Source organism: Citrus clementina, unplaced genomic scaffold (genome assembly GCF_000493195.1).
Source record: "Citrus clementina cultivar Clemenules unplaced genomic scaffold, Citrus_clementina_v1.0 scaffold_9, whole genome shotgun sequence".
Classification (NCBI taxonomy): domain Eukaryota; kingdom Viridiplantae; phylum Streptophyta; class Magnoliopsida; order Sapindales; family Rutaceae; genus Citrus; species Citrus x clementina.
This window is the reverse complement of record NW_006261964.1, coordinates 10,622,061-10,694,149: the sequence shown is the minus strand read 5'-3', so window position 1 is coordinate 10,694,149 and position 72,089 is coordinate 10,622,061. Positions and strand designations below refer to the sequence as shown.

The window sequence follows — 72,089 nt, the reverse complement described above, 5'->3', positions numbered from 1 at the left end:
TTCTTTTTTATCTTTATTGTCTGGCACACATATCCTGTCCTTGCAAAAGATGATTCCCCTCTCTAACTTTTAAATGACATCTCCTTTGAGTTGGCTTCTATCTTCAACTTCTTCAAGTTGGAATCGCTTTCCTGCCCCTCTTTAATCTTTTCTAATAAAGTTGAACGAAGTGTCATGTTAGCTAATTTTCCTACTACTAGCTCGATTTCTGCCTTGCATATGTCATCTTGTAATGGTTTAGGTAGAATCCTTAAAGCTGACAAGCTTGACTTTCTACTTAGTGCATCTGCTACCATGTTTGCTTTTCTAGGATGATAGTTTATTTCACAATCGTAATCCTTGGCAAGCTCTATCCAACGTAATTGTCGTATATTTAACTCCATTTGTGTAAAGAAGTATTTGAGGTTCTTATGATCAGTGTAAATCTTACAATGCGCCCTCATTAAATAGTAATGCCATATTTTTAGTACTGCCAACTCTAAATCATGCGTTGGATAATTTTTCTCATATTCTTTCAATTGTCTGGAAGCATATGAAATGACTTTCCCATTTTGCATGAGGACACATCCTATGCCATTTTAGAGGCATCGCTATAGATGACAAATTCCTCAGAGCTACTAGGAACGGCTAGGATTGGAGTAGTGATTTGTCGTCTTTTTAGTTCTTTAAAACTTTTCAAGCATTCTAGAGTCCATAGAAACTTAGTATTTTTCTTTGTTAACTGGGTCAGTGGCATTGCGATCTTCGAGAAACCTTCCACAAATCTTCGGTAGTATCCAGCCAAACCCAAGAAGCTTTTGACTTTTTTGGCATTAGTCGATCTAGACAATTGGTTTACATCTTCCACCTTTAAGGGGTCTACTAAAATTCCATCCTTAGACACAATGTGTCCAAGGAAAGTTACTTTTTCAAGCTAAAACTCATATTTTTTTAGTTTTGCATAAAGTTGTTTCTCTTTCAAGGTCTGAAGAAAAATCCTTAAGTGCTTAACATGTTCTTCCTTTGATCGTGAGTAGACTAAAATATCATTAATGAATACCACTATGAATTTGTCTAGGTAGTCTTTAAATACCATGTTCATGAGGTCCATGTAGGCTGTTGGGGCATTAGGTAGACCAAATGGCATTATGACAAACTTATAGTGTCCATAAAGTTTTCTGAATACTGTTTTAAGAATATCTTCTTCCCTGATTCTCAACTGGTGATATCCTGATCATAGATTAATCTTTAAAAATACCGCTGCTCCTTGCAACTAATCAAACAAGTCATCAATGCATGCAAGCAGGTATTTGTTCTTGATAGTCACCTTGTTCAGCTCTCAGTAGTCGATGCACATTTGCATTGATCTATCCTTCTTTTTTATGAACAATACTGGTGCTTCACATTTGCATGTCTAGTAATTCTTGCAATTGACTCTTTAATTCTTTTAGTTCTGGTGCGGACATCTCATAAAGCGCCTTTGAAATTGGAGCAGTTCTTGTTAGCAAATCGATTTTGAATTCAATTTCTCGATTCGGTGGCAATCTTGTGAGTTTTTCAGGAAAGACCTCATGAAATTCGTTCACCATTGAAATATCTTTCAAATTTGGTCTTTGCTCTTATGGGTGCGTTTGGGATTGAGGTGCTGTACCTTTTAAGCTACAGCTGCTGTGAAAAAAAAGCTGTAATTATGAAACAAAAGTTAATAATATATAGTAAATATAAAATTTAAATAATAATTTTGATTAAATTATTAAAGATATAATAAATTTTATATTATACAAGTGAAAAATCATAACAATATATCTTAAAAGCTACAACAGCTAGTGTTTACCAAACACTTTAGTGCTGTAGCTTTTAAGCTACAGCTGCCCAACCTCAATCCCAAACGCACCCTATGTTTTGATGACCTCACATGCCAAGTCATTGGGGACATCCTCCATTTAATAGTCTGGCTTCTTTTAATGTAGAAATGATAGACATTTTGTTCTCTTTGCATTCTCCTTTAAATGTAAACGATTCCTTTTGTGATGGTCGAAAAGTTACCTTCTTTTTCTTACAATATATCTTGGCATAGTGCTTCCATAACTAATCCATGCCAAGAATTATGTCATAGTCATGCATCTTAATAATTATTAGGTCAACATATAGTGTATTACCACTAATACCAACCTCACATGCCTTAACTAATTGTCCTGAATTCAATATTTCACCAGATGATACCATGACACTAAAAGGCCTATTTATTATGCCAGGGACATTTTTTATTTTCTTAATGAATGCTGGTGAGGCAAATGAATGTGTCGCTCCTGAGTTTATTAGCACATATGCATGAGTTTTGGAGTTAGATAGTTCACCTGATATTACTGAGAGGTTTCCTTATGCATCCGTCTCGGTGAGTGTGAATACTCAAGCATTAGTCTTTTCTTGTTGCGTACCATTTTCCTAGTAGTCCCCAATGAAGTGTCTTCCTTTCCACATTTGAAATATGTTCTGGTATGTGCTCAACATTGTCCAAGGTGAGTTCTACCGTATTGATTGCACTTTGGTTTTTGTAGGACTTCCTTCTGATGATTCTTTGGCGTTTGCTTTTACTCTAATCTTAGACCATTGGGTTCCCTTTCTCTTATTATTATTTGACTGTTGTTTTATAAAGTTCCCCTGGTCCATACTTCTTTTGTTTCTTCGTTTTTCTTCCTTCTTTTCTTCATCTGCTTGTTCAATTACCAAGGCTCGATCGATTAGATCGTTGAAGGAAGCATCATGAACTCTAGCTACCTTTAAGTCTTTTGTGAGATTTTTATGCAATCCTTGCATAAAGTGGTCATTTTTCAAGTCTTCCGTTGCAACCATATGTGGAGCATATCGAGAGAGCTCATCAAATTTTCGGATGTACTCTAGCACAGACATACTTCCTTATTATAAATAAACAAACTCTCTTCTTTTGGCTGAGCGAACATTCTCTGAAAAGTATTTGTTATAGAAGTGTTCTTTAAATTCCACCCATTGCATTATTGCTTCATTTTAAATTCGTTTAACTGAGTCCCACCAGTATTCTGCCGCTCCTCGTAGCATAAAGGATACACATGAGACCTTTTTTTTATTCTGGTACTTTGCATACTTCTATCATTCTTTCCATGGTTCGCAACCATTGGTTTGCTACGATAGGATCTATACTGCCTTCAAATGTGGGTGGATTTAATCTTCTAAATTCGCTTCTGACGTTATTCATTGCCCGACCATGTTAATCTAAGATATATTGTCAAACCTTACCTTTGTTTAAATTTTTATTTTAATATGATTAAATCAAGTTCAAAAATAAAAATATATTACTTATTCGGAGATTCGGGACTCCTTGGTGATCCCCGTCCCCTCCCCTCAGGAATCCCCTCTTATTATTCGGGGAGGGGACGGGGATCCCCTCAAGCAATTCTAATGGGGACGGGGATATATAAATAACATCGGGGATGGGTGCGGGGATGTCGGTCCCCTCCCCTCCCCTCCCCATTGCCATACATAGAAATTATCTATGTATTCACCAAAGCTCTCTCGAAAGTCATGTTTCCCAATTTTTGACAAAACCTTAGCATCCAGATCGTATATCACTTGCCAACTTGAGGGGGAGTAATAAGCAAGCTGTAAATGGTCAATAAAAGAAAATTTGCCAACAGTTAAAACACACAACATAGCTTGCACAAGTCAAGGTTATCATTGAATTTACCTATCAAGAATTTATAATATCATGTATCTCAAAAAAGAAAGTATTTTATTACCTATTTTGTAGTTTAGGAAAGCATATTATGTACTGCAGCTGTATTTATGTAGTTATGTAATTAAATCTCTGATAGCTAGTTATTTCATTATGTACATAACTTTTGTAAATTCACACTTTGTAAACAATCAAAATCAGAATACAAGTTATTTTTTTTTTCAATAATACGAGTTGTATTATTTGTGAGTGCTAATTATCTAAACCCCTCTCTTGCGTTCCAAGCCAATTCCTGATCCACAAATGTCAATTCTAAAGTGAAGGTACTAAGTTCTTTTTCAGGACTTATTTTCACGGAAAAAAAAAAAACCTAAATATGTTTCCTTGGAAACATCTCTATCAGTCGAAATGAAACCTCTAATGGATTTATAATCATCAAACGATTGTTTTCAAGAATATCATAATGTTAATCTTTCTAGTAATTTATTTATCGTTGATTTAATTGGTCAATGCATCAACACCTAAGCTGAGCTGGACATTGTTTTTAAATATCAGCCATTAGAGACACTGAGACTATATGCAAATGCAGATTTTATTTATAGTTGAAACCCAGATGACTGTCTCTAAATAAAAATTTGAACGATACCTCCATTATTGTGGCAGTAATTACTTCATATGCATTTAGGAGTTGTTGTAAGTAGTTGAGTGCTTCAGTGAACATTAAAATCCTGCCTCAAATTCACCCACTTAAGGCTCATGCATCTTGATCATAATTCCAGCCACATACCCAGCAACACTCCAACTAATACCCCAAATCATACGTAACAACCCACCATCTTGCGACAATGCTCTAACTCTAGCAATATACACAGCAACACTCTGACCTATACCCAGCAACCCAATCTACACCAAAATCAATCAAAATACCTAATATTATCAAATGCATATCATCTATACTACAATCCTTAACAACAACCATTATAGTTTAACACTTCAACTTTAATTTCAACAAATTGTAACAACTAATAACAAGGTGCATCTATAGTTTCATACTTATACTAACCAATTTGCAAATGCGACAAGGATGTGGAAAAAAATGGTTAGCCCACTCCAAAAGAACCTCATTAAGTTCATCCTGAGTGTATTCCTTCTTTGCATTAAAGTATTAATTGCAAGATTAATATTGTCAAACTTCAAAAATAATGCCACAGATATAGTATAAAAGCAAATAGAGATATATACTATTCAAGAATTTTCAAAATCATCCTGCTTTCATGCTTTTGTTCTTTAGGCTTGTTGTACAGAATCCTGCATAACTCCTTCCAATTTCTTAGTTTTTATCCCGAGAGGGACCAAAATGTGCATTTACTCACCTAAACTTTTAGCCTCAACATAAACTTTTTAACTTTAGTCTGGTAACACTTGCAAAATTTATCAAACTCATCATCAAGCCTCCTAAAAAAATAATGCTGTTATTTCCCTTTTTCCTCAACAATCTTCAAAATGTTTTCAAAACAAAATAGTCCAAAGAATTGCTAAGAGCTGTTTTGATTTTAGAACACAGCAAAAAGCCCCTAAAAATCTACAAAGGCTGTCTTATTGTCGTTCTATAGTGAAAACAACCCTTGCAATTTACCAAGGGGTGTTTTACTGTAGAAATAACTTAATACTTCACAAGTTCATGGAAGCCTAGAATCTATAAATTAAATTACAACTTCTAACAAGAGAGTTGGTAGCATGTTCGATTCTTTTAAAATGACTAAAGTTTTATTTTTAAATTCCTTTTTGTCCAATAAATAATTGGATAAGCAAACATTGAATTGCAATTCAACTTTCAGAAAAATCTACATCATAAAAGGTTGGAAAAGTTATTAGATGCAAAGTTTCTTATATTATGGCAATGAATCAAAACAACAACATAAATAAAAAGAAAAATAAATTAAATTTACCTAAGCCCATGGATCATGTTGAGATTTTACCTTTAACCCAAGTTTGAAACAAAATTAGCCACTTATTATTGAATAAGGGGTAAACTGATAATTTTATTAAAATATGTAGAAAATACAAGATGGTGAGAGAATTATAGAAAATGGAGCTCGAAAATGAATTCAAGGGTGTTAAATTAGGCTGAGGAGCCCTCTATTACATATACAATGGGTAAATCGTGGCCATCAGATGAAAACAATTCGGACGCTCACGATTGCGCCACATGGCAAGCTTTGATTAGTTGGTACACATCATTAGTCAACACCACATCAGCATTTCGGTCCCATAAGATGCTGCCACATCATCAGCCAATGCTACATCAGTATTTTGGTCCAGTAGCATCCTGCTACATCATTGCAATGCCACATTATCATATCGTATATGTGAAACAATGCTGTACTTGTGAATATTACCTTATATTTGAACGGTACCATATATATGTCGAATACTCATTTATACTCCTCCTAAAATTTTCAACCATTCTGAGTTCAAAAATGCCATCCGTTTTGCTGTCTGACTTCTCGTTAGTTATGAAATGATTAAAATATCCCTGAAATACATAAAATACTTAAATTATAATAAAACACAGATTATAAAAGCTTAGAGAATTTAAACACGTAAAAGTGAAAATGTTAGTGAGACTTCGAGCATAAAATGACAATTTTACCCTCTATAAATATGCATTCTCTAGTACTCAACAATAGATTTAGAATAACAAAGTTGATTTTATGCTTTTTTTTAACTTATATATAGAAAACAAGCACAACAAGCAAGAGGAATTGAACCAAGTCCAAACTTATTCATACTACAAGTTCGTCCCAATGGCTAAGCATAGAAAAGAAAATGGGAAGATAAATATTTGACTTTGCTCATAAAAGAAGTGCGTTTATTTATTATGATCATATTCAATTTCAATTCTTTATTGCAGTAACAAATAGGTACTGAACTTAAGCCACTTAATTTATTCAAGATGTTTCATGTAAGGGGACATTGGCAAGTAACAAGGCAAAGGAAATGCATGTGTGTATTTGATATTAAATTTTCATAATATTCCTGATTTATTTGCATGATTTCATTACTATATGCACTCACACAAATGTATTTATTTATTATAGGAAACAATGGAATCAATGAGATCCACTGTTGTAGATCAAGGCTTGCCAGTGGATGAATGGAAAATATATCAAGAAGTGACAAGAGAAGCAGCACATGGTCGTGTTGTTGGTCAGGGAGCAGGCATCAAAGGCAAGGATGTGTATGGTTCTCCAAGTCAAGGACGTAACAAGCATCAATGTAGTAATTTAGAAGTAAAAGTAAAAGACTTAGAGAAAGGAATCCAGAAGTTGAAAAGAATGATAAAACTTGTTCTTGGAAAGTCTGTACAAGAATCATGTCGTAAGGTATAGATTGTTTATTTCATTTTATTAATAGATTAAGTGAATGAATTTTTCTATGCTTTGAGTTCTCACAAAAAATGATTGGTGACTTGTCATTGCTCTATTAGTTGATGAACTTAAGTAATTATGGACAAGCTTCTAATATAGGTGAATGATGAAATAATTATTAGTTTTTTTGAAATGGAGACTATGCATCTATATAAACTTGTTTTTATTACAATATTTTTCTCATTAGTCTCAGCTTCTTGATTATGTTTTATACAAGTTCTTGTTTTGGTAATAATAATGATTAAAATTCCTTCTTTCACCTAGGACATTGTTTTGACGAGAGAAGATGATGATGGGTATGAGGATGATGAAGTTGAGGCAAATGATTCAGCAACTCAAGTTGTTTTAGAGGATGATTGAACATATCTAAGATATGGTGATATCATTTTGTTTATAATTTGGTTTTTTTTTCTGTAAAAGATATTATAAAATTGATATTTTTGTTGCATTTTTGAATGATGAATGTGATTTTATAAATTGTTGAAATTAATGAAATTACATTTAGTATATTTCGTATATTATTATTATGTTTGTTACATTACTTCCCTAATATAGATATTTCAACAATAAAAATAATAAAATAATAAAATAATGTTATTATATAAAATAATGGGGGTCATTAAACAACAAATTAATTATATACACTATAAGAAAAAAGAGAATAATTGATATTTAAAAACTGTCAAATAAATGAATATTTGACAATTAAAAAGTGCCAAATATTCCTGTGTCAAATATGCTTATTTGACATTTAGTAAAATTGTCATTTATTTTTGTCAATTAATAATAATCAAATATTTTTCACAATATAAGATTGTCAAATGTGTATGACACATAATAATAGTCATATACATGTGACATTATTCAAAATGGTCAAATGCAAATGACTTGATAAAAATATCAAATATTATAATTCCTTGTCTTGGGCTGCACATAATATATATTATAACATTGAAACTTGATAAAATTCAAAATTTTTCAACTAACTTCAAACACCATAATAAAGCATAGGAAACCTGAATTCATATTAAAATGAACTTGCATTGTATGTATAAATGTATCAAATGTCTTAAGTATAAATCTAAAATAAGATTGTTTCTAAAACTATACATTGAGCCTATAGTTAGCATTCCACCATCGGTCCAAATGTTTTTCATAGCAGCGTTGTACGTACAAAAGGAAAATGTGTTCCTGTGCTTAAAATCACATTAAAAGCAACTCCAATACTGATCCCCAGAACCAACATGGGTTGAAACAAAAGTGCAAGGTCATAGTCGATAACGGGCATATCAAGTGTGGGATGCCTTTGCCTTAGATTGTAGACAACAGTAGCAACCACAGTACCAGTGATCATACCTGCTCAGTCATGAGGGTTAAAACGACTGTGAGAGTAAGCATATGATTGTCTTGAACAACCAAGATTGTATCTGTAAAAGAGGGGTTTGTTTCACTTACATTTTGATAGTGCTACAGATGATTTTGGATCAAATCCAATAATCAGATAAGTACAGGAACAAATATGCCACCCCCACCAACACCACCTACACTCCCACATAGCCCTACACATCAAGAAACCAAAATTACTGCCATATACTACTGTTATTGTTTAAGGAAGAGGCTAAAAAAGTAAGTCATGGTTACCAGTAAGGCATTGACAAATTTTGATTGAATTAACTGAGAGCTTTTATTATGAATCCAACTAGATGATATAGTTGCCTTATGCAATGAAAGCATAAGATATCTATGCACAAAGAGAAGGAAAAATCTATGCATGAAAAATATTAACAATAAACTAATGTACTTCAATTGAATCGTATGCTATTTACCTGCATTACTTGTCTCTTTTGCATTTTTTTTCAAATCAAGTCACTAACATAAGTGGTCCAATCAGAGCGAATTTCGTTGATCTCATCTTTATTATAAGTATCTTTTTCATTAAACTGACATCAAAAGACAGAAAACTATATTTATTTGTCACTCCTTCAATTCATAGGCTTCATTTTAACCACATTTCTCTGTAAAATCTGCAATAAGTTTAAGCTATGTTAATGATCTAACCTTTGCACAAAGTATACTTTGATCTGCAATAATCTCCTTCATGAATCACATGACATAGTAGCCGCATTCAACATTACCAATTTGCATAGGCACCTTAACATCATTCCATTTCAAATTAATCTTTTTCATTTGCTGTCCTTTTTTGGCAAGAAACATTCGAATCCCACTACAAAAAAATACAAATCAAATACGAAATATTAAACTCAATAATTATATCTATAGCAAAAACCACTAGTACACTTATAGCTAAATATCTTTAATATACTTACACAGTTACAATTTTTTTTTATATCAACACTGATTTCATTTCTCACTGAATTCAAATAATGAACAACCATTGAGGGCAAGTCGATCACAAGCAAGATCCAATGACAACTATTAACAAATGAATAAAGAGTTAGAAAAAAATACTAATTAAAAAGTAAAAACTAAGTAGATAAACAAAGATATTTAAAGCAACAAAATAACTAACCTAGGATTATATGGTAAGAAGATAAATTAAAATCTCATTAATTAATAAAAATCAATAACATTACTTCCAATTTGCAAGCAATTTGAGAATTGTTGCAGTTCTGTAAATTTCCTTTGTTAAAATGTATTAAACAGACCAAAATGAAGCTAAGTGCATTACGTTAATATATTACGAGAAACATCTCAATAAGATGCTTGTTAAAAACAAAAATAATCTTTTAAAGAGACATTTCATCAAACAAGTAATGTGCATTCAAATAGCAGAGCAGATACGACACTTGGAATCAATTAAATCAACCCTAGATTGTTTAAAAATACAAATAATTCAACTATAACCCTAAAATTATCAAACCAGAAAGAGAGAAGTAGAAAAAAATTATAAAAATTAAAGGAAACAATACCTGAAATTCGAGAAGCAAATGAGGCTAAAGCAAGCTGAAATTCTTTGTGCGTTCTTCTTCGAGAGAGGATGGAGATGAAATTTGAAATTGAGTGATTGATAAAAAATGCGAGGTGATTATTGAAAAGAAATACAAGTTTGAATTTTCTTAAAAGAAACAAAGGCATTCCAAATGTGATATGTGAACGAAACAAGCTCACTAGGCTAAAGCAAGCTGAAATTCTTGGAAGACGGGCAAGATGGGCATCTGGACTTAATACCATATCAATTACAGGTCCACAACATGTGCGTTTTTTGTTTTTTTCTTAAGTCAATAAAAGGAAAACGTAAATGGTAATTATTCAATAAATATATAATATATTTCCACTTATTTGGTAAAACGTCATAAGTATTTGACGTTTAAATAAATTGTCATTTATATTTCACAATTACTCAATTTTTCACAAAATATCATATTTATTTGATATTTCTTAAAAATTATCAAATAAAAAATGTCAAGTATTCTATTTTTTCTTGTAGTGAAAATAAGTCTATTTCCGACAGTGTATCTTTTATTTCTTGGAAATGTCTCATTTTCTTTTATTTCTTGGAAATGTCTCATTTTCTTGTAGTGTACGGCTAGTTAGTCAATGTCTAGGTTTAGAATGAATCCCATTATTTCAGCAAAATATTTCTTCCATATAACAATCACGTTTCTTAATATATAAATTAAAATAACACCAACATAGTACCAAACTAAAAAATATATATGCTTCAAAGACAATAAAATGCACAAATGATACCAAGCGAAGCAAGATAAATGATAATATGTCAAATGAAATTTCTTTATGATGAAATTTTTTTTTTTTCCTTTCCCAAGTTGACGTCATGGATATCAGGACATCATTGTCAAACGAAATTTATGCCTTTTTTTGGTGTTGGGGGGGGGGGGGGGGGGGGGGGGCGGTTGGAGAACGTAGCTGTTATTGTCAAATTAAATTTTACGCACCTTTCTTTTCTTTTCGTTTCGTTTTCTCATGGCAATTAATTAGTTTACTCATGTGGAATTACACATCATTGGCGTTGAAATTGACTTTTAGATACCTCCTTCTAACTTTTTTCATTTCAATTATTGATATATTTTTTCAGCTTTCTTTTGAAACTTTCTGAAATCTGAATGTATTGGGAAAAATATTTAATCAAACTGAAGCTCATACTATTTCGTTTTCGGATTGCTCTGAATAAATCGTAGTGTATATATTCTGCAGGTCGCTTGGAATTTAAGATCAAAATGAAATTTATTTGAAATTTCATTAGATATCCTTATCAAAATATTTGGTTACACCAACTCTTTAGTTAAATTTTACAATATTGTATATTTAAATGCCCACAATACAATTTATCATTAAAGAGAAAATAATATTCACACTGAAATATTATGTGATATGCATGGTATGTAACATGTTATTCACAAATATTACGTGAGTTAATTAAACTATGCCATCGTTATGAATATCATATCATTTGAGGTAAAATTTCAAGATGCCTAATACTACTCTTTGTATAATCACACTGCACTTAATGGGGTGAATTACAATAGAGTCTTCGTTATCTTTCAAATTTACAAATGAGCTAGCAGTTAACATAATCAATCAATTACATCTTTCTTTAAGTGTTTTTTTATTTCCACCATCTCTAGATCCATTGACCATCTTAGATACTAGCTTGCATTACAAGAAAATTAATTCAACTTTTTGAACCTTAAAAGGACCAAATTGACCGTATGGAGGTTTTCCCAGCATCGCTACCTTCAGGTCTCAAGTCTGGTCCAAGTCCACGTGCCAATTGCCACTGTTTATCGACATCTTCCACTGGTTTCTTGACGGCAGCCAAACAATCAAAAATAGCTTCGAATTTCTTTTGTATACTGATCTACATTCAAGCAAGCCAACTTTCTTAAGAGGTTCACTAGTGGCAAACTCTTTTTCATTGAAACATAATAACCATGCATGTCTGTGACTCTCAAGATTGGCTGTGATACCATAAAAAAAAAGTTTCATTGACGAATCGTTGGATGCATAGACAATATGGGGCATAGTGTTTTGCCCAAGATTCTTGGCTTCCACCTAGTTAAATTAAAAGAAACGAATAGAGGTCTAACGGCTAGTGATTAATTCATGGCTTCCATTATTCTTGCTTGTTATGTAAGGTTGATTGTGCTATTTGATCCTCAGTTTTAATTAGCTTCACTTGATTGAGTTGACTTGGATATTATACTGCATGTTAATTGAAGATTTTTGTAATAACATAGTGGAAATGTGATCAAGATAGATAAAACCCTCGCATAAAATAAGGATTTTAATGATAAATTATTAAGCCCGTGACATAATCTTTCTAATAGTAAACCGGAAAACAGAATCCATGCACCCCAAATACAAGTCCAATTATAAATTCTGCTTGAAAAAATTAAAATACTAAATAAAATAATTAAACTTCAATTTTGGCTTACATCAAACAATCTTAGCCAATGATGTTTCTGATTGGCTTAGAAGAATCGTGGGGATGTTATACTTTTGAAATATTAATTTTGAATAGTAATATTACTCATTAATTTGAATAGGTTATTCACTACTAGAAAAATGGTCTTTACTGACATTAGAATGGTGTCAGTAATTACTTTTAGTGACACTTATTAATTGTGTCAGTAATCTGGGAGTCAGAAAAATTGTGACACTTGTAAGTGGTGTCAGTGATTACTATTACTATAGTATCACTAAAATCATAACACCATAGTATTAGTAATTATTGATATCACATTAGTGTCTATAATTACTGTTACTATAGTATCACTATTTAATTTATTTAAAAAAATAAAAATTTGAATTAGCTCATTGCGTATTGATTTATTGGTGAAATTAAAAAACACCACAAAGTAACCAAAAAAGCTTAATTTATATTATAAAATCTTTCATTTCATATTTAAATATTATTAGTACACATTACAAATTCCAACACTCCAACAAACAAGAGATGCGAAATCTCACTCTCATAACTGAATAATCTAAATTACATACATAAAAATTTCTGCCACATCCAATCAGATGCCTACTAGTTGTGGCTAAATTTAACATTTCTAGAAGCTAAAATGAAAAGGATGATTGCCTCCACTATTTGAACATAAGTAGTGCAATTACGTTAACACAACAGTAGCTTCTCCATTCTCCATTCAATAGTGGATGGGTTAGAATACAAGTGAAGTTGAGAAAAAAGAAACTTCAAACACATTGATCAAATCTGCAAATGAATACATGGAAAAGGGAAAAAAAATTGCATGTTAATTTCCAACCATGTGAGAGAAAAAATGGTTAACAGAAATAAACTTTTATCAAATTCACAACACAAAACTCAAACATAAAAAAAAAAAACTTGATTTAACAAAAATAAAAAAATGACGTAATTACCATTAAATTGAACTTTATAACTTATAATATGACTATAATTAATCCAATGGCAGTTATGGTTGAGATGATATTTATCCTAATTTATTTCCCACAATTGCAGTTACGGTTGCATACAAATTATTGTGAAATCTATTTACTTAAACTTTATAACTTATAATTTGACTATGGAATGGTTATTTTTATGAATATTGGCTTATAATCCTTCCTTTGCACATGGAAGAAAGAGTAGAAACATGCAGCAATCAGAATACTGAGTTCATGCTTTAAAACAAAAGAAGAAAGAGTAGAAACATGCAGCAATCAGAATACAGAGTCCATGCTTTGTAAGCTCATCAAAAGTTGAGAAATATATACAGAAGGTTTAGAGCATACGGATACCTGGTGGTGATGTGTCATGCTCAAAAATTTAAACTCGCATACCACCCTGCACAAATATTTGAACATTCAAACAAAGTCATTGAAACTGGTTCTTAAGACAAGAATATGAATTTCAATAATTAACTAAACGAAAATATTAACAACATCTCAATCCTGAACCTGCTCTATGTATAAATAAAACAGGACTGCAACAATAACAATTGCTTCCAACACCAAGTGAAGAAAATTTTGTACATAGGAAGTATGATTGATACTACTGTCTAGACCTTACCAAGCATTGATTACATCAAAATTCCTCCTTTCTTTCACTTGGCAAGGAAAGTGAAATTTCTATTTAGCCATGGCAATGTTACAGACTTGAGTAAGTTATGTAATACAATTCAACTTCTTTTCATGGTAGTCTGAATTTCAATTATTAACTAAACCAAAATATTAACAGAACAGCCTCCAAAATTAAAATTCAAGTAGCTATGCCTAAATCCTTAACAGCACCACCAACATAATGATAAAGCTATCAGGAAGTGAGGGCATGTAACATTTTAACTGTACCACATGCATCTCTACAAATATTCCATTGACAGATCTTGCAACCAGAAAACAAACTTGCGCTTCCCATGGAAAGAGCCCATGAAAACCCATCTATGTTAGTTCTAAAGATCATTGATTGATTTTTCCAAAGTGAAAGAGAATAAATAGAGCTTCTAAAAAAATAATATTAGAAAGAAAAAAACATAAATATACTTCTTATTTCTTAACACCCAGTTAACCAACATACCATCAAGGGGAAAAAAAAAAGATACCAGCATAAGCAAGGAAACACACTGAAGTAGCTGTAAGCTCCACGAACTCCCTTCAATTATAATTATCAATCAAATATTTACAAAATCTCATCAAATCATAAAATTTTCAAAATTATACATAAGTAGCTGCGGTTTTGCGGAAATGAAACAAATACCTGGTACGCAACTCGAAGGCGGGACCCGTCGGATACAAAATTTGAAAACTGAGCCGAAGACAAAGGCCCTGAAACACAAACCAAACCTATACAATAATTAAAAAAAGAAAGAGAGCGAGAGAGAATAAAATCAAATAAAAGCGAATAAAGGAGAAGGACAAGATGGATATTTCTCATACGGGGAAGCGAATTCAACAAATCCTTCGAAGCGGCGTCCTCTTCATCATCATCGAGAATGCTCTGCCGGTGAAGCGCCAGAGCGGTTTTGTTATTGTTATAGCCGATTTTCTCATCGTTTCTGTTAATAGAGGCCTTAACGGTAACGTTAAACCACCGTGGGATGTTAAGCAGACGGAATCTGACGATGCATTTTGGTGTTTGATCCGACTGAGAGGGTTTAGCAGTGATCTGTCGCGAAAGTGGGGTCAGCTGTGATCGTGCAACGGAGGCCGCCATTAATCAACGCTTGAGACAGCGAGACTCAGTCGCAGGTGACTTGCGAGACGAAAAAAAATATATATATATGGGTCTTTAGTGGCATGGTGGATGTTTCGCAACCTCATGTAGCTCGTTAGGGTTTCGTATGGTATGGGTCTTAGAATTTGAGCAATGTTGTTAGGATTTCCCATGGCATGGACCCTTGAATTTTAGGGCTCGAAGGGGAGAATTTTTAGAGGTACGAAGAAGAAGAAGGATCTTGCCAGAGAGATGAGGCGGCTGGCCATAGAATTAGAAGTTAGAGAATTTTATGTTTATGTTGATTTTAGGGTTTTTTGCTTTTGCTTTATATTGTTGTTATTTTAATATGATAATTTGAACATTTTCAACATAAACTAAAATACGAATTTGGCCTGGTGGTTTGTTGTTTGAACATAAAGCACTCCAGTTTTGAGGTCTTAGGTTCGAGTAGCAATTAAAACAAAAATAGACTTTTTTTTTTGTTGTTTATGATACCATAGTGTCGATAATCTCTGATGTTTAATCTACAAACACTATAGAATTAGTAACTTGTGACATTTGTCTGTTAAACACGGAAAATGACCCAAATATATGTAACTACTGATACTTTTTAGAAAAGTGTCAGAAGACGAGTGTCAGTAAAAGCCATTTTTCTAGTAGTGATTTTTGCTTTTTAAATTTTTTTACAAATTATTATTATTTTTTACTTACATTGCAAATATAAATTTTGAATCATTTATCATTAATGTACAACCTAATTGAAGATATCCAAAGTAACAATATAAATTATTTTGCAGTTACTTGTTTTGGGAACACAATAACTTAAGAAAGATCGTAATTTAATTTAATTAGTAAAGATAAAACATAAGAGCAGATGCTGGAAACAATATAAAAATGCAATATAACACGGTACACACTAATCCTTTATTCTTAATATATTAAAGGGTGGTCTAGGATATTTAAGTTTCCATACCAAAAGACTATAGCATTTTAATTGAGTGACTCATCCTATATTCAAACCCGTGTGTCACCTCATTTTCTAGTCATTACGAGACATTTCAACTACTACGCATACATCTTGAACGAAACTTTGCTATTCCATCAAGCAGTACAAGAGACTTGCGGGAATACGGTTACTCAATTCTTTATGGATAGACTTCAATGAGGGATCTCATGCCAAATATAGGTGTTATTTTGTAGTGACTGAAACCAGCGTCGGAGAATAGCTTTGCCCATTCACTTTCAGTTCTCTCTTTTCCATTAGCGTTAACGCTCATCAAAATGTCAAACAAGAACTTTGTTTCGGTTAATTCGCGTTCCTCTTCCTCTGCATTGATAACAATATCTATTATTATGACCTTTCCTCTCTTACCATTGCTTGCAATTGCTTCTCTGCGTTTCTTCAGTATCTTCAACCCATCCTCATCACCTAATCCATGAAAAATCAACTGCAACCATGCCAATCACTCATTTAATTAATATCCACTACTTATAGTGCAGTTCTGTTGTTTGATCTGACATTTTAGTTAAAATATAACTTTTCCTTTTAATAAAATCTCAGTTCGTGCGTGTGTCTATCTATCTATCTATCTATCTATGCGCGCACACATACACAAATCATACTTTTTAGAATGCAGATTGGTTGTTTTAAATATTGTAAAATAATTTTATAGTGTTGTAGATAAAACGCTTTACTACTCCGCCTATAAACACACACACGCACATATAAATACATATACATATAAGTTATGAAAAAATAAGTTTCAATGTTATACAAGCCTTTACCAATATGGTAAACTTCGAATCTACACTCGAAAAAATGAGGGTAACCGCACTAGAGAATGACTACGTAAATGATCATGCTAAAGCCTAAACTTCTAGATTCTGTAAAATCCAAATGTTAATTAAATTTAGAGTTGTGTAGCATTTTGCTTTTACTTTAAATCTGATTTGGATCATTCAAATCCTGATTTTGTAAGATTCTAACGTCCGGATATGTGTGCTGCACACAGAACAATTGAAATAAATCATCTGGTATTTACGAAAACGGTTAAGAAGTTGTTTTAAATTTTTAAAATTGGATCTTACCTTGAAGAGAAAGGCATCTGCCGGAGGGATAAACTGAAACATGTCACCTGCTATGTATTTCAAGTTGTCGGCCTCAGGCAGGTTAGCAACAACATGCGGGAGGTCGAGTACAGTGCATTTGATGCCAGGGAATGCTTCAGAGATGATTCTGGAAAGCGATCCGTTGCCACCTCCTACGTCAACCAATGAGCCCAACCCTTCAAAGATTTGCTTGCACGCGGCTTTGACAACAAAGCTTGTCAGTATTTCAGTGTCACTGGCCATTGCTTCATTGAACCGCTGGTTTATTCCAGGGTTTTGATTCATAAATTCCCAGAACTTGATTCCATGAACAGTTTCCCACAACGTGAGCTCAGTCCCTTTGAACCAACTACCTAAAGACTGAAATGCAGCGACAAAACATGGGTCAAGAAATACTGAAACAGTTGGTGAAAAACAGTAGGGCTTGTCTTTGATGAGCAGAGTAGAAGCAGCTGTGAGCCCGTATGCTTCTTCTTGTCCATTGACTTTGGTTTTGTTAAAGCAGCCCGAGTGAACTAACAAGCGCATGAGCCTGAATAAACCAGTCGTTTTTGTAGGCTGAATATCAAGTGCCGAGACCAACTCAGAAAGAGTGATGGCCCGTCCGTGGCTGTGAATTATATCCGCTATGCCTAGCTCAATCGCGCACTTGAGTGACATCGAGCTTAAATGATTAAACATGAGCTTATACAGTTGAGCTTGGCCTTGAAACAACTCTTTTGCTCCTTGATCTTGATTCGCATCCATAGATACTGATGATCAATTAAATTAAGCTTGCCTGATTGATCACACACTATAATAGAGAAGCACATTATATATAATCACGCTTGCTCGCAAATGTGGACTAACTTTATGCAAGCATGTTTGACTCCTCATGTGAATATTTGCAAATATGATTTGTTATAATCTAACAAGTTACAATCTAACAATACTGTTAGCATGACTTCGTAATGATGCATGCGCATGAGAAAAGGACAATAAGATATATTTACTGATCAATGATTCAATTATTACAACACCGTGATTGGCAGGGTGTGATGTATATACAGGCACATTTTATATATTCAATGTGCTGGTCTGTTTTTCAAATTTTTAAGGCATTAATTCGAGTCAAAATAATTGCACTCGGAGTACGGAGGTAGAGTTTTCAATTAATTTTATTTTGTTGGCTATTCAAATTTAAATTTGACAAAAGTTAGAGAGTTAAAAGATTAATTTGAAATCATTTATCTCCTTATCTTTTAAAAAATAAAATTCGAAGAGGTGCAGAGATTTTTCACATTAATATTTTACAATTTATTCATCGGTTGGCTGACAATACCAATATATATATAAAAAAAAGATAGTATAAAAAATAGTACGCCATCTCTGAAAAAAAAAAATTCATTACAAGAAAAGAATTCACCACAACACAAGAATTTTTTAATTTTTTATGCTTTTGTATTAAATTTTGTGCTATTTTAAATACATGAAGCATTATTCATTCACTAAACGCATATAAAATTTCTAAATTAACCATCTTTATTAAAAATTATCTCTAGATTCTTTCTCCTGCCAACACTTAGGTGGCGTTTGTTTTTTAACTTAATGACTTAAATTGACTTAACTTAATTAATTAAGTTAATTAGAGGTGTTTGTTTTTATAACTTAATGAGACTTTTTAGATAATTTTAACTTAATAAAATAAGCTAATTTTTTTGACTTTTTACTTAATGGAGAAATCTGAATTAAGTCAATTACTTGTTAATGTCAAAAATATCCCTATTTTATAATTTATTTTTCATGTCTATGACAAAACTCACCCATGGATATTTACCCCACATAAAAATATCCCTATTTTTTCTTTCTTATATTATATATGATAAAATTTGAAATTTATGGTATTTTATATATTAAAATTCTAAAATAATTATGTATTCACTTGAATATAGTTTTACTTATAAATGTTAAAATATTGTGGTATTAATAAGGATACAAATTTAATAAGGATACAAATGTAAAAGTACATATTTTCAGCTTTTTAAGTTAAAAAAACAAACAATTTAATACTTATTTTCCGAGATTCAGACCAAAAAAACAAACATATTATTCAGATTCAGACATTCAGACCTATTCAGAATTCAGACTAATTCAGGTCTATTCAGATTTCAGACAAAAAAATAAACGCCACCTTAGCCAGCACTATTCTTATTGCAAACTATAGTGTATCTTTTGATAGCTTCAAAAAGATAAGAAATGATAAGATATTTATAGCTTTGAGGCGCCCCATAAACAAACACACACGGGCATTGTTAAGGCCTAAAGCAGACAATATTTTGTCAAGTATGAGCTAGGTCATGACATTATGGTATCAGAGCGATTTTGCGTGTCCTCTTGAGCGATGGTGGGGCAAATCTCAGCAAAGACGTTGACTCCCTAAGGGGGTGTATATAACTCCCTAAGGGGGTGTATATAACACCCTAGGCAAATCCCATATCGGCAAAGCATGGGAGAGATGCTGCGTTTACAAGGGGTGATCCACACCTTACTAATAATCTGTTTATGGTTGATTTAGTTGGTCAATGCATCGACACCTAAGCTGAGATGGACATAGTTTTTAAATATCAGCCATTAGAGACACTGAGACTATATGCACATGCAGATTTTATTTATAGATTAAATCCAGATGACTTTTGATCAAAATAAAAATTTGAAAGATACTTCCATTATTGTGGCAATAATTGCATTTATGAGTTGTTGAGTGCTTCAATAAACTTTAAAACCCAACCTTAAATGCACCCACTTGAGGCTCATGCATCTTGATCAGAAAAAGCAAATGAATATACGACATGGTCGAATATGAATATCGCAATTTTCTTTTCTATTTTTTCGCTTTTTATTTTTAAAGAGTTGTAAAGATGCCACTGCCATTATGAATCACATTTCAGATGCAGCAAGTGATAAGTGTTCAGAAAAAAAAAAAAAAAATCAAAGGCCAAAACTGATAATGTCATTATTACCTTTTCCTTAGAGCATTATTTCTAAAACTTGCTTGCTTCATCAACAATTGGAGAAACTAAGCTTTCCTCGCCCATGATACCTTCAAATCAATGCCACTCATCATATATCTCAAAACTTCTGAATGTCTTTTCCTTCTTTGTTCTACAAAACTAACTTCCCTCCATCAATCTCCACCAAAACTTTATGCTCTTTAGTAAAGCCTACTAGAGTTGGATAATATTCATATTTAGGAAATATCTTACTTGAGATGCTGAACACTCTAGTCCATGTGATTCTTTCAATTCCCAGGCCCCGAAACTACGGTCCTTTTGATCGTTGAAAATGATAAGGCGGTCTCTCCAATTTCTCTAGTTTACAACATACGTATTTTGGTCAGTATGATCTTGCAAAGACAAAATCTCTTCGAATCTTTCTTCTATCAGATCGAATGACACAATTACATACTTCTTCTCAGAAGCTCCCTTTTGCATTTCAAGCCAATGCAGTAGGTTATTTGACAGAACTCCTATTCTGAAGATATCAGCACTCCAAAGAAAGTACTAAATTTCTTTCCAGGAACTGTTTTTCAGGGGAAAAAAACAAGAAGTTTAGTTTCCCTGGAAACGTTTCCATTTCCAATAGTTGAAATAAAACATCTAATCACTTTATAATCATCACCAAAGATATCATAACCAAACCCATTTGAAAAATCATCTTGTTCAAGAAAAGGATCAGGCATTGAGAATTCCCTGGAAACTCGAGTGCTCAGGTTCCACAAAACCATGTTGGTGGAATCAAAATATATGCACACCATGCCATTACAGGATCCTATAATAGTAGCATCATCTCCAGGAATTTTTTTCCCTGGATAACCAAGTTGCAGTGTTACATTACCGTTACTCAGATCACCAAATCCAAATGCTCTATAATCGATGGATTGAAGTGGAGAAGTCGTGAGTAAGACTCTACAAATTTTACCACTGGTACCGGACTTTTAAAATTGCTTGTTAGAGTTGGAATTTGGCAAATTGAGAATTAGAGATTAAAGAAAACCATGTCTTGGATACACACTTAAACCATAAAAAGGGACCTCAATAGGTAGCCGCGATAGTGTATCAGTAAAAATATCTTGTGGAAGTTTGGCCATGTCTTTTTTAGCTTGATTTTGTGTAAATCTGGATCATGGAACCATTTTTGATGATTTTTCTACAAGTGTGCTTTACAAGATGTGCTTTTTTTTTTTTTGGTTCATAATGTTAAGATGACTTGTAATTTGTACATAGTGAATTGAATAATCAGTACATTGCACTGACAACAAGACTACTATACTAGAAGATTAATTATTTATTGAAACCAAGATGACTCTGATTAAATCAACATATTTTTTTCTAAAAAAATATTTTTCCTTTTCTTCAGAAAAAAGAAAAAAGAAAAAGACATTGACATCAGAAAGAATCTTTCTTTCAAAAATTGTTACACAGGTCCTTTTGTGTTTAGAAATAGTCACACAGAATTTTAGATTTGTCTAAAAAATTTTGTGCATCTAGAAAAGTGTTTACGTTAGCAATTTATATTGCCATTTCATTATGGAAGAAACAACTGGTAGCTTGTTGAGAAAATAATAAAGGTATAATAAAAAATTGTAACATACAAAACTTGTTCGCAAAAACGAAAATAATGGAAAATTTATGTTTGGAGTCACTTTGACAAAAATAACTTATGATTTTTTTTCTCATCATTTTTTTTTCGGAAAAACGGAAAATGAACTCAAGAAATGACAGAATGCCTGATTTGGAGTTTGTTCAAGATCAAGAGCTTGACTTGAAACAAGAATGCAATAGCCTCTGGATCTAATAACATCTTCTCACAGTAAGTTTCGTTCAATTTGTGAAATTGTGTTGATCGTTTCATTTGAAAATAAATATTGGGCTCTCTCTATAATATCGCAAAATAAAATTAAAGGTGTGACAGTAAATGATACATACAAAAGTGTACCTAGTCCGCATGTCCGAATTTTATAAAATCTAAAGGCTTGTTTATTAAATGTTTGAAGTCTGAAATTCTATTAATTTCATATTTTTTAAAAAATTTACATTTGTGTTTTTAATTTATCTCCGATTTTCAAATATTTACATCTAAATATAATAAATAAACTTTTGTAATTTTTACCTAAATAGAGAAAAGGTCTAAATGAGAAGTAAATGTTATATATTCCAAAACTATCTCTATAAAATATACTTATTTCCTAAACTATAAAATTTAATTTATTTTTTCTTTTGATTTAAAAGGATATACATATCAAATAATCATGTTCAATATTTTTATATTTATAAAAATAAAAAGAAGCCATTTATATTCAGATATTTAAAAAAATATTGTTCAAATATTTGTATTCATGCTTTAGAAAAATTAAAACTCATTTATATTTCAGATAAAAAAATTAAATATTACTTTCATTTGGACTTGGAATCAAAATTGTCAAAATAGTACAGTGATGTAATATGTAATATATAATTTTTGAGGGTCATGCTACGTCACATCATATGTTACATACAATAACGCTTGAATTGTCACGCTAAATAATAAAAATTACAATAAGTGAAACAATTGAGCTGTTGTAGGTTGACTCATGAGTTTATTTAAATGTTACATTACATTTAAGTAAGTCTAGCCCTAATTTTTTTTATTCTAGTTAAAATTTGAATTTTGTAAAATTCAAACATCTGGTCCTAAGCATTATTAACTAAATAATACACACAAGTATGTAATTAATTAAAGTATAAAATACTATTAAACTACTTATAAAAGACAACTACGTTGATATACATTGCCCACCACATGTGGAATTCATGGATTTCAAATAGTCACATCTGGTCCTAAGTAACAAACCATTGAAAACAAATATGGCAATTTGTATTACTCTACTAAAAGCCTGCAATGGAATCATCTCACACAATCTTATGACATGCAAACTCGCGAAAAAAAAAAAAAAAGATAGCCAACTATCATTCAAGTCTAGATTTTCTTCGTAACTTAGCCAACGGCTAGTCAATGTCTAAGTTTATAATGAATCCCAATAATTCAAGAAAAATATTTCTTCCATATATAATTCCTCTATTCTTGATAGAAATACATGATCCGTCCTGTGCCCTAAGAAAATAAGTCAATAAAGCATTCAGTCCTTTATAATGTTAGGAAAAGAATTCACACAAACAACTACAAAGAAAGCGAAAGCAAACTTTTTCCCTCCTTGTGTGCTTAAAATGGAATATGCATCACAAATTAATACGCAGAAAATAAACCAATACAATCCAAAGTAATAAATCAACTAGAAGAGACACAAATTTTTACATAGAAAACCCAAATTGAAAAAAAACTATGAGATTATAGTCCAATATAACGTTCCACTAAATAAATAATGCGATTAAAACAAAAATTCTTCTTTAGATAACATTAGATATTAACAACACCAACAATCTCAACAATTTTGGCTAACAATAACACTCTAATATCTATCTCTCTAACAAATGAGTTAACACTCCAAATTCATGAGAAAACAAAGTTAATTCTCCTTCTAATTGTCCAATCAAATATCGAAACCCTTACTCATAAATTGAATAGTCAGCCATAGGCTCTCTTTTTTCCTTTTTTTTTTTGTTGGTCTCTCTCATTTTTGTGTTGTTCCCACGTTACCACTGCTTCTGCTTATTTACTTTTATGTATTATATTGGCTAATTTCACTTACCCCTATTCTTTCTTTAATTACTTAAACAACTACACTAATGGAAGTTTTGAGCTTAGACCATCCCAATAAGATGAACCTACAAATCTCCCCCTCTAGGTTATGTGGGGGGCACCACCAAGACCGCTCTCTGCTTATAATTTCTCAGATTCTTCTTTTACAATGACTTTGTCATTATATCTGACCCATTCTTCATTAGGTGAATCTTTTCAAACACTAATAATTGCTTCTGAAGCACATCTTGTATCTAGTGGTACCTCACATCAATATGCTTGAATTTTGAATGGTATATCGAATTTCTTTTTTCCAAGTGAATGGCACTGTGATTGTCGCAGTACACAGGAAAGCTATCTTTTTTCACACCTAGCTCTTATTGGAAATTCTTACTGCTGAAGTTTTTACTGCCATAAGACTACTCTCCCTGCAAAGATGAGCATATATCCTAATAGGGATTTTCTAAAATCAACACCATCTGCCATATTTGTATCTTTGTACACTTGTAACGCAAAATTGTCACCACCAAAGCATAAACATACCTTAAAAACACCTCTTAAGTGTTGTGCAAATTTTAATGTACTCGCAAGCGCACGAATCTGTTGTAGTATAGATCTATGGTGACGAGTGTCGATCCCACGAGGAGGTGGATTTTAATTATGTGTAGAATTAATTTTGTAAATGGGTTGTTGGATTTATGGTGGAAATGATTTGGTATATGCTAAAACTTAAATTAAAATGGCGAGAATAAATTCTAAAATTGGAATTGCAATGGCGAGAATAAATTGAAGATAATTCTATTGAAATGACGTACTTGGGTATCTGGATCCGTATCAACATGCATCATGGGCTAAATAATTCGTATTAATGCCAATTAAATCATGAGGGGGGAATCCACACCTCATGAACCACGCTCTAATCAATATGGTGCTAAGGGCTTATCGTGCCAAATAATAATAACCTTATACTAGAGAGCCGGTGTAACCAAGGCGGTATCTAGACAAGACTATTATTATTTGTCGACGAGAAGTCAAAACATCCACAAAAATTAGAGGGGAAGAGAAAATAAATTTACCAAATTAAGCCCATGACACATGTTGAGACTTCACCTTCAACCCAAGCTTGAAAGAAAATTAGCCACTCATAGTTGAACTAGGGGCAAAATGGGAATTTATTAAAATACGAAGAAAATACAAGATGGAGAGGGAATTACAGAAAATGGATCCCAAAAATGGATTCAGAGATATCAAATTAGGGGGGGGAGGCCCCCTTTTTATAGATACATGGAGTAAATCATGGCCATCGGATTAAAAACAGTTTGGACGCTCAGGATTGCGCCACGTCATCAGTCAACAGTCCACGGTTTGACCACGCGGATGAACAGTAACACGGTTTGACCCGACTTTGAACAGTAACGCGGTTTGACCCGGATGAACAGTGACGCGGTTTGGTTGAAAATAATCCTGTGTGATGCATGCACCGTACGCGAGATTTTTCGTCCACTGATATGCTGCCACGTCACCATCAACAGTACATAAGAATTTTAGTCCAACAGGATCGTGACACCTCATCAGTCAATGCCACATCATCGGTCAATGCCACGTCATCATCCGTTTATGTGAACAGTGTCGTGAACAGTAACGTATACAGTACCGTACACGTGAATAGTACCGTACATGTGAATAGTGCCATTTTTCCTTTTATGCTCCTCCTAAGGTTTTCGACCGTCCTGAGTTCAAAAGTGATGTCCGTTTTGCCGTCTGATCTCTCCTTTATTGTGAAATGACTATAATGCCCCTAAAATACATAAAATACTTAATTAAAATAAAACACATGTAATTAAATCACAAGAAGGTTAAATATATAAAAGTAAGGGTTGTTAGTAAGACTTAAAATGTAAAATGACGGTTTTCTCCTTTATAAATATGCATTTTCTAACACTCAACATTAAGATATTTGCGAATCCATTTCACTACTGCTAGTGTTGAAACGACTAAGAGATATTTGCAAATCCTTTTTCAAGATTAGAGAGACATGACTGATTACACTTACTACATAAGCAATATCTAGCCTTCCACAGACTACAGCGTACATCAATCTACTAATTGTTGAAGCATAAGGAGCTCTTCTTGTCTCTTACTTCTCTCTCACACTTGAAGGACTGCTCGAAAGTAAGCTTGAAATAGCCTACTAGTGGAGAACATATAAATTTTGTTCTCTCAAGTGAGTTTTAAAGTTTATTTTATTTGTGTTTTTCTTCCTTACTAGTTTCTTTTATGTTATGTTAATTTATAGATTAGATCTCTTTAGATTTATATGGTATTTTGACATAATGTTGACACTTAAATATAGTTGTGGCACATTAAGTATTTGGTCCCATATTTATACACTAATGGTTAGTTAAGAATTAAATGGCATAATAATTAACTGGAAAAAAATGCAAAATACAAATATAAGAGAATTGTTATAACTATAATTTTAAATCCAAGAGTGGATCTCGTAACCTTAGTATATTTTTATATTGATTCTTATTAATTTCCTTTCCCACATTTAATTTTCTTCGTTTAATAAATTGACTACTAGATTTTAAATTCCACGTGGTTCAACCCGGACTCACCAAGTTATACTATAACTAGATACTCTTATACTTAGGAGTAATAACACTTTTAAGTCATGTTAAGTTTATAGCGCCCTTGCCAAGGAGATATATGTTTGATTATATTTATTGATGTGTTTTTATTTTGTCGTTCTCTTTCACTTTTGACTTGATTTTGCATATTTGATTCATTGCTATGATATGTTTTGATTCACTTTCCCATATAAATGACAGATAACGGTAATTTGTGACTTTTTAAGTTGGTATTTTCATTTTTCCATAATAATTGAAACCAAAAAATGGAAGAAATACAACATAAATTGCATAAGCATTTTACCTCTCTCTCAAAATGCTCTTATGAAGATTTACAAAGCTCATTATGAACGATTGCATTTGTTAATGATCAATGAGATTTCTACCGACATTTGTTGGTTAATTGAAGAAAATATCCAATAGCCAGGTGAGGTTTCTAATCCATTTGTTTCTTACGTGTCTGGTTTTGGTAAAAACATATTTGTTAAAAAAAGAACAGCTAAGTGGCTTTGCTCTAAATGTCCTAACTGTGTAAGACTTGCTTGTAATAGACCACAACTTTAGGAATAGTTTCTATAAATCATGAAGATAAAATCAAGTTTGTTAAGAATGGCATGAGTAAATAATTGTTAGATGATATCTTACGATATCTTGAGATGCATCTGAACGGATATGTGGTAAGTGAGATTCAGAATTTATGGAAGTTGTTCCAAATAGAAAGTGTAAAGTTTAGTCTTAGGAATCTGACTCCAAAACCAAATGGTAGGGGTGTTCAGAATCCAATCCAATCCACTCAATCTGTCTGATCCGTGAAAATTCGATCTGTATAAATCCGATTCGTGGATCTGTGGATTGGATATGGATTGAAATTTTAAAAATTCGCAATCGATGGATTGGATATGGATTTACTTCTATAAATCGGTAAAAATTCGTGAATCCGCAAATATATATATTTATTTATGTAGTTAAAAAATTATTATAAATTTAATTAAAGAATATTATAAATGTGACATTACATAGTTACATAAGCACTATAACATATCTTAGCCATTACCCAATAATAATATTAAATAAAAAATAATTAAATAATCAAATATACAAATATAACTTGTAAAAATTGTAAAACAAAATAAAAGTAAAGTCACACGCACTAGCAAAAGCAAAGTAACATAACGCCAAGTTACTAACAATTTGCAAAGTCACCCAAAAACAAAGTAATGTAACGCCAAGTCACCAACAATTTGCAAACAAAAAGCCTAAGCTTCCCCGTCGTCACACGCACTAGCAACACCCAATACTGATTCGATATACACTCGACACCGATTTGTAGGATGCCGGCCGCGTGATTCTAGCGAGAAAGCAATCTTCTTCCCTGAGTCCATCGAGCCACTTCACAATCACTAGTTCCAGCCAAACAATTGTACTATCACAACCTTCAAGATCGCCACCCGTACTTCTCCTGTTTCCCATCGTTGACGGCTCCGTAATCACTACTTTTCGACAAGTGCGATAGCCCTAGTGAAGGATCATACTGTGTTTGGTTTAAAAAACTTCACCATTTCATTTAATTGTGGCTTTCTTTGAACAATTAATTTCAGTCTTATATTAATGTATTATTGTAACTTTATTTGAACAATTAATCTTAGTGTGTTATATTTTGAAACTTTAAACGTATTATTGTAGCTTTATTTGAACAATTAATCTCGATGTGCTATATTTTGAAACTTTGAATGTATTATTTTAGTTTTATTTAAACAATTCATTTGTTTAAATTTTATTCAATTTTAAATTTAATTGGTAGTAAAATTATTTTTATGTTGGATTTTTTTTAATTTCATTAGTTCATGGATTAGGGAGAACTAAAACTTTTTAATTTGGAAACTAATGCGGAAAATGGTGAATTAGATATGGATTAAGTTAAATCCCCATCCGATCTGCAGACGTATGGATTGGATATGGATTGAGTCAAATTCACATCTAATCCGCAGATGTATGGATTGGATTTGAATTGAGTTTAATGAATCCGTGGATTGGATTGGATTGAAAAATTATAATCCACAAAATTGTGAATCGGATATAGATTGATGTCTAATCTGTAAAATTCGATCCGCGAACACCCCTACCAAATGGTAAGCCTATCCTCGACCCATAGAGGGCATTCAAGTTGTTACTGAGTATAAAACCAGAGGAAGATGTCAGCCATAATCACAACCACTAGTAAATATCCTTTTATTTTATTGTTCTTTTATCTTTTGCATTATTATTATTATTTTTTGTCTGATTTTATATCTAATCACTTTTTTTTTGTTTTTACTGTTTGCTTATGAATTATTGAGCTACAAGTTTTACGCGTCATTTGAAAAACACACCACCCCAATCATAGTTATGTATCATTGTGTTTGTTACCAAGATCTTTAAATAGGTACTCCTTTTCAAGCACTCAAAAATTATTTTTTTTCTTTTTAGAATTGTTCAAATGGCAGCAAGTTTGAGCAGCAACTTAAGAACATTTGTGTGCTTTCTGAATTTCACTATGGAAAGTATAATGAATTCATTCAAGCAACCATAGATTTTGGTCGTGTTATAGCTAAGAGAAAATTACATCTTGTGTATAGAGGTGGTGACTGAGGATTGTTAAAGATTGTCTCAGAAGTTGCTTTCATTCGAGTAAGCCAGGTGCTAGACATTATTCCAAACGCTTTAAAACTTTTGGGATGTTTGCCCAGCCCACCAACTAGAGAGAGTTTGTTGTCTCAAGTATGCAAGAAGGAATATATGAAATGTTAAATCATGATGGTGCCTTCAATTTCTTGCCAGAAGATCTTACAACTTTAGGGACGTTGATTATATTTACTTCTTGGGATCATTTGAATATCCATAAATAAAATTCATTGGTTTATTAAATATTAATAACTTTCATTATGTCTTAATAGTATTTCCCAATCATGCAATCAAGAATTATTTCATTCTATCATCAACAAAAAAAAAACTCTTTATTTGTGCTCCTACTGCTAACGAGTTACTTGTTCTTTTGTAAGTTTACAAACTAGAGTCAGATCCCATGACTTTAGTGTTGGATTGGTCAACCAATGATGATGGCATAACCCTTGTAAAATGTATAAATTAGATGTAACTCTACATTTGTAAATATTTTCTAACAGTGGCTAGGTTATGTCTGTTACAATGTATATGTTTATAATATTGATTTTGACGATAAAAAACTTTATATGTTTTTTATTAAAAATGTTGGAGCTTTCTTTAAACAATTTCTTAAAGGCCGTATAATATTTTTAGATATGTTCATGAACTTTGAATAATCGTTAACTTAAATGGGAAAATCATTTTCTACGAAAATTATGTAAAAATTTTGATTCTGGAAAATAACGGTGAACCGTTTACTTCAAATTGTTAAACGATAATTTGCAAAAAGTTATTGACTTTTAATCTTGAACGTTGAACAAAAACGGTCAAGCCAAATTTGTTTTGCAGGTTTCTAGAATTAAATAGCGAATCGTTAATATCAAATGTTCACTGATAATTTCCAGAATAAAATTATATGTTAATCTTGAACCGTTTAGCAAAAACGGTCAAGCCAAATTTGTTTTGTAGGATTCAGGAATTTAACAACGAACCGATAATTCCAAACGGTTAACCGATTATTTGAAATTTAGGCCAATGATTATATGGACTAGTCAAAATAGTTAATCGATAGAAGTTAACGCCAATATGATTTCTCTCAAAAGGTGAACAACAGCTAGTTTTTAGCTCCAACTATAAAATGGTTTAATCAAATTCAAATAAAGAGAGATCCATGAGTTATCATTGAGCTTGCAATTACTAATACAACCTTCATTGAGCCTTAAACTTCTTCTTGTTTCATTTATTCACACTTTGAGCCTTCATTTGTAATCATATACATTGTGTGTGAGAAAATTCATTTGTAATCTTTGTTTTGAGTGATTGTACGTGTTGGGATACACTTGGGTTAAGCAATTGGAGATAATCTCTTGGTGTAAAGGTTGACTGACACCTGTAAAGTCAATTATAAGTGTTCTTAAAGCCTTTGAGGCTTGATTAGTGGAATCCTCAAGCCCGGCGAGCTTGGAGATGTGGAGGTAGGCAAGGTTGGTCGAACCACGTAAAACTCTCTGCATTTGATTTTCTCATCCCTTATCTTTTTAATTTTGTGCATTGTTAAATTTATTGTTATTGGTTTCAGTAAGGAATTAATTTATTTTATTGTGTGGTTTTGTTTGTTCAAAGTTTTAGAAACTCAATTCACCCCTCTTGGGTCGCATAACTAGGATTTCAATGTCTTCTAAACTTAACTTCTTTCTTCTAAGACAATGAGGACAATGTTTCCTTCAGGTTCGAGGGAGGGAATAGCTGACAGTTGTGGAATGTCTCAGTCCTGGTGATGTTTTTACTAATTTTTGTTATAAAAACTAACTTTCAACAAATTTAAGTCGAAGATGACTGAATATGGAGTGTAGTGATTTTGGAAACGCATCTTCTTAGTTTTAGAGTTTTTTTAAAAAAAATTATTTTCTAACTTGTTTTTAATCATCTCCCTTTAATTTTTTGTAATCCATTCATATGTGATCGCTCTAAACTCTTCTTTTTTTATTTTTTTATTTTTTAAAAGAAGCAAAAAAAAAATTGGTGTGATCTTTTAATATTGGATAACATAATGACTTCCAAATTTAGGTGTTTGTACTATCTTTGGCCCTGAGTTATGTTATACCATGTTTTCCACCTTGTAGGTTGAAATGTAAATTGAGAAATTTAATGAGTGAGCTGATTAAGTCATTTGAAGGAATGAATATGTCATGGTAAGTCCAAGTGAGTTTTCGAGCCTATTATCCTTGGAGAATAACCTTGTTTGCTTATACAACTTCACAGTTTATTATACAATATCTCTATATTTTCTTTAAAGTCAACTAAAAAAAGTGACAAAATTTGAAATGAAAAAAAAAATATTTGTGCAGCTGCATCTGAAAGTCCATTGAATTAATGGATATAAAAGATTATTTAGAGCCCTGAAAGATGACAGAAAAGCCATCTTTGATCCATTTGAGTCTTTCAAGCCATCGTTTTATGAAGTATCCATAGTTAACCTTTTGAGGCTAGAGAAATGAAAAAAAAAAACATTTTTCTTTGGTAACCTATCATCTTGTTCCACTCCAGTATGGAGTATTACACAATATTTTATGTTTTTCACCACCTAATTATATTTGAAAAATAAGGAAGATTATATATTTGTGAAAATAGTGTTATAAAAAATAAAATAAAAAATGAATAAAATAATATAAAAAAAGAAAAAAAATCCTAGTGAAAAGTACCTTACAATCTCCAAAAGTCCTTTATTTTTCAAATATATATTTTGCTTCTCCTATTATTCCTTCTTCTTAATTCTAGGGAACTATAGTCTGAAGTAGAAACTAGTAATATAGACTAAAAGATATGGTGATGCATAAAAATAAAAATAAATTAACTTGGCTAGTAATTTTCTTAACTTGAGATCATTTTATTTCTAAGTTGTGGGCTTCTTTCACCTTGATGAGAGATGTGATATTGTTTTATTATTCTCTTAATCTACCACTTATTAAAGTAACTGTTTTTAGGGTATTTTCTTTTGAGAGAGTTATTCTTAACCATGAGATTTTGGGGTTTAACATATCATTATTAGAGGTGGCTTGATTAATGTAGCTCTAATAATTTATCATTTTGCACTATTTTACTTGACTGATTTATGCAGGTGTGATTTTCTTTAGGCAAAAAATAATGCTTACACTTTTATTTGATTATTTTCATTAATCCGATGAAAGAAGTAAACATAAATTTCAAAAAAAGAAAAAGAGATTTCAATTTGGGTTTACAATTTTGTTAATTTTTTATCGCTTAAATTGTTAGGGCCTAACAATAAGTTGGTATTACAGTGTTGATTTATCTGCTCATAACTCATAAATTATTTTAATACTCTCCAAATATAATTTTATGTTAAATTAATCTGTAGTATGTTAGTTTTATTTTAATTTTATATTGTTGATATATTTTAGGAATAAAGAGGAACTGGAACTGGAAACGAGAAACAGAGAAGAGTTACTAAAGCCATTTGGAATGCATGACTGAGGAAATATATTTAAAATAAAAAAAAGAGGAAAGTGAGCTAATAGATTGGTGATAGTCAGGTGGTCATTTTGCCACCGGACCATCACGCTTCTCTATGTAAATATATAATAAAAAATAATAAAGAATTAAAAAAATAAAAGAAGAACAGGGGTAGTGCAAAGTGAAGAGAGGAAACTGAGACTAAGGCTTAGAAAACTTTCTTCTTTGTATAGTTCATTCTCTTGTAATATATTTCAGAAGTTTGTTAAACAAAATGAATGTTTTTTTTTAATCAATACAAGTGGCTAATTTTTTTAGCTGAGGTGAAAGGTGAACCTCGAGAATTCAAATTATTGATTAATTACTCTCTCATGTGAGTCTTAAAATTTATTTTATTTGTTGTGTTTTTCTTCCTTACTAGTTTCTTTTATGTCATGTTAATTTATAGATCTAAATTTCTTCATATTTATATAGTATTTTGACATAATGTCGGCATTTTAATATAGTTATGGCACATTAAGTACTTGATCCCATATTTATCATACTAATTGTTAGTTAAGAATTAAATAGCATAATAATTAACTGGCAAAAAAAATGCAAAATACAAATAGAAGAGAGTTGTTATAACCATAATTTAAAATCTGAGAATGGATTCTATAACCTTAACATATTTTTAGATTGATTCCTATTAATTTCTTTACCGCTTTTAATTTTTTTTTGGTTAATAAATTGATTAATAGATTTTAAATTTCTCGTGGTTCGACCCTCAACTCACTTGTTATATTATAATTAGACATTCTTATAATTGGGAATAATAACACATTTGAGTCGTGTTAGTATGCTTCTTGAGATAACCATAACTTTCTACTTTTTCAATCATGGGAAATCTTCATGCCAAAAATCTGCTTTGCCTATGTAGTTGGCAATGGTCAAACAATGTCTTGCTGAAACAATGATTCTCCATAAAAGAATCAAACTTCTTATACTACTTTCTTAGTGCTTGTTTTAGCATACAAACTTTTCTTTAACTTGCACATTAGTTCTTCTTTCCTTTTAACATTGAGCCATTCAGGTTGCTCTATGTATATTTTCTCCCCTCAGTCATTATATAAGAGAGCTATCTTTACATCAAGTGTTCAATATCTAAATTTAAGCTAGCTACTAATCTATAACAACTCAAATAAAAGACATCCTCAACACAGGAGAAAATATTTCTTCAAAATCAGCATCTTTCTTTTAACTAAAACACTTCATAACCAATCCAGCCCTATATGCCTACTGTGAGTTATTTTCAGTCTTCAACATGTAAACCCATTTGTTATTCAGCATCCTCTTTCCCTTTGGATGATTTATATTGTACAAATTTTACTATACTCACAAGCGCACGAATCTATTATAATATAGATTTGTTATGATAAGTGTCGATCGTAGGAGAAGGTTGATTTAATTATGTGTAGTGTTAATTTTCTAAGTGTCTGTGTGAGTTGGTTGTAAGTGATTTTAAATTTTAAAATAAAATGGCGGGAATGAATTACAAATGAAGACTATGCAAATGAAACGCTTGAATCTCTGGATTCATAATCCAACGTTTCACCATGGGCTTAATATTTTAGTTTTTATTCCAATTAATTCACGAGGAGGGTATCTCCACTCCTCATAATCCTCACTCTAATAAATATGGTATCAAGCGCTGAATGTGCCAGAGGGTAATGATCTTCCATTAAGTGTGGTGTTAAGAACATGTTGTGCCAGACGATAATAATCCTTCTGTCGACAAGTAACAAGACTGTCCACTAAATAGCTTAAATGCACTCTCTATCGACACTAAGTCAAGACAACTCATAAAATACTAGAGGAGAAATTCTTTTTAATAATTATGGTGCTAAGTGCTCATTATACCAGATAGTAACGATCTTTAACTAAGGAGTCAATATATTGTGCAAAATCTAGACAAGATACACTGTTTATCGAATATGAGTCAAAACAATCACATAAATCAGAGAGGAAAATAAAATAAACTTACCTAATTAAGCTCATGGGTCACCTTAAGGCTTTACCTTCAACTCAAACTTTAAAGTAAATTAGCCACTCATAATTGAACTAGGGGTAAAATGATAATTTTACTAAAATACGTTAAAAATACAAGATGGAAAGAGAATTACAGAAAATGAAGTTCAAAAATGGATTCATGGACGTCAAATTTAGAGGGAGCCCTCTATTTATAGGTGCAAAGGGTGAATCATGGCCATTGGATGAAAATAATTCAAATGCTCAAAATTACGACACATGACAAGTTTTGATTGGTTGGAGCATATCATCAGTCAACACCATATCAGCATTTCAATCCAATAAAATGTTGCCACATCAGTATTTCGATCCAATAGCATCCTATCACATCACCGGTCAACGCCACATCGTCAGTCAATGCCACATCATTAGTCTAATAGGATACTGCCACATCATCGGTCAATGCTATATAATTGTACCGTATATGTAAACAGTACCATATAATGAACAGTACCACATGCCTTTTTATGTTCCTTGTAATATTTTTTGTTGTTTCGAATTTAAAAATGCTATCTATTTTACTGTTCAACTTTTGTTAGTTGTGAAATGGGCAAAATATCTCTGAAACACATAAAATTAGAAAACACATATAATAAAAGTTTAGAGGATTTAAACAAGTAAAAGTGGAAATGTTAGTGAGACTTGGAGTATAAAATGAAAAATTTTAACCTATATAAATATGCATTCTCCAACACTCAACATCATAAGTGTGGTTCTCATTCTATGGATTTCATCTATTATTACATGTAGGGCTGGGCAAATAAACCGACCCAACCCCATCTGATCCGAATATTTCGGGTTCGGATCAAATGCGAATTGACAGCAAGACCTTATTGGATTGATTTTTTTCAAACACGATCGGATTATGATTGGATCGGATCAAACCTGATCCAATCTAAAAATTCAATCGGATTGCAAATATAAAAAATAAAGAAACACAAAACCCTAATTTATCATTTCTCAACACCATACAAGAACAAGCCGCCACTAGCCCACCACTATCCAAAAGTCCAATTCCAAAGGACCAATCTTATCGACACCAGTCACCACCATTGAACCGCCAGTGTCCGCCGTAAAATTAAACCAGCAAATCGCACCAAGTCATGAGCCTTGAGCCTTTGTTTTAAGCAATGAGTGTTGTGCAAATTTTATTGAACTCGCAAGTGCACGAATCTATTGTAGAATAGATCAATGGTGATGAGTGTCGATCCCACGAGGAGGTGGATTTTAATTGTATATAAAATTACTTTTCTACGAAGATGGTTGGATTTGTGGTGAAAGTGACTTAGATTATTCTAAGATTGGAATTGAAATGACGAGAATAAATTGAAGATAAATCTATTGAAATGACGTACTTGGGTATCTGGATCCGTATCAACATGCACCATGGGCTAAATATTCCTTATTAATGTCAATTAAATCATGAGGGGGGTTTCCACACCTCATGAACCACGCTCTAATCAATATGGTGCTAAGGGCTTATCGTGCTAAATAATAATAACCTTATACTAGGGAGCCGGTGAAACCAGGGCGGTATCTAGACAAGATTATTATTATTTATCGGCGAGAAGTCAAAATATCCACAAAAACTAGAGGGGAAGAGAAAATAAATTTACCAAATAAAGCTCATGACACATGTTGAGACTTCACCTTTAACCTAAGCCAAGAAAATTAGCTACTCATAATTGAATTAGGGGCAAAATGAAAATTTATTAAAATACGTAGAAAATACAAGATGGAGAAGGAATTACAAAAAATAGAGCCCAAAATGGATTCAGAGATGCCAAATTAGGGGGAGGCCCCATTTTTATAGATATATTGAGTAAATCATGGCCATCAGATTAAAAACAGTTTCGACGGTTAGGATTGCGCCACGTCATCAGCCAACAGTACACGGTTTGAACAATGACACAGTTTGACCCTGCTTGAACAGTAACGTAGTTTGGTTGAAAATAATTCTGTGTATATGCATGTACCGTACGCGTAATTTTTGGTCTACTAACATGCTACCATGTCATTAATCAATAGTGTATAAGAATTTTAGTCCAACAGGATCGTGACACCTCATCATTCAATATCACATCATCGGTTAATGCCACGTCATCGATCCGTCTATGTGAACAATGTCGTAAACAGTAACGTAGACAGCACCGTACATGTGAACAGTGCCATTTTTCCTTTTATGCTCTTCCTAAGGTTTTTCGACCGTCCTGAGTTCAAAAGTGATGTACGTTTATCTGTCTGATCTCTCGTTCATTGTAAAATGACCATATAAAAAATATATAATATTTAATTAAAATAAAACACACGTAATTAAATCACAAGAAATTTAAATACATAAAAGTAAGGGTGTTAGTAAGACTTGAAATGTAAAATGATGATTTTCTCATTTATAAATATACATTTTCTAACACTTACCACACCCCCCAACCAGCTTATTGCTAGTCCCTAGCAAATAAAGCAAAAACAAAATTTAAATCCAAAATAATTTTTTTTTAACAATCATGTTTATTCAATCAGACTAATGATAATAATAAAATAAAAGTATAAGCATTATCTCTAGTCTAAAGAAACATGACACCCACATCAACCATCCACATGAATCAGCCCAGTAAACTTTGTCACAACCACTTTCAAGAATGACATGTTAAACTCCAAAATCTCACTGGAAATAGTGACACTCTCACAAAGAAATTAAACACAATAAAAATAGTCACTCCAATGAATGGCAATTGAGAGAAAATAATAAAGAAGTGATATCATATGCTCTCACCAAGATGAAAGAAATATACCCTCAACTTAGAAATAATACGATCTCAAGTCAAATAAAAATAGTCACTCCAATGATTGGCACCACTACATCTTTTTAGCCCATATAACTAGCGTCTACTTCAGACTATAGTTCCCCAAAATCAAGAAAGACTTTTATTAGGACGTAACGTAGGCTAGGGCCATGGCTAACAAAGGAGGGGAAATAAGGAAAATAAAGTGTATGTTTGAGAAAAATCTAGAGATTCTTTTTTTTGAAGTTGCAAGGTGGATTTAACCTCTTATTATTATATTTATTTTTGAAACAACAATTTTTTTTTTGCTTTTGTTTGGCATAACTTTATTGAACAAAATAATTATTTATAATTTTCTCAATCATAAATAGGTGATGAAACTTGTAAGATGTTGAGTAATACTCCAAATCGGAGTGGGTCAAGATGATAAGTTTGACAAAGAAATTTTTTTTTAAAGGCTCAAAAGGGTTAACTATGGATATTTCATAAAAGAAATGGCTAGAAAGGCTCAAACAGATCAAAGATGGCATTTCCATCGTCTTTTAAGGCTCTAAATAATCTTCAATATCTACTAGTTAGATGGGCCTCCAAATGTAGCAACACACATTTTTCCTTTTTTTATTTTACAATTTTTTTTAAAGGTTAACTTAAAGAAATCTAGAGATCGTGTATAAAATAATAAACTGCTAAGTTGTATAAAGAATGGGCAAAAGGGTTACTCTCCAAGAAAAATGATAGGCTCAAAAACTCATTTGGTACTTATTATGACATGTTCATTCCTTCAAGCAACTCATATTTGTCTCCGACATCAACATGTAGAGTAGCAAACATAGCGTAACCTCACTTAAGACCAAAGATAATACAAATACTAAATTTTCAAATTAATCATGTCATCTAATGTTAAAACAAATCACACGGTTTTTTTTTTTAACTAAGAAGATGCGTTTCTAGAGGCACTACACTCTAAATTCCGCCATCTTCGACTCAAAAATTTTAAAATGTATATTTATAAAGGAGAAATTAAAAAGAGGAAGAAAAATGAATATAAAAGCTTAATAAAGAAAAACAAAATGTCTGAATTTTTTTTTTGTTTTTTTTTCAAATGATGAAGATATATTTCTAGAGTCACTCCACTTCATATTTAGCCATCTTCAACACAAAAAGTTAGCAACAGTTAGTTTCTACAACAAAAAATAGTAAAAACTTAACCAAGATTCCACAATTGTCGACTATTCCCTTCCCGCAACCAGAACAAAACATTGTCCTCAATGTTTTAAAGGAAATAAGTAGAGTTTAGAAGACATCACCTGGGTGGTGCAACACAGAAGATAATATTTACAAGCGGAGAGTTAAATCTAATTTGTACTTCTTACTGTGGCTACTGTTACCATCATTATTTGGACGCTCCAATACAAAGGTCCATGGGTCTGGCTCCGGTCTATAACCTTGTGACATATCAAGTAGCTCATTAGTAGTGTGAGTACAAATACAAAGTTTTTTCGCATTGGAATGAATGAAATAGTTTTTTATTGCATGGTTAAAAAATGCGATGAAGCCATCATAAAAGTTATTGACATTTAACAAACTGATGAGTTTCTGGTAAATGTGCAGATGGACCCAAGATGCTAGTGGGATAAGTGACTCTAGTGTTGCAAGATCTCCTGGAAGGAAAATAAAAGCACCAGCATGATTAAGTATTTCAGTTATTCTTTTTTGCATACCTGAGACGACTAACTCTTCCCCAGTCGGTGAGTCAGACAAACTGCCTAAAGGTTTTAGGGCTCTTGGGATGATGCTTAACACTTGGCTTCCTCTGACAAAAGCAGCTTCTGAGACCAATTTTGATAACCCTCGATTACTTCCTCCATATACCAAGTGTAATTTTCTCTTTGCTATACTTCGACCAAGATCTATAGCTGCCTCAACGAACTCTTTATGTTTGCCATAGTGAAATCCAGAAAGCACACAAATGTTCTTGAATTGTCTATTGGGAGTAGCTGCTATTGGGATACTTTCCAAAAATAATTTATGAGTGCGTAACAAAAAATCATATTTAAGAATCTTGATAACAGTGGGTCACAACTGTGTATGAGGTAGCATGTCAGTGTCAAATAACGCGTAAAGCACATGGCTCGCGAGTAAAAAAGGAAACAGTAAAAAGAAAAAAGAAATAATGATGAAATAAAATTATTAAAGACAATAATGCAAATGATAAAACAATAGTGAAATAAAATAACAGTGAAGTAAAAAGATATTTACAGGTAGTTGCGACTGTGGCTCACATCTTCCTCTGGTTTTACATCTAGAAACGGCTTGAACGCCCTCTATGGGTCGAGGATAAACTTCCCATCCAGTTTTCTTATAAACTGGTAAACAGGGTTGTTTATAGTTAGATTCCCGAGACTATATCGTGGATGCTCTTTATGGAATAATGGTCATAACTAGAGAATCGCTCCTTGCACATATCGACTGGGATGCATTTCAAGAGACAAAAGGATATCATCCAATGACTCCTTATTCAAACCATCCCTAATGAATTGAATCTTATCTTCCCTATTATCAGATACCATTCCTAAAGAGCATGGTTTTTTATCGCAACTCATTCGGGCATACTTATGACAAGCAACAAAAATTCCTTAAGCTCTTCGTTTTCTTGCAAAATTTCCTTTACCACAACCAGGCATGTATGCAATACATTTTGGAGGTAACTCACCTGCCAATCGTACTTTAGCCTCGATTAACCAATGGATGTCAGCAAGTATGTTATTCCTCATGAGCAATCGCATGCATTCGGACTGAGCTTTATAGATTGTAAGAAGGGCATTCTGAGGAAGTGAAGGGAATCGATTGTGAAACTTTGCTAGAATCTCGTTTGTGTCCATACATTTGCCTCATAATATCAGTTATTATGGGAAACTGAAGTAATCGCCTTGATTGTCACAGAGTACCGTTATCCCCCACTTCACCGGGGTAACAAACTAAAGCACACAATCAAAGAAAAATAAACTAAAACACATAAAGAAAATTACAATCGTCCTCTTATTGAATTTACCTCAAGCTCCAACTGGATGTTGTAGACACTTCTCTCAATGTCTCTGAGTTGGCTTTCTAAATCCTCAACATAGGATACTAACTCTGGTGGTTGCAGAGCCCAAATATGATGTGTTTTACAAAATCGAATCTGCCTTTTGAGATGAGATTTTACACGTTGAAGTGGTTTACGAATGTCCAGGAGGAACTGTTTAGCTATGGAACTCATGATTAACAATGATAAGAGAAAACTTAATGGTTAAACAAACACACTTATGCAAAAATAATTTCAATTAGCAAAAGAATAATAAAAAGAAAAGAAAAAAATCAAATCACCGAAAAAAAAGAAAGAAAAACTCAATTCAAATCTAGTGGGTCACTCAAATTTATTTCGGTGTCCTCTCCATGTGGTTGGTACTCTAGATATGGCTTTAATCTTTGACCATTAACTTTAAACGTGAGATGTTCTTTGGGTCCTTAATTTTAATTGTCCCATGTGGAAAAACAGTGTGAACAATAAAGGGGCCAGACCATTGAGAGCGTAACTTACCTGGGAATAGGTACAAGCGAGAATTGAGTAAAAGCACTTTCTGACCTAGAGTGAAAGATTTTCTCATAATTTGCTTGTCATGAAAGACTTTCATTCGCTGCTTGTAAATCTTGACATTTTCGTATGCGTCATTGCGAATTTCTTCAAGTTCTGTCAGTTGTAATCTTCTTTCTGAGCTAGCTTGTTGCATGTCAAAGTTGAATTTGTTGATGGCCCAATATGCATGATGCTCGAGTTCCACAGGTAGGTAGTAAGCTTTTCCATACACTAGCCTGTAGGGTGATTGTTGGTTGATTTATATAATCAATTATTATCAATGCCAATGTGCAAGTATACACAACAAGTAATAAAGTGATAAGTGTTCAAGATCGTCTCCACAGGGAATAATGTTACTCAAAATGCTAAAGCAATCACAATAATGCACGTCAACTAAAGACCAAAACAAACAATTGCCAAATAATTCTATCGTAAATAATAATTGTGAAAGATGGGAATTAAAGCAATATCGTAATAAAATAAACTTAATTAAATATGTCCAAGGTTCAATTGAGAATATAGTAGTTGAATGATCAAACTCTCCTAATGGGGTGACTGTTGATTACCAAATTAGCACCAGTTGTTATGATAAGTGCTGCAGCACTAGGTAGAACAAATCTGCATTCGCAGCTATCGCATGTTGGAAATCTCATACCTTTAAATCTACTAACAATGACCAGTTGCTCATAAATTTAATGTATGGCTTTATGATCTTTAATGTCTCTACCCTACAAGGTGAACACCTATGTCTAGGATATCACAAATCTTAATTTCAAGCATTGCCCTTATGGGATTTAAGATAACCTAATCTAGGAAACTCAATTTAAGAACAAGTAATACTCTAATAATGTATGCTAAGACATGCCCTTTTGCTGCTCTATCTTAACTGAAACTATTAAATGGGTGGTCAACCGAAATAACAATTATGTCATAAAAACTATTAGAGTATAATGCTACAACATTATCATAACATCATATAAGAACAGTCAAGAACCCATTGGATTATTTCTCACTCAACGACAAGTAAATTTAGTTCATATTCTAAATAAGAAAAATAAAACATAAATATACTGATCATAGAATACATCCAATCAATCAAAGGAAGAAAGATAATATGAGTTGAGCACAATGAAAGTCTAAGGATCCTCTTCGGTACTTCAATGATGCCGAACAGCCCTCCTTAATCTTGATCTTCTTCTTGCCTTTGTAATTGTTTTTTAATGATAATTCCACCGTCGCTTCTATGTGGTGCATGCCTCCTTTATATATTTCCAAATTAGGTTTTCTGAACCAACGCCCATGCGCGTGCCTGTGTTTAAATTAGGAAACATGCAGATTGTAATTTAATTGCTGACCCGCGCCTATATTTTCTCCTGCGCTTCTCCCAGATTGCTGCAGTATTGGTTGCTCTAACATCCGCAACAGCACTTGTGTCATTTCCGATTGTGCTTTCCTTCTTTTGTGATCATCTTCTTTCCTCCTCTTTTTCATCTAATGTTTTCGCATCTTTTTATGAATTTAAAACCTACAAATTAAAACCTGTTTTTAGCATAAATTACTATGATTCAAGCAAAACTTGTTAAGACTCAACTAAAATGAATGTTTATGCAAACGTTCACCAAAATGTAATCAAAATACATTATTTGCTTTCTAAATGGCCTTTATTCAAGTTTAGAACAGATGTAATAACTCTCATTTCCTGGAGTTATCATACCCCCAAACTTAAACTGTTACTTGTCCTCAAGTAATGACACCTACTAATATTTCCCGCAAACAAACATGCACACAACTTCAGCTCTTTTATCAAATTTGCAAAGATTCTTTCAACTTCAGATCATAATCCCAATCATACAAAATGCCCATAGTAAATCAGTTCTAGACTTAAGCTTCTTTCTGTCCATATTGTGTGTGTGCTGCCTTTGTGATTAAATTCCAGAGATGCTGTAACATTACCAAAGGGCTGCAGAAATTTCAGCATTGATATACTTCATGCTTACAAGAGGTAACATAATTTTCACATATTCAAACTGTGATAGCTTTAATATTGATAACCTGGGGGATAATCAACCTCCTCACTGTAATATTTATTTTTCATGTGAATGTCAATCATTTGTAATGATGACACCCAATTACTCAAGCCATGCTCAGATCAGAGTTGCTGCAGCAATATTTGTAGTATAATCTTATCTCGAGGTATCTTTGACTCAAGGCTGAACATGAGCGTCATGAACAGACCTGGCTACTCAATGCCTTAGACAGAGGATTTTTTTTTTTATATATATGCTACAACACTGCTCATAACTCTCGCTACTTTTTTACACACTTCTGCATATGAGGTGCATACTCAGATCTGGTTACTCAGCAACTTAAGCCATTGGAGTAGAGTTTTATTTTATAAATATCACAATCAATCAATATGCTTCTCCCTTTAAACTTAAGATATTTTTTACTCTTTTGGTTTTGCTCTAGCAGTCTCATACAACTCAATCAAGGGCTAAGTGTTGGGATAAAATTTCACTTCTATCTATAACTATCTCTACTTGGCATTCTCATAAATACTTAATAACACTCAATTTATCTTCATTAGGTTTTCAAATCCTTACACAAATAACAGATAATAGAGCTTCGCACTACACAAACATAAACACATACATAAAACACATGCATTCGGAAACAACCCCCCCAAACTTGAGAGATGTTGTGTCCTCACAATCAAACAAAATACAAACACACAAATGGAGAAACAAATCATTTTTTAAAAGAAGGAAACTAGTGAGAGAAAAGTACTCCCCTGTGGTGGGGATTACAGACATGATGTGATGTTATCAGTGCTTCTTGGAGGCACTGCGCAACTTATCCTTTGGTGACGCCTTTGGGGAGGTAGTTGGCAATGTCTTTGTCTTTTTCGCTGCAGGGCTAGTGAGAGGGGTGTGGCTGGGGTTGCTGTAGTAGTACTCGCAGATGTACTGCCTTTTCGTTTGTTGGGTTGTCTTGGACTGGTGCGGATAGGCTGGCTAGGACTTGGCTGTGGAGTCTTTTGAGTCAATGCGTCAGCTGCTTGGCCCTCGGCTGTGATGGCAGCTATTACCTCAAGTAGTTGCTGGGCTTGCTTAGATGTCGGCATGGCTCTAGCTGTTGCAGCAGCTAACTCAGCATCAACTTGCTCCATTTCATCGTCAGAGGCTGGAGGTGTTGCCATTTTTGCTTTACCCTTGGCCTTTCTTTTGCCTACAAAGACTGGAATAAGAGGTTCAACGTCAAGGTCTTCCTCCTCCTCTTCTTAAATAATGTGCTGCTTCTTATTTTTGTACTGGGTGGGGATGGGTGGTTCCTCACGTTCTTGCTCTGAATTATCCTCTGCCTTTGAGGGTGAGCTATTAGTCTCAGATTTGTCACCTTCGTCCTCAGGTGGGTCAGATGGTTCAGCATCTTCTGAGTCAACTTCTGCTGGTGGTTCAGCTGCAGCTTGCTCTGCTGGTTTATCTAAAGCAGTGGCTTTTTCACTGATTTCTGTTGGAGCACTTGTGGTGCTCGTGTCAAAATTGGATTGATAGAGTAGGGAAGCAGGGAAGTTCCAATGATTGTGTTTCATGTACCTAGCAAATTTGTGTAGTTTTCCATCCAGGTGTTGTAGATAGCTCCAAAACTGACCATTTTCCCTCTGCTGAGCTTCCACACATTGATTGATACTAGTGCTAAGTGCTTGGATGGTCTGTTCTAAGCCAAGAGTTCGTTGTGCTCCTGTTACAGCAGCTGGTTTAGTGGTTGTTTCAGCACTCTCGCCAGCAACTCTTTTAATTGTTCGTGCCATAAAGGCACCCTTATTCTTGACATGATCATCGCTGGCTTCAAGACGAACACCTGAAACTACACAAATGCTGGTGACAAGTGAAGGAATTATCAAAGCAACAGTTCGATGAGTTTTGGCTGCACATTCTTGGATTTCTTTTGCAATGATGCTACCCACATCTATGGGGAGCCCTCTAACAAGGACATATAGCAAAATCAATCTTTCTTGTGAAACCGTAGTAGTGTGAGTGGTGGGCATAAGTCTAGATTTCAAAAATTTCACCCACACCTTCGCAATAGGTTTTAAATCTATCATGTTAACTACACGCCCTTCCTCGTTAACGCATGATGCCCCTTCGATTATAAGAGTTGTAAAAATGGTGGTCCACTTTTTTGGGGTTAACTTGTCACGCAATTTAGCATACTCACAAGTAATCTTAGCAGGTAAGTTATAAAAAGCATTGATAACATGAGAGTCCAATGGGACAAGTGTATTTCTTACCCAGATGTTGTGCTGATCAGGGCTTACCATATTGGCAGAAAATTCTTTTACCACCGGTAGTACAGGATTGCGAGGGTGTTTGCAAAACTCTAGCCATCCTCGCTTTGTTGTAGCATTATGAATTGTTTTCACAATTCCAGTGGGTTAGTCTGGAAATTGAAACCTTTATTCTTCCAGAATCCTGCGTGGCTCTATGAATTCTTTGTATTTTTCTTCGGCATGGTAACTCTGGAACCGTGATAGATCTTTGAGGCGGCTCGTTGTTTTCTTATATCGCAGCATTGTTGTAGCAGTAACAAAGTTAGGCTACTGTTCCTGAGAACCAAAAGAGAAGAAGTGTTAAAGAATTAGGAGAGTTGGACTTGCGAAGGAGATGGGGAATAGTGGCTTGGACACTAAGCACAGTGACTCCTTTTTATAGTGGGCTGTAATTTGAAGATAACTACAATAATTAGAGATAATTGAGGGAATAAAATATTTGAATTAATTGTGCATATCCCAAAATTATCGGTTATTGATATTAAAGTTATGATTTCGGAGATTTGTTTCAGCAATTTCTATCCATATCCGAGCGTCCATCTGTCGCGATTTCATCTCCAACGGTAAGTGAAAGCTCTAGCCTTTAATTTACTGTAACGGGAAAATTTGTTGCTGCAGCCCCTCATTTGCTTATTCCAACAACGGACACAGAATCCATACCAAAGTGTCTGACACGTGGTTGTTGTCCTCTGAATTCTGCCAGCAGACACTTGCACTTGTCAATATGAAATTCAATTGTCACATTATTTCAAATTAAAATTAAGTCTAAAATTATTAAAATAAGGTAGATTAAATTGAATCAAAAAGAAGGAATGCAATAATGTAAAAGATTAAAAATGAATGGTTAACATGGCAAAACAAGATTTAATAAAATGGTAAAGAGGAAGAGCTGTCCATAAAACCAAAGGATATCAAAATTGGTTTGTAGTGGCTGCTTCCTCAATGGGCTGCCTCTTATGAAGCACTTGATTTAAGGTCCTTCAGCCTTACCTTCTGTCTTTGCTCAATAGTGGGGTTCTTGAAGAGATAACACCTCCTTTGACCCTTCTGCTGCTGGGTGTATGTAATGCTTAACCTTGTGCCCATTAACCTTGAATTTGTGACCCGTTTGTTCATCTAAAAGATCAACAGCTCCATGAGGGTAAGATTTCAATAGCTTAAATGGGCCAGACCATCGTGACTTGAGCTTTCCCGGAAACAACCTTAGTCTTGTATTGTGGAGCAACACTAATTGACCAGGGATGAATTTCCTGTGTTGAATATGCTGGTCATGCCAATTTTTTGTTCTCTCTTTATAAATTTTTAAATTTTCAAATGAAAACAACCTTAATTCATCAAGCTCACAAAGTTGAAGCTTCCTTTGTTCTGCAGTAGCATGCATGTCCCAATTTAGTTTATTCAGTACCCAGTGTGCTTTATGCTCTAGCTCTAGGGGCAAATGACAAGCTTTGCCATAAACAATTTGGTAAGGAGACATGCCGAGTGGGGTTTTGTATGCTGTTCTGTAGGCCCGTAAAGAGTCATGCAAATGTAAAGACCAATCCTTCCTTGTTGGGTTCACCACTTTTTCTAAGATCTTTTTAATTTCTCTGTTGGACACTTCAGCCTGACCATTGGATTGTGGGTGATATGCTGTTGCTATTCTGTGTCTGACTCCATATTTCATCATTGCTGAAGCAAAGATTTTGTTGCAAAAATGTGCGCCTTCGTCACTAATGATTGCTCTAGGAGTACCAAACCTAGAGAAAACATTTTTTTTTAAGAAAAGTCACCGCGGTTAAACAATCAATCCCCGGCAACGGCGCCAAAAACTTATTAGTTGATTTATATAATCAATTATTATCAATGCCAATGTGCAAGTATACACAACAAGTAATAAAATGATAAGTGTTCAAGATCGTCTCCACATGGATTAATGTTACTCAAAATGCTAAAGCAATCACAATAATGCACGTCAACTAAAGACCAAAACAAATAATTGCCAAATAATTCTATCGTAAATAATAATTTTGAAAGATAGGAATTAAAGCAATATAGTAATAAAATAAAATTAATTAAATGTGTCCAAGGTTCAATTGAGAATATAGTAGTTGAATTATCAAACTCTCCTAATGGGGTGATTGTTGATTACCGAATTAGCACCAGTTGTTATGATAAGTACTGCAGCACTGGGTGGAACAAATCTGCATCCGCAGCTATCGCATGTTGGAAATCTCATACCTTTAAATCTACTAACAATAACCAGTTGCTCATAAATTTAATGTATGGCTTTATGATCTTTAATGTCTCTACCCTACAAGGTGAATACCTATGTCTAGGATATCACAAATCTTAATTTCAAGCATTGCCCTTATGGGATTTAAGATAACCTAATCCAGGAAACTCAATTTAAGAACAAGTAATACTCTAATAATGTATGCTAAGACACGCCCTTTTGCTGCTCTATCTTAACTGAAACTATTAAATGGGTGGTCAACCGAAATAATAATTATGTCATAAAAACTATTAGAGTATAATGCTACAACATTATCATAACATCATATAAGAACAGTCAAGAACCTATTGGATTATTTGTCACTCAACTACAAGTAAATTTAGTTCATATTCTGAATGAGAAAAATAAACATAAATATACTAATCGCAGAATACATCCAATCAATTAAAGGAAGAAAGATAATATGAGTTGAGCACGATGAAAGTCTAAGGATCCTCCTCAGTGCTTCAATGATGCCGAACAGCCCTCCTTAATCTTGAACTTCTTCTTTCCTTTGTAATTGTTTTTGAATGATAATTCCACCATCGCTTCTATGTAGTGCATGCCTCCTTTATATATTTGCAAATTAAGTTTTTCGAACCAACGCCCATGCGCGTGCCTGTGTTTAAATTAGGAAACATGCAGATTGTAATTTAATTGCTGACCCGTGCCTATATTTTCTCCTGCGCTTCTCCCAGTTTGTTGCAGCATTGGTTGCTCTAACATCCGCAACGGCGACTTGTGTCATTTCCGATTGTGCTTTCCTTCTTTTGTGATCATCTTCTTTCTTCCTCTTTCTCATTTAATATCTCTGCATCATTTTATGAATTTAAAACCTACAAATAAAAACCTGTTTTTAGCACAAATTACTATGATTCAAGTAAAACTTGTTAAGACTCAACTAAAATGAATGTTTATGCAAAAGTTCACCAAAATGTAATCAAAATACATTATTTGCTTTCTAAATGTCATTTATTCAAGTCTAGAACAGATGTAATAACTCTCATTTCCTGGAGTTATCAGTGACATCCCAATCGGGGTCTTGAAAGCCGTTCTATATGCCCATAATGCATCATCAAGTCTAAATGACCAATCTTTTCTGTCTGGCCTCACCGTCTTTTCTAATATATGCTTTATTTCTCGATTAGAGATCTCAACTTGGCCAGTTTGTGAATGATTAAATACTTTGTCAAAAGAGCTTTGAATGCTTTGTTACAAAAGTGGGCGCTGCCATCAATGATTATTGCTTGAGGAAATCCAAAGCGTGAAACAATATTATTTTTAAAAAATCCTATCACCACCTTGTGATCATTAGTTCTACATGGAATTGCTTCTACCCATTTCAATACGTAGCCAACAGCAACTAATATGTATTGATGGCCAAAAAAATAAGGAAAAGGTCCCATGAAGTCGATACCCCACACATAAAAAATCTCAACCACTAAAATTAAATTTAGTGGCATCAGATTCCTTTGTGTAATGCTCCCCATTCGTTGACACCTATCACATGAAGAACAGAAAGTGTAAGTATCTTGAAATATAGTTGGCTAATAGAAACCACATTGTAAAAATTTAGTCGCTATTTTCTTAACGCTAAAATGGCCTCCACAAGTTTGTTCATGGCAGAATGAAAGAATATTCTAAATTTCATTTTCTGGGACACATCGTCTAACAATTTGATCTGCACAATACTTGAACAAATAACGGTCATCCCAAAAGAAATTCGTTATTTCCACAAAATATTTGGCTTTGTCTTACTTGGTCCAATGCTCTGGAAGTTGACCTGTAACAAGATAATTAACAATATCAGCATACCACGGTAATATTTCCACACTCATCAATTGTTCATCTAGGAATGACTCATTCAATGTTAATGGTTCTGTAATTTTGTCAAAATGGAGATTAGAGAGATGGTCTGCCACAACATTTTTTGTGTCTCTCTTATCCTTAAATTCCAAGTCGAATTTCCTACAAAAGTAACACCCAACGAATTAGTCTAGCTTTTGCATCTTTCGTTGTGAGAAGATATTTAAGAGCAGCATGATCGGTGAACACAATTATTTTACAACCAATGAGATAAGATTGAAATTTTTCCAATGCAAACACTACTGCTAACATTTCTTTTTTAGTAGTTGAATAATTCAACTGTGTATCATTCAATGTCATACTAGTATAGTAAAATAACATGGGGAATTCGATCAATTCTGTCCTAAAACCGCTCCTACTGCATAATCAGATGCATCACACATGAGCTCGAATGGTAAGCTCTAATTTGGAGGCTGAATGATGGGTGATGATGTCAACAATTGCTTTAATTTTTCAAAAGCCACAAGACATAAATCATTAATGATAAAAGGTACATCCTTAGCAAGTAGATTGCATAAGAGTTTAGAAACTTTGCAAAAATCTTTAATGAAACATCTATAAAAACCAGCATGCCCAAGGAAAGATCTTACTTCTCTGACTGTTTTGGGTAGAGGAAGATTAGAAATGAGATCCACCTTGGCTTTGTCAACCTCAATACCTTTGCTCGAAATGATGTAACCGAAAACAATACCTTGTTTTACTATAAAATAGCACTTCTCCCAATTTAAGACTAAGTTCTTCTCGATACATCTCTGCAGAACTAGTGTTAGATGATGTAAACAATGATTAAATGAATCACCAAAGACAGAAAAGTCATTCATAAAGACTTCAGGAATCGTTTAACCATATCAGAAAAAATGCTCAACATGCATCGTTGAAATGTAGCAGGTGCATTACATAATCCAAATGGCATCCTCCTATATGCAAAAGTGCCAAAATGGCAAGTGAAAGTGGTATTCTCTTGATCTTTTGGTGCTATGGGATTTGATTGTATCCTGAGTAGCCATCTAAAAAGTAATAAAATTCATGGCTTGTTAATCTATCAAGTATTTGATCGATAAATGGTAAAGAAAAATGGTACTTACGTGTGACAGAATTCAACTTCTATAATCAATGCATACAGGGCATCCTATAGTTACTCTAGTTGGTATTAATTCATTATCAGCATTGGTAACTACTGTGACTCCTGACTCTTTAGGGACAACTTGTACAAGACTGGCCCATGAACTATCAGAAATTGGATAAATGATACATACGTCTAATAGCTTAAGGACTTCAGTTCTAACAACTTCTTTCACGTTAGGATTTAACCGACATTGCATTTCCCTAGTAAGTTTAGCATTTTCATCAAGGTGAATGTAATGTATGCAGTTTACTGGGTTTATACCTTTGATGTCTGCTATGGTCCATCCTAATACTCCTTTGTGCTCTTTTAAAACATCCAACAACTTACCTTTTTGTTCGTCATTTAGGGATGATGAGATGATTACCAGCAGAACACTTTCTTCTCCCAAAAACGCATATTCTAATATGTTGGGTAATGGTTTGAGCTCGAGTTTCGATGGTGATTCCGATGATGGGATGAGTTTCTTCTCTGATGATGCTAGTTGTTCAACTCTTGACTTTCATTTATTAGTGTCCATGGATGATGCTGAGTCAGGTAGGACGTTGACCTCATCGACTGATATATCAATATCAAAATCCAAACCAAAGTGAGTCAAACATGTTTGTAAAGGGTCATCGCTAAGGTTTGAAAGAAAAGTGTCGTCAACTAATGTTTTAATTAAATCCACATCAACAATTCCATCATCTGTATTATGAGGTTATTTGGCAATGTTGCCAAGAAAGGTCCTGCATTGAATGTCGTAGAAGGAAAACTGCATATTTCTAGTCCTGCATTGAATGTGAGCATCCGCAGTTGCCAAGAAAGGTCGGCCTAGAATAATAGGGATGTGCTTCCTTGAATCCTCTATTGGTTGAGTGTCAATTACAATGAAATCAACAGGAAAATAAAAATTGTCTACCTGAATAAGCACGTCCTCCACAATACCACGAGGTATTTTCATGAATCGATCTGCAAGTTGTAACACCACTGGAGTTGGGTGTAATTCTCTCAGTCCAAGTTTCACGAAAACTAAGTAAGGTAACTGATTTACACTAGCTCCTAAATCCAACAAAGCATTCTCAATTGTGTGGTTCCCTATACTACATGAGATAGTGAGGGAGCCTGGGTCTTTGCATTTTCAAGGAATTTTGTGTTAGAGTATAGAACTAATGTTTTCTGTTAAAAATGCCTTCTTTTGAACATGAATGTTTCTCTTTTTAGTACAAAGGTCTTTAAAAAACTTGGCATAAGATGGAACTTGTTTTATAGCATCAAGTAAAGGGATGTTGACACTTACCTGTTTGAAGATTTCAAGAATCTCACCTGTGGATTTTTCCTTCTTTCCTTTAGCTAATCTCTGAGGAAAATGAGCTTTGGGAACGTATTCTCATGGGTTAGTTTCTTCTTTCTCCTCCGGTGGTGAGCCCTCAATACTCATAGGTACAATTTGATTTGTTTTTGTCACCAGCATCTCCACTTTGTTGTCGACTTCTTTTCTTTTTCACAAGGTCATGACTGCTTTGACCTCTCCATGCTGCTGTGGTGAACTGGTACTTGCTTCATGTACTACTTTAGGATTAGGCACTAGTTGACTTGGAAATTTACCTTTCTCAACAGTCATTGCCAAGGTCTGAACTCAAGAAGCAAGTAGTCCCACCATCTTCTCGAGGCTTGAAACTGATTAGGCTTGTGAGTTGAAGCTTGTTCTCATCTCATTTCGTATTTCATCAATGGTGTGGTTCTGTTGCTCGATTGTGGAGTGAGTAATATTCTTGAAATTCTGGAGTGAACCTCCCATGGTCTGGGTTGAGAGTAGTTCTAATTCTGATTGAATGGTCTAAATGGGGGCTGAGAGGCTTGAGGAATTTGAAGAATTTATTGCATTGGTGGAGCTGGAGCTGCTGGTCCATTTTGTTGGAATCCTTGAGACCATGAAAAATTGGGGTGGTCTCTCCATCCAGGATTATATGTGTTAGAGTATGGGTTGTAATTTGATGGTTTTCCCATTACTCCTATGGCATTGGCTTGATCTGGATATGAGTCATGGTCATGTGGTTCTGTTGATTTAGCAATTGTCAATGATGCTATTTGTCGGGAAAGGCCTTCAACCATCTCTTTGACTTCTTTGATTCTCGAAGTTGACTCGCCAATGTGAACATCATTGACTCCCTTAATTCTTCTAGTATTCCTGAGTGATCAACTCCGGTGTTGGGAATTATCCCTTGTCGCTGGAAGAATTCCCAATTTTCTGATGTATTTTTTGACATTAGCTTTCCTCCACTTGTTGCCATTAGCCATTTTTGCACATTCGGCAATAATCCCTCCAAAAAGTATTGGCATTGGTGCCATTTCTCGTACCCATGATGTGGACACTTCAAGAGTAGCCCATTGAATCGCTCCCATGTTTCGAAAAACTGCCCGTCCTCTCTCTAGGTAAACTCTGAAATTTCTCTGCGAATAGCATTGGTTTTATGCACTGGGAAGTATTTATTTAAAAATTTCGTTACCATTTGTTCCCATTATGTAATGCTATTAGCAGGCAATGTATTGAGCCATTAACAAGCTCTATCCTTTAAAGAAAATGAGAATAGTCTAAGTTTAATATCATCATCTGAAAAATTCTCATATTTAAATATTTGACAAACAGCATGAAAATCATTCAAATGATTATATGGGTCCTCATTTTCTAGGCCATAAAATGTTGGGAGATAATTTAGCACACTAGGTTTTAATTCAAAACTCCTAACAGCTACATTTGAGTATCTTATACATGATGTGCTCAAATTAGCTAAGAGGCTAAAGTAGTCTTTAAATGACCTCTCATGTGGTGGTGCTTGTTATTGCAAATCCATTTTATTTTTAACGTGTTTGTGTGTGCGCAGTGTTTTTTCTAATTCAAGGTCTATAGGCTCAAGATTAAGTAATAATGACCTTCGACCATGCATGCAAAGAAAATAAATAAATGGGAACAAAACAAATAAAAATAAAGAAGAAGGAGAAATTACAGTACTAATCTTATCACGCTATTAAAACCTTTATATAAAAACACTAAAACAAATACATGAAATAAATAAATTAAAAATAAATTAATAAGATAAACAAAAATTACAAAGAAAAATAACTTGAAAATTAAATTACAAAACTTTAAAGAAGAGAAAAAGAAAAGAAATTATTTCCTCTAAATGCATATTCATTTTTATCTTTTTTTTTAATAAAAAAATGCAAGAAAATAAAAAAAAGAAATTATTTACAAAACTTAATTCTACAAATTAAAATAACTTACCTTCCCAGCAACGGCGCCAAAAACTTGTTGTGCAAATTTTATTGAACTCGCAAGTGTACGAATCTATTGTAGAATAGATCAATGGTGACGAGTGTCGATCCCACGAGGAGGTGGATTTTAATTATGTGTAGAATTAATTTTCTATGAAGATGGTTGGATTTGTGGTGAAAGTGACTTAGATTATTCTAAAATTGGAATTGTAATGATGAGAATAAATTGAAGATAAATCTATTGAAATGACGTACTTGGGTATCTGGATCCGTATCAACATGCACCATGGGATAAATATTCCTTATTAATGCCAATTAAATTATGAGGGGGTTTTCCACATCTCATGAACCACGCTCTAATCAATATGGTGCTAAGGGTTTATCGTGCCAAATAATAATAACATTATACTGGGGAGCCGGTGAAACTGGGACGGTATCTAAACAAGATTATTATTATTTGTCAACGAGAAGTCAAAACATCTACAAAAACTAGAGAGGAAGAGAAAATAAATTTACCAAATAAAGATCATGACACATGTTGAGACTTCATCTTCAACCCAAGCTTAAAAGAAAATTAGCTACTCATAATTGAACTTGGGGCAAAATGAAAATTTATTAAAATACGTAGAAAATATAAGATGAAGAAGGAATTACAGAAAATGGAGCCCAAAAATTGATTCAGAGATACCAAATTAGGAGGGAGACCCCCTTTTTATAGATACATTGAGTAAATCATGACCATCGGATTAAAAACAGTTTCGACGCTCAGGATTTTGATATTGAATGATTTGATTCTGTTAGCACTGTAGTGAATTCTGATGTTTTTATTTTCTGGGTTTTTGATGTTATTATATTTCATACGTTTTTGTATTTCATTGGAGATATCATGAATATATTGACTGGTTCAGTTTCATTTATGATAAAAATGTTAGAGATTATTGAATTTGATTTTGTTGTCATGAGTAAACTTTTATTGTTTTGAATATGGATTAGGCGTTTGCCGTTTGTATGATATGAATTTATTTAATATGTTTTATCAGGAAAATAGTAAAAAATGGTGCAATATAACTTTAAGAAGATTACCGTGGTACCCAATGGGAAAGACATTGTCGACATTATTCTATCCCGTACTCAGCGGCAAACACCAACTGTTGTTCACAAAGGGTATTCAATTACTCGTCTCCGTCGGTTTTACATGCGTAAGGTGAAATACACTCAACAGAATTTTTTTGAGAAGCTATCTACGATCATAGATGAATTTCCTCGCCTAGATGATATCCATCCTTTTTATGGAGATCTTTTGCATGTCCTTTACAATAAGGATCATTATAAACTTGCACTTGGCCAAATAAATACTGCAAGGAACCTTATTAGCAAGATTGCTAAAGACTATGTGAAGCTGTTGAAGTACGGTGATTCGTTGTATTGTTGCAAGTCGCTTGAGGTTGCTGCTCTTGGCCGTATGTGTACGGTGGTGAAGAGAATAGGCCCTAGTTTGGCTTATTTAGAACAGATCAGACAACACATGGCAAGGTTGCCTTCAATTGACCCAAACACTCGTACAATCTTGATTTGTTGGTACCCTAATGTTGGCAAGAGCTCATTTATGAACAAGATCACAAGGGCTGATGTGGATGTACAGCCTTATGCTTTTACTACAAAGTCACTCTTTGTTGGTCATACAGATTATAAGTACCTGAGGTATCAAGTGATTGATACTCCAGGGATCTTAGATCGGCCTTTTGAGGATCATAACATTATTGAAATGTGCAGTATAACGGCGCTGGCACATCTACGATCTGCCGTATTGTTCTTCTTAGACATATCTGGGTCGTGTGGTTACAGTATTGCTCAACAGGCAGCTCTTTTCCACAGCATTTAGTCTCTGTTTATGAATAATGTAAGAGAGATTGTAACATCTTTCAAGTTTGTTTGGTTTGATATTCTGGACGAAAACGGTTTGCCGTTTATTGAGAAAACGGCTAACCGTTTAAGTCCAGAGAGCATGTTTTATGTCCTAGAATAAACGGCTCACCGTTTATTGAGAAAACGGCTAACCGTTTATTTCCAGAAAGTTGTCAATTGAAAAACGGTTAGCAAGATTGAAAAGATTTCAATTGTAAATCGATGCATTTTCAAACCAAAAGAGTTTTTTCGAAGAAGTACCATTTCTAATGGTTGTATTCTTTCAAATAAACATCTTATTCATAAAAAGAAAGACATACAATAAGATCATAAATCAGATTTTGTAGGTTTCATATATGTTCTGGAAATACAATCTTATTTGCTAGAGATTGTATTCAGGATTTGATATATCTTGGGGGTAATTTGCCATTAATACTCTATAGCAAACCAAGATTGGAGAGGGCAAATAAAACCTTAAAGGAAAGTGTGCAAACACGTCTCAAATCCTAAGAAATTTTCTTTGTTCTTTGCCTCCATATTCTTAATATTCTCTAACAAATAAGCCCTTGATTATTGTCTGCAACAAGACTGATTTGCAGCCACTGGATGGGATTTCGGAGGAAGACAAGAAATTGGTCATGGAGATGAAAGCTGAAGCAATGAAGACTGTGATGGGTCAGGGAGGTGAAGTTGGTGATGATGAGGGAGTGCTATTGACAATGAGCACTTTGAATGAAGAGGGGGTAGCTGCTGTGAAGAATGCAGCTTGTGATAGGTTATTGAATCAAAGGGTAGAATTAAAGATGAAAACCAAAAAGATAAATGACTGCTTGAATCGCTTTCATGTTGCAATACCAAAGCCGCGTGACCAGAAGGAAAGACCACCTTGTATCCCTCAGGCTGTTTTGGAAGCTAAAGCTAAGCAAGCAGCTGAGAAGGAGAGGAGGAAAACTGAGAAAGACTTGGAGGATGAGAATGGTGGAGCTGGTGTATATTCTGCCAGTTTGAAGAAGAATTATATCTTGGCTAATGAAGAATGGAAAGACGATGTAATGCCCGAAATTCTTGATGGTCACAATGTGTATGACTTTGTTGATCCTGATATCTTATTGAGGCTCGAAGAGCTGGAACGAGAAGAAGGTCTTAGGGAGGAAGAAGAGGAAGACGATGATTTTGAAATGGATGGCAAGGAGCTGACGCCAGAAGAGAAAGAAGCGTTGGCAGAGATCAGGAAAAAGAAAAGCTTGCTCATCCAACAGCACAGGATCAAGAAAAGAACTGCAGAAAGTCGGCCCTCTGTATCAAGAAAGTTCGATAAAGACAAGAAGTTTACAACTAAGAGAATGGGTAGGCAGCTATCCTCTTTGGGATTGGATCCCTCTATGGCTATCGATCGTGCCCGAAGCAAGTCTAGGGGTCGCAAAAGGGAGAGGTCTGTTGACGGGGGAGACAAGGATAATGGTGCTGCTATGGATATGGACATGGACCAACCTAACAAGAAGTTGAGGTTGAGGTCAATGTCCCGACCTCTGTCAAGGTCAAGGTCACGGCCTCCAAGTGAAGTTGCCCCTGGTGAAGGCTTCAAGGATTCTGCTCAAAAGGTTAAGGCAATTAAACTCGGCAAAAAATCTGCTAAGAAGAGGAACAAGGATGCTCGTCGTGGAGAAGCTGATAGAGTTATTCCTACACTGAAGCCAAAGCATTTATTCTCTGGAAAACGTTCCATTGGAAAAACTGACAGACGTTGAAATGTTTAAGGTATATTTCTTGCATTACTCTTTGGTAACTTGCTTCAGCTTGTCTTTTGTATCTTTCTGTTCTTCTCTGTGCTTAGCTGTGCGTCTATTCCATATGAGTTTTTGTTATTTATGTTTGTAAATGAGAAAATGTTTGATATGTCAATCATCTTTAGCCATTAGAATTTGTTTGATTTTTTGCTGCTTGCTGTTTCTGTGATTATTAGATGAGAATGAAAATTTGCAGTTGCCTGACAGGTAGTTTTTTATTTAGTGGGCAGCCCTTCCTTCATTACAAGAATACACGTGAGTGCTCCTAGTTGTTTACAATCTTAAATGTGTATGTTAATCCTTACTTTCTTTCTTTTTTTTTTCTTTTTTTGGCTTTATTATTGAGACATCACATAGTTGATAGAATTGGCAATTTGAGGATTTTTACCTAGTCATACTACCGCATATTTTTTGGAGATGCATTTTCCTTTAATATTCTGCCCCTTGATGATTTTCATTGTTTTGAAAATGCTCTATGTTGGTTTATCTTAGTTGTTTATTTCATGGAAATTATCTGTAGACTTCTTGCAGCTACTTTTTGAACTCCTTTTCGTTGATGTCAATGGATATGAAATGTGCATTCTTTTCTATTCACGAGATAGTCTTTGGTGGGTGAGTTGCTCAGACAACAATGAATAACTAAGAGAATAAATGACATTTATATAAGTCAATGGACTTTAACCCCCTTAGTAGTTCTTAAATCCACTCCATATAAAAACCATCAAAGTAGTGCTGTTTTCATTTCCTTTCAGTCCTTTTTAGAGGTTTTCTTTGTAATTGCAATTTTTTTTTTTTTTGGGTCATCTCAGCAATTAATATTGTTTCTTTTCTTGCAGAGAAGAATGGTCTATGTATTGCATCGCCGGATTGAAACTTTTGAGCAATCAATATGGCTTCCCTTATTATGGAGAATGGTTTCTGTGTTGCAGTGGTGCACATACAATGGAATCGTATTTGCCATTGACTGAACTGTCTAGAGATTTTGAGTGGAGGAGTTTTCCTTTTCCTCTTTCTAAAAATGTTGTTGCCAGGGCGATTTTGAATTTGGGACATTATTTTGAGTTATGATATAATCTGAGCAGTTGTTACCTTACTGTTTTTTTATTTTTTTGGGGGATTAAAAAAAAAAAAAAGATAAAGATTTGACCTGAGTATACGTCTATGTTCTGTAGTTGCTGTTTGCTGAACTGTCGAGATTTTGGGTGGAGGAGCTAAAAATGTTAGAGCAATTTTGAATCTCTGAATCTCTGAAGGTTATTACCTTACTGTTTTTATTTGGTTGAGATAAAGATTTAACCTGAGTTTACATCTTTGTTTCATAATTGCATGGTGGCTCTAATTTCTGCCGATATATGATAATTCTTCTCCGGTTATCAAACACTTTGCAAATTACAGCCCAGTCGAGCAAAGTTAGAAGCAAAATGTATCATATATGACGAGTCTGTACAGGGCTGGCTCAATGGCATGGATCAAAAAGAAGGGATGAGACCCGAAGATGGCGAAGAGTTGGACCAGGTATTGTGCCAATTTATGCTCACTAACAACACGATTGAAAAAGGGAACTATTGATCATGAATCGAGTTTGGAGAATGCATGTTTACAAGTAGCAATTGGTTAACATTCTTTTAAGCACCAAACAGAATCTTGTAAAAAGACTTTCTTCACCGTGGTAAGCATTTCACATGTTTTTATTTTTTCGAATGATACCCTTTCCTCTTAAAAGATAGATGGATTCACTTCAATCCAACTACAGCCTGTCTTCTTCTTCAACCCCATGCGTCTTATCTCATCACGGATCTTATTAGTATCCTCCCATCTATCAGCACCAGCAAAAGTGTTTGACATTAATGCAAAAGTCCCAACGTTAACTCCCTTCTTGTTGACAAGGTCTTGCCTGATTCGATCAAACATCTCATCATTCCGATGAATTCTACAAGCATTCAGTAAAGCTCCCCAAACTGACCACTCAGCTTCGATTGGCATCTCTCTAAAGAAAGCCTCTGCTTCCTCCAAGAGTCCAGCTCTGCCATACATATCAACAACACAGGCATAATGCTGCATTTGGGGCACAATCTCGTAAACAGTGCTCATAGCTTTAAAAAGTATCAATCCTTGATCAACAAGGCCACCATGACTACATGCGGATATCAATGCGATGAAGGTTACATCATCAGGAAAAACCGCATTAATGATCATCAAAGAAAAGAGCTGCAAAGCTTGCCTGCCACAGCCGTTCATGGCCAAGCCACTAATTACAGTACTCCATGAGATCTTATCCTTGTATGCAAGCATATTAAAGACTTGAATTGCTATACCCACATCACCACATTTAACATACATGTTAATCACAGCGTTCCCCACAAGATTGCTCACAGAAAGATCATATCGAGTACTTATATAGGAATGCACATACTTACCAAAACTCAATGCACTAATCGATGAACATGCTGACAATACATTGACAAGAGTGGCCTCATTAGGCTCAGCTTCCTTTGTTTTCTCCATTTCTTGAAAAACACTCACTGCTTCTTTACAAAATCCTCTTTCTGCATAACCTCCTATCATTGTAGTCCAAGAAACCACATTTCTCTTAGGCATTTTCACAAACAAGTAACCACAACTCGCCAATGACCCACATCTTATATAAAAATCCAATATTGCATTATCCAAAATAATGTTATTTTCATTTAAATTCCTCAAGCTATGTGCATGAATAGCTTTGCCTAATTTATGGGACACTAAACTAGAACAAGCAGATAAAACACTAACAAGTGTATTAGCATTAGGCTTAACATCTATCCCACAAAACATATCAATGGCTTCTTTATGAAAACCACATTTAGAAAGCCCAGAAATGATAGTAGTCCAAGAAACAACATCTGGGAAAACTACAGAGTTAAAAATTTGATGGGCAGAAAAAATATCTTTTACAGTTACGTAAAAGTGAAGCAATGAGTTCTGGATGAATATATCATGCAAATGGCCATATTCTATGACATGGGCATGAATCTCTAGGGCTTTTTGGTGTGGATGGGCTAAGGAACATGCCTTTAAGGCTTGAGTGAAGGTGTAGTGATTATATGAAGATGGGCAGCTGAGCATTTTGTTGTAGAGTGGAATTGCATTTTGTGGGGTGGATGATTGTGTTAGAAGTTTTAGCAATATGAAGATTTGGGCATGGATTTGGTTTAGTTGTTTGAAACTGAGTGTGGGTTTTAGTGACTTTAGGCCGTTTACGGACATGTCAAAATTGTACAAGAAGAACAACTAATGTGGAGATCATGTGATGAACTAAAGCCATATTTTATCCATATTGCCTTTTCTCACCAAGGATGCTAAATATTTTTTCGTCCTATAGATAAGCTACGCTAGCTCTTTTCTTCTTTATAGCCAATTTGATAAACGTTAAGCCTAACATAAATATATAATAATCTCTTTATGAAAGCCTAAATATATAATTAATACGCACGATATGAATTAATTTGAATTAAATCATTACTAGCTTCGTTATTCTAAGTGATTATATGCTATGTGATGAAAAACTTTTTATTAAACTCTTGGATTTAAGAATTCCTATATTATTTTTTTTTCAATTACATGAGACTAATGCTCATATTATAACTCATATTATATGATATTACAATTAATATTTATAATCAGACAATTACTAGGACTAGTTTACATTAATTCTTATATAGTACTGCCTAGATTTAATTGACACAAGAAAGACCGATTAATAAAATCTCTTAGTTTGTAGGTGACAAGAACCTTATATCAAATAAAAGAGAACAAAAGAGACAAATAATTTTTGGAAAAAAGGTCCTCCCAATTTGTTGAGACATACCAGTTCTTATAGTTGTAAAATAATTCTGTACAAGGTAAGTAGAATAATCAATCCCAATAATTTGGGTATTTTACAATAAGTATACAGCTAGCCCCAAGATTACGATAGTAATCAAGTGCTTGATTTATGCAATCAAGGTATTTATTGGAGACAATATAATGTTGACAGCCTCCCTCAAATTGATGCTAGTGAATCAACAAGCTTCAATTTGCCAACCAAGAACTGATGCTGTATCTTGGTCAGGGACTTTGTAAACATATCTGCAATTTGAAATGTTGTGGACACATGAGGTAATTGAATGGTACCATCAGCATAAGCATCTCGAATATAGTGGCAGTCAACCTCAATATGTTTAGTTCTTTCATGAAACACAGGATTTTCAGCAATTTGTATGGCACTCTTGTTATCAGCATGCAATAGCGTTGGAGACGCTTGAGGAAAACCCAATTCAGATATAAGTCGTCGTAGCCATACGATTTCAGAACAAGCACCCGACATAGCTCTATACTCGGCTTCAGTAGAGGATTTAGACACCCTCTCTTGTTTTTTGCATTTCCAAGAGACAAGACTGTCACCAAGATACATACACCAACCTGTAGTTGATCGACGAGAGTCTGAACACCCAGCCCAATCAGCATCACTATAAGCTTTGAGAACAAGAGGGGAGCCAGCCTTGTAAAATAGTCCACGATTAGGAGTCCCAAGCAAATAACGGATTATTCTTTTAACTGCTGAAAGATGTAAATGTCGAGGCTCATGCATAAATTGGCTCATTAAGTTCACTGCATAAGAGATGTCTGGTCGGGTAATCGTCAAATAAATCAAACTCCCAACTAGTTTCCGATATAGTGTAGGATCAAAAAGCAAGTCACCATAATCTTTCGAATATTTAACATTGATCTCAAGTGGAGTGTTTATGACCGTTGAATCTTCAAGTCTTGCCAAAGCAATTAAATCTTTTGTGTATTTATGCTGATGGACGTAGATGCCTTCACTTGAATGATATACCTCAAGGCCAAGAAAATAAGTGAGATTGCCAAGATCTTTCATTTGAAAATATGAATGCAAAGACTCCTTAAATTGTTGGATACCAAATGTGTCAGTCCCCGTAATAATTATATCATCTATATAAACAAGAAGAATAATGATACCAGCAGCTGAACGTCGAATAAACATAGAAGGATCATTAGAGCTCTGGTGAAAACCCAACTGATGCAGTATTTGACCAAACTTTGTAAACCATGAACGTGGTGCTTGTTTAAGCCCATAAAGAGAACGTCGTAGACGACATACTTGAGCTTTTGAATTAAAGCTTACTCCAGGCGGAAGCTTCATGTAGACTTCTTCTTGTAGATCTCCATGCAAGAATGCATTTTTTACATCCATTTGAAAAAGAGGCCATGCTTGTGAACCCGCAATCGCTAACAAAATGCGAACTGTGGTCATTTTGGCCACTGGAGCAAAAGTCTCATGATAGTTTATACCATATTCTTGCCAATTCCCAAGAGCAACCAAACGAGCTTTATAACGATCCAAAGAACCATCAGCTTTTTGTTTGATAGAGTAAACCCATTTGCACCCGATTGGTGTACAACCAGCGGGACAAGAGACAATATCCCATGTATGATTTCTTCTTAACGCTTCTAGCTCTTCATCCATTGCAACCTGCCAATGTGAATATTGTTTGGCTTGGGAATAAGAGTTTGGAATACTCGTAGGTGACAATGTGGCCACAAGAGACAAGCGGTCAGGTGGTTTGATTTGTCTACTAGATCTTCGTAATGGAGGTGCAACGGATATTGTGTTTGACTCATGTGTTTCAAGACTTGGATCATGTGTTTCAGGGCTTGGATCAAGAGATAAGGAAGATTCTCGCTGAGGACCCTTTGTTTCTTCACTGTTAGTTTTGTCTCGTTGCTCACTTTCTATCCCAAGATTAAACCTTGCCTTGTTAGGAATATCACTATCAAAGTCATGAAGATTAGAACATGGAGAGAAAGAAGTAGTGACATGGGTATTTTGAAAAAAATAAATATTTTCAACAAAAATAACATTCCGAGATATGCGAGTATGACGAGCTTTGGGATCATAACAAAGGAAACCTTTGCGATCAGATGCGTACCCAAGAAATGCACATCTTGCAGATTGTGCAGTCAATTTATTTCTATCTGATGCAGAAAGATGACAATACCAAAGACAGCCAAAAACACGTAATTGAGTATAATCAGGATGTTTATTATGCAAACGGAAATATGGAGACTCATTATAAAGGTTAAATGATGGCATACAATTATTCAAGTGCGCAGCTGTAGACAAGGCTTCCACCCAAAAATGAGAAGGTACAGATGCATCAAGAAGCAAAGCACGAGTAACATCCAAAAGATGTCGATTTTTTCTTTCAGCTATTCCATTTTGCTGAGGAGTGTCTGGGCAAGTTTTTTGAGATATTATTCCTTCATTTTGAAGAAAATTTTGAAAATCATTAGACATGTATTCCCCTCCAGAATCAGATCTTAAGATTTTGATAGAAGTGGAAAATTGATTTTTTGTATATGCAAGAAAACGTTTAAAGGCATCAAATACATCAGATTTATTATGTAAAAAATAAATCCATGTGTGACGGCTATAGTCATCAATGAAGGAAACAAAATATTTCCTACGAGAATGAGAAGGAAAAGGAGATGGTCCCCAAACATCTGTATGAATCAAATCAAAACAACTTTTTACATTATTTTGATGTACTCGAAAAGGCAGTGTTTTACTTTTACCAAGTTTACAGCTATCACAATTAAATACTACATCTGAAGAATTAACAAAATCTTTATTAGAAATCAATCGACTCTTTATCAACGATAACAAAGTTTTGGTATTTGGATGACCCAAACGTTTATGCCACAATTGAAAAAGAGAAATGAAAGTAGAATAATGTGAAGAGAACAAGGCTTTATTCTTGAGATAGCCAGGCAAGCTTAGAGTAAACAGTCTTCCACATTTAGGTCCCTTCCCGATCACTTTCCCCGTTTCTTGATCCTGTACAATACAACCAGATTTTGAAAAAAAGACTGTACAATTATCTTCAACCAATTGCCCAACAGAAATAAGACTCGAAGTTAAACAAGGCACATGAAATACATTAGTTAAAGGCTAAGTATGTGGAATATCACCAATTGATTTAACAGGAACACTTTCTCCATTTGCTGTTTGAATTTCTAAATTTCCCAAGGATGGTTTCACATTGACAAGAGATGTGGATGAAGGTGTCATATGGTTGGAAGCACCAGAATCAATGTAACAATGAGATGAAGAAGCATTTTTACCTGAAACACCAAGAGCTGATAATGCTGAAAAAATCATCTGTTGTACCACTTCAGGAGTAAGGCTTGTGGAACTAGGTTCTGAATGTGAATTTGAGCTAGTAGTTTGCAAGGCTTGAGGATTTTTATTTTGAGGCCGTCGTCGACATTCATCAATCACATGTCCAGGTTTCTTGCAATAGTTACAAAATTTCTTTTTGCATTGTTTGGCTATATGTCCAAATTCTTTGCAACTATAGCATTGCACTTTGCTCATGTCCCTTGCATGTGCTTGCGATGCAAATGCCACCTCCATTGGATTAGATATCTGATTATTCTTTATTTCAAGAACAGATTGAGTTATACATCGTTGTTCTTCACGAAGAAGTTCAGCAAGACATATATCCAAAGATGGAGAAGGAATTCTGGACATTAGATTGGCACGAATAGGTTCAAAACCACGCCTTAATTTCATAAGAAACTGATCTCATTTAGACACTTCATGCACTTGTTGCAAAGTAGACAGCCCCTCTTGTGAAACAGTAGCATAAACCAATTCTTGGTATTCAGCCCATAGATTTAAAAAACCAGAATAATAATCTTGTATTGACAAGTTCCCTTGACTATATTCAGACAGCTCTAATTCAAGTTGAAAACGTCTAGCAGAGTTTTCTTGATTGCAAATTTTTTTTAAATAATTCCACATATCCTTAGAACAACGAAAAGGCCTCAAACTAAGAACAATACGAGCATCAACGGAGCTCAAAATCCAACTAATTATTTTAGCATCATTTGAATCCCATTCCTTTATTTTCACACTATCAGTTCCTTCTTGTGGCCTAGAATCAGACCCATCAACATAACCCCACAAGTCTTTTCCTTTCACAAACATGCGAAATTGAAATTCCCAAGAGAAATAGTTTTTCCCATCTAATTTGATACCCAAGGTTTCTGATTGTGACATTTTAAACACTAGAATAAAGAAAATGTTCACTTACCCAAGATGTCCCACCGACACGATTCAAACTCTCAATCAAGATTGCAACAATAAGATCTCAATTTCCACGAATGAAAGTTGATATCTCTATCCGCGAACAACACAACAACTTGCTATGATGTTATAAGAAATTTCAAGATTTTCTCTTATACATGCATAGCTCTGATACCATATCAAATAAAAGAGAACCAAAGAGACAAATAATTTTTGGAAAAAAGGTCCTCCCAATTTGTTGAGACATACCAGTTCTTATAGTTGTAAAATAATTCTGTACAAAGTAAGTAGAATAATCAATCCCAATAATTTGGGTATTTTACAATAAGTATACAGCTAGCCCCAAGATTACGATAGTAATCAAGTGCTTGATTTATGCAATCAAGGTATTTATTGGAGACAATATAATGTTGACACCTTAAATTACCAATATATTATGCTTAGATAACTAAATAAATAATTGTGTCATCTTACCTATATTTCACTTTGTAAACCACTCTATGACTATTATTATCATTAGGATAAATAAATTACTTAAAAAATTCTTAAAGAGATTGAAGGCATATCCTCCTATCATTTATTTGTCATGATTGTACTAATTACGTAACCAACTAAAACTAACTTAATTCATTATGTTCAATATTTTGAGTAGGGACGGCAAAAAAAAAAAACTCCGTGTTTGGCTCGCATTCGTGCGTTTGGCTCGCATTCGTAAAAGTTCGGAAGATTTGAATCTGAAAAAATTTAAATGTACGTATTAGAAAATGTAGATCCAGATGCTAATATTAAAGTTAAAAACCTAACATAACCCTAAAACTAAAGTACACCAACTTGGAATTTATGTGATTTTGTGATGTTTTATTTATAGATTTGTACTAACATTAGACTTTGAACTGTTGGACAATTGAATTTATATTATTTTTTATGTTTGATTTATGTTGTGATATTTTTATTTATGAGTTTATGGAGTTATTGTATGTTATTCTAAATGTTGAAAGATTGATTGTTGAATTATAACTGGATTTTCACTAATAGAAAAATGGTCTTTACTGACTTTAGAATAGTGTCAGAAATTACTTTCACTGACACTTGTTAATTGTGTCAATAATCTGGGAGTCAGAAAAATAGTGACACTTGTAAGTGGTGTCAGTGATTACTATTACTACAGTATCACCGATATTATGACACCATAGTGTTAGTAGTTATTGATATTTTATTAGTGTCTATGATTACTGTTACGATGGTATCACTAGTTAATTTATTTTTAAAAAATAAAAAATTGAATTGGATCATTGCCTATTGATTTATTGGTAAAATTAAAAGGCACCACAAAATAATGAAAAGAAATTGATTTATATCACAAAATCTTTCATTTCACATTTAAATATTATTAGTATATATTACAAATTCCAAAACTTCAATAACAAAAATATGAGATATCCTACTCTCATAACTAAATAATCCAAATTCAATACATAAAAATTTCTACCATCCAATCAAATGCCTATTACTTGTGGCTAAATTTAATAAATCTAGAAGCTAAATTGAGAAGGATGACTGTCTTTCACTCTTTGAATATGAGTAGTATAATTGCGTTATCACACCAGTAGCTTCTCCATTCAATAGACTGCATGGGTTAGAATATAAGTGAAGTTGAGGAATAAACACTTCAAACACATTGATCAAATCTGCATATTAATACATGAAAAGAAAAAAAAAATTAGCTGCCAATATCTAGCCATTAGAGAAACAACAATTAACAGAAATAAAATTATTTTGATCGAAAGAAAAAAATACTCATAAGCTATTTATAAATAAACTCAATTATTCTCTTTTGGTAAAGGTTATATATATAGCAAACTATAGCAGACAAGAAGTTTTCAATGTAATATCTACTTCCAGCACAAGCATGTTACTCTTTCTACATATACCAAATGATTTTTGTGCATAGTTAAAAGCTATTACAAATGCTCTATTATAAATAAATCACCACTCATTTCCTCAATTTATTCATTCTAAAAGCTTATTTAACAAGGCAAAAAATAAGTCCTCAAACTGCAGTTTCCTTAAACTAGGTATAAAATAACTATGAATCTCTATATTTATATTAGGCATAATAAAGTTTGGACATAAAATATTTCAATAATTTGAGAGTTCGATCCAAAATTATTACTACTAAAAGAAATAATATTTGCAAACTTAGTTATTCCTTTATAAAGTGAGTATGAGATTTATTATACTACTTAAATCTATTCATGTAAACCATTTAAAGAATATCACCCTAAATTGTAATTAAGTATTCATTAATTTTGCCTAATTATAAAACTTTAAGAAGATAAAAAAAAAGTAAAAGAAAAATATAATCATTATATATTTCCACTCACAAGTAATGTTGCTTTAACTTGATTGACATCATAATCCAAAATCACTTTAAACATTTTCCTAAACCTAGAAAGGAAAAAAAAACAAACTGCAAAATATAATTATTATATATTAAGACATGCATATATAACATAACCATTTACTAGAATATTCATGGAATAATCCATAGTTCTTAAAATTAATATGCTACACTAAGTATATATTTGATACAGTAAATTAATTTTCCAACTATTACTCATATGCTCATCATCCAAAATCATTTCTTGGAAGCCTTCAAAGTCTTAAACTAGGATGTCAAACTCAAACCAACACAAAACAAGAATGTCAAACTCAAATCAATCGCAAACCATAGAAATCAATAATCGAGTTAATATTTAAGTTAAATTAGTTCAATTAAAAGGAATAGCTAACAAGCTCCTAGCTTTCTGGAACCACCCGGCTGGTCCTAAAACCATTCATTTTTGGGCTCCAACTACAGTAGTAATTGGTACTTAAATACATATTTATAAAATTTAAGATACTTAATACATTGGATTGATATTTTCCAGTTTTTAACAACATATATGAATGAACAAATATTAAAATTTGAGGTTATTATGATATTATTATGTTGGTGTTTTGTAAGATCAAAAGTTAATAAATAGTTATGTCAAAAGAACTTGCTGCAGTGCAGCAGAGTTTAAAAAATCATTAAAAATAACCTGCAAGTTCAATCAACATAAAAATTTTCAGATTTGAAGTATGCATATAGAACTTTAGTTTCTCCAAATTTCAGCTCATTCAGACATGTTTAGACTATTGTTTTGCACCACCAAACATGATACATGAGCAATTTATGAAAGATTGGACAGCAACCAACCATTTTGAAAAATCGATTAAAAATCAGTTATAAACCCAATTCATTCCAAAATTTCCAGAACTGAAACATACACATTTAACTTTAATTATTTCAAACATATGGTAAAGTTTGGACAAAATATTTCAATAATTTGAGAGTTCATTCCAAAATCATTACTTATAAACAAGTCTTATGATTTTGGCCATGAATCTTATAAAATTTAAGATACTTAATACATTGGAATGATATTTTCCTGTTTTTAACAACACATATGAATGAACAACATATTAAAATTTGAGGTTATTCTGATATTATTATGCTGGTGTTTTGTAAGATCAAAAGTTAATAAATAGTTATGTCAAAAGAACTTGCTGCAGAGCAGCAGAACATTTGCGGCCTTCACCTTGAGGTCATCAACCAAGAGAGCAAACCTCCTTGATCGGGTACCAAGTCCTTTCTCACTGAGGTCAAGCTCAAGCCCCAAAGCATGGGTGTATTTTGCTGAGCCATCAGCCAGGAACTTCACGCTCTTGTTCTTAGGAAATGTTTTGGCCCATGCCTTCATCACAAATGGGTTATTAACGCTTATGCAGAGAATTTCATCGACGCCTTTTGACTTCAACTCATCAATCTGCAAGTAGGAGTGAAATCACTGGGGACGCCAAAGAGGATGACCTTTTTATCGGCAGCAAGCGAGTGTACGGACACTTGCTGCAACTGATCTTGTTCGTCGAAGTAAGCGAGAGTACCGTCCGGCAAGGGCTCACCGACTGCAAAAGGAGCCATTTAGAGATAGAATCTGATCCACGCCTGTGATTAAATACACGATTGCCACCGGAGGGCGAGAGCTTTTTTGTATTTGAGGAGCACTTTTTGATAATTTGGATGTTAGGGATTTTTCAGATCTGGGGAGCTTAGGAGGGAACGAATACTTTGGTAGAGGGAGTTGAAAAGTTATATTTTGGATAAGATAAGACTTGTCTATTTGTTTTGTTTTTATCCACTCAAAAAGCACAACTCTAAAAAAATTAAAAATAATTCCTAGCCCAGTGGTCTTTTGATTCAATGTAGAAGCTTTAGGTTTAAGAGGTCTTGGGTTCGAATTCGGACTAAACAAAATAAAAATGATGATTTTTAATTGTTGATATCTAAGCGTCATTGATTGCTATTACTAAAGCTATTGATACTTCAGTATTAGTAATTAGTGATACATATCTGTTAAATGCGAAAAATGATCCAAATATATGTATATACTGATACTTTTAAATAAAGTGTTAGAAGACAAGTATTAGTAAAGTCCATTTTTCTAGTAGTGTTTATTTAATTTTATTACATCAATTCGTTGAATTTTTTAAATTTAAATTTAGTATTACACAGATTCCTATATCTAAAAAATTCGTTGCATCCAAGTCTGTATACCTTTTTACAGATATGGATGCTCTATCCAGATGTAGCCATATAGGATCCGGATCCGGATTTTACCTCCCTCTTGAGTTTCTATTATCCTACGATTTGAAATACTGAACAGAGACTGACATCAAAACCAGTCACCACCAATGTCTCCCCTACTTTCTCACCTTAATCCCTTCCTTTCTCTCTCTTCTCCAAAACCTAGAACCCTTCTTCACTCTCGTAACCAAAAACTAATCTTCCTTAACTCTTGTTCTCTGTCAACATCAACCCAGCTCACACTCTTTACAACACAATGCTAATTCGAATGTTAGTGTTGAAATTGAACCCCACTATCTCTCTTGCTGCATGTCCCATCGAAAGGGCCTTAAGGTTGCTGTTCTTTTGAGCGGCGGAGTTGATAGCAGTGTTGCAATTAGACTTCTTCATGCTGCTGGTCATTCTTGCATAGCCTTTTACCTCAAAATTTGGTTTCAAGTATGTCTTACTCTTTCACCTTTTAATTACTTTATGATTCAAGTGTATTGGTGTATATGCTTGCGTGTGTGATATATTTGGAGATTTGGCATGTTTATGTTTATTGGTGAAGCAGTGCTGGATAAATATTGCCATCATTTGAATTTGTTGAAAGTTTGAAATTTTTTTCAAATAATGGGATAATCAATACTGTTATGGCGATTTTTTGTATGTGTGTGTTGTGACTCAGTTTTGGTAATATGAATTCTCTGCGAAGTTAAGCTGAAATTGGGTGTAGAAATATTAGCATTTTGAATTATTTAAATAGATAGTTAGTTTCTTCTTTTTAATGTCGCTATTTTTTAGTTGTTTTTTTTTTATGATTAATGTCGCAATTGTTTGAGCGATCATTTGAACTTCTGCATGGTTTTAGTTTTGGTTCTTTGAGGGCATATTGAAAATATATTTATGGTCAAAATGTTTGTCAATATTCCTCTCCAATGTATTAAAATTGGTCTATGCATAGAAGCAGTTGTTTCTTTTCAACACGTGATACTACCCTAAAAATATTAAATCTTGTAGTCTATAAGACAGTAGAGCAGGCTGTTTCTAATTCCTCGTTTTGTGTAGGAAGATTTCGAGAACTTTTGGACTGAATGCCCATGGGAAGAAGATATGAAGTATGCAAAAGCTGTTTATGATCAGGTTGCCCTTCTCATTTTCAATTGTTTTACCCCTAAGCTATAAATTTTGAATTGCTTTGAAACACATGTGCAGTTTAAAATGATTTAGGAAGCAAGATTTGGATTTTCATTTTTTTTTTTGGGCGGTGTCAGGGTGGTTAACAAGGAAGTATGACTTACATTTATTGTTTTCTAGTCCAACGAAGCTTCTTCATTTTTCGTTTTCTTATTTATTATGCAATACTGGCTCTTTACCTTCATGATTTTATAAAAGTATCTAGTTCTTATTTATGATTTGCAAAATCTTGTCTTGATCTTATTGTTATAGGTATTGCAGACGGAACACCTTCACAAGTGAAATT

General features: G+C 33.6%; 4 protein-coding genes, 1 long non-coding RNA gene and 1 pseudogene across 9 annotated transcripts; 1 reads left to right on the top strand and 5 right to left on the bottom strand.

Annotated features, from left to right (window-relative positions):
* Positions 1-8,120: 8,120 nt before the first annotated feature.
* LOC112098208 lies at positions 8,121-9,677 on the bottom strand. 2 transcript variants are annotated; one of them, XR_002905290.1, is made up of 5 exons: positions 9,650-9,677; positions 9,447-9,552; positions 9,178-9,343; positions 8,575-8,678; positions 8,121-8,475 (listed from the first exon to the last, which is right to left on the bottom strand). It is a non-coding gene; the product is annotated as an uncharacterized LOC112098208 (long non-coding RNA). The 2 variants fall into 2 exon arrangements; XR_002905291.1 differs by lacking the exons at positions 8,121-8,475; positions 8,575-8,678 and adding an exon at positions 9,038-9,059.
* A 3,334-nt stretch (positions 9,678-13,011) lies between these two features.
* Positions 13,012-15,565, bottom strand: LOC18032415 (arogenate dehydratase/prephenate dehydratase 2, chloroplastic). 4 transcript variants are annotated; one of them, XM_024192119.1, is made up of 5 exons: positions 15,001-15,565; positions 14,822-14,907; positions 14,642-14,716; positions 13,867-13,912; positions 13,012-13,321 (listed from the first exon to the last, which is right to left on the bottom strand). In XM_024192119.1, the coding sequence occupies exons 1-4, from the start codon at positions 15,275-15,277 to the stop codon at positions 13,895-13,897; spliced, it is 456 nt and encodes a 151-aa protein (XP_024047887.1). In that variant the 5' UTR covers positions 15,278-15,565; the 3' UTR covers positions 13,012-13,321; positions 13,867-13,894. The 4 variants fall into 4 exon arrangements, with proteins under 4 accessions (XP_024047887.1, XP_024047884.1, XP_006420641.2 ...); XM_024192116.1 differs by having other exon boundaries at positions 14,667-14,716; XM_006420578.2 differs by having other exon boundaries at positions 14,667-14,716; positions 14,822-14,889.
* Positions 15,566-16,164: 599 nt separating this feature from the next.
* On the bottom strand, positions 16,165-18,168 carry LOC18032717 (trans-resveratrol di-O-methyltransferase). The gene is made up of 2 exons (XM_006420575.2): positions 17,369-18,168; positions 16,165-16,728 (listed from the first exon to the last, which is right to left on the bottom strand). Exons 1-2 carry the CDS (start codon positions 18,134-18,136, stop codon positions 16,426-16,428), a joined length of 1,071 nt encoding a protein of 356 aa, XP_006420638.1. The 5' UTR covers positions 18,137-18,168; the 3' UTR covers positions 16,165-16,425.
* A 37,010-nt stretch (positions 18,169-55,178) lies between these two features.
* Positions 55,179-58,940, top strand: LOC18033321 (nucleolar GTP-binding protein 1). Its single transcript, XM_024183139.1, is given in 3 exon segments — positions 55,179-56,038; positions 56,607-57,801; positions 58,667-58,940. Coding segments are annotated over 2 exon segments (2,031 nt in total). The 5' UTR covers positions 55,179-55,192; the 3' UTR covers positions 57,792-57,801; positions 58,667-58,940.
* A 606-nt stretch (positions 58,941-59,546) lies between these two features.
* On the bottom strand, positions 59,547-60,932 carry LOC18032883 (pentatricopeptide repeat-containing protein At1g08070, chloroplastic). The gene has a single exon (XM_024186172.1). The coding sequence runs from the start codon at positions 60,930-60,932 to the stop codon at positions 59,547-59,549; it is 1,386 nt and encodes a 461-aa protein (XP_024041940.1).
* Positions 60,933-69,536: 8,604 nt separating this feature from the next.
* LOC18033000 lies at positions 69,537-69,979 on the bottom strand (annotated as a pseudogene).
* Between the last annotated feature and the right edge of the window lie 2,110 nt (positions 69,980-72,089).

Coding starts and splice junctions, on each gene's coding strand:
- LOC18032415 (XM_024192116.1), bottom strand. CDS start 15,277: ATGGCGGCCTCCGTTGCACGATCACAGCTGACCCCACTTTCGCGACAG. Junction 14,908..15,000: donor TTTGTTGAATTCGCTTCCCC/GTATGAGAAATA, acceptor ATTATTGTATAG/GTTTGGTTTGTGTTTCAGGG. Junction 14,717..14,821: donor GCCTTCGAGTTGCGTACCAG/GTATTTGTTTCA, acceptor TTATAATTGAAG/GGAGTTCGTGGAGCTTACAG.
- LOC18032717 (XM_006420575.2), bottom strand. CDS start 18,136: ATGGATGCGAATCAAGATCAAGGAGCAAAAGAGTTGTTTCAAGGCCAA. Junction 16,729..17,368: donor CAGATGCCTTTCTCTTCAAG/GTAAGATCCAAT, acceptor GCATGGTTGCAG/TTGATTTTTCATGGATTAGG.
- LOC18032883 (XM_024186172.1), bottom strand. CDS start 60,932: ATGCTCAGCTGCCCATCTTCATATAATCACTACACCTTCACTCAAGCC.